Here is a 60948-nt window from a genome sequence, read left to right as displayed (position 1 = left end):
TTATATATATATATATTGCCTCTTTGAAAATTCTTTTAACCTGTGGAAAGCAGAAGGAAAACCTCTACACATTGATTTTATACATTACTGCATTGACACAGCATTTTTAACCGCTAGGTATAATGCACCGTAAGATTCATCTGCCTTGTGTTATTAAATTTCCTGGGTAAGTTAGTATACTATTGGTTGCAGGAGTCAGGCTGGCTAAGAACTTTATGCTGATTCTCTCTCGAGTCCAAGAGCTGTCCCCAAACTACACATGACTCCCGGTCTGTGGTGCACTCCTGCAGTGGTAGGTTTTATTGTGAGATCAGCTCTCCTCTTTAATAGGTCCCATGTCTCCTGGAGAGCTCCTGCTCTAACACCCCACATCCCACCCACCCAACCCTGTCCCATCTTTCCATACCCATTTGCACATTCTGGATCTGAATTCTCCTAGGTTTACCAGAGTCATACAAATGGTGTCATCACAGCAGAGGAATGGCGCAGTCCTTGGATAGCAGCGTAGGGCCCCTGCTGAAAGTAGTGATGGTACCGGGGCATGTGGAATGAGGGGAATGTCGGGCCACTCCCCTGCATCGAGCTGGCAATAGCTGATGGTGTCAGAGGCATCCCAAGCCGGCTATAGGGTGGCAATGAACCTTGTATAGGGTGAGGAATGGGTGTTGCTATGGATGCTGTGCTGGTGCCAAGAGCAGTCAGGGACTGAGGGTGCTGAAATCCAGGAAAACTGGATGAAGATGATACCCAGGAGCTGAGAGACAAATTATCAGACGTTGTAAAGGCTGACCCTGAAAGGAGAAACAGCTCATTAGACTAGAAACTCTATTTCAGTGTGCAAATCAAGAATTACATTATCTGTAAGGACTGATTTATTTTTTAAAATATATAACAGAACTGCAATTTAAAAAGACAGGCATGTCAACCATGAGTCACAGCTACCTTTCCAGGTAAGATATCATTTATACCATACATGGAAGAGAGAATTTACTAAATAGAAAAAGACTTAACTCAGTAGATGGCCTACATACTCCCAGAGAATGGCAAAACACTAGTATCCTGCCTGAAAGGAAAAACAGGATTCCCTTTAAAGGAGCTCCAGATAGCTGGTGTCTGTCCTGACCTCTACACCATCCCTGTAAGGAAGGCTGGACATATGAGCCTCCACAAAGGCATTATAAAAACCCACAAGAACATATTTCTTTTTCTAGCTTCTATAATTATTAAATATTTGACAAGTTGTATGGGTAAGTTTTTCTTATATCATAGCATCCACAAGTTTAAACAAAAGTTGACACTGAATTTTCCAACGGTATAATTAATTACTAGTAGTCCATTTGGATTTAGTTCTAAGAGATGTCCTATATTTTGACAGATTTTGCTATTCCATATAAAGGACGTAAAAATATGACAGAGGGCTCTCTCCCCACACGAATATCCCTGTGCCCACGGTTAGGCACCCTCTGGACTCCCAGGTGCAAAATGCTCCTCTGTGAGCCTTTGGGACAGAGGAACTTTTCAGTATTCCCTGGCTGTCACCACTGGGGCCACTGCCTGTACATGATGCTCTTTATGAGGAAAATCTTCTCTTAAAAAGTATTTTCCGGGGCGCCAGGGTGGCTCAGTTGGTTCTGAATTCTCCTAGGTTTACAAGAGTCATACAAATGGTGTCATCACAGCAGAGGAATGGCGCAGTCCTTGGATAGCAGCATAGGGCCCCTGCTAAAAGTAGTGATGGTACCTGCCTTCGGCTCAGGTCATGATCCCAGGGTCCTGGATTGAGCCCTGTGTTGGGCTCCCTGCTCAGTGGGGGAGTTTGCTTCTCCCTCTCCCTGTGCTGTGTGCCCCCCCCCCCGCTCATGGATGTGTGAGCTCTCTCTCAAATAAAATCTTTTAAAAAGCAAAGGAAAATAAAATAAAGTGTTTTCCATTTTAGTCATCAATCCTGGTAAGATATTTTTGGAATATCTTATAAAAGGAACAGATATAGTCCCTGATTTTCAGATTATAAAATTGGGGTTCAGAAAGACTAAAGGACTGCCCCCAGGGTCCAACAGCTCTTTGGTGATAACAAGTAACAGACAAGTAACTCCTGAGTCCTGACTCAGAGGCCTGATGCCCTTTCACTGGAAAACCACAGGAAACAATCAGGCAGAATAATCACTAAAGACTCTGAAGCAAAATAATGAGCTGTACGAAAATCCGCCTCCTGAGCTGTCCTTCCTCAAGAGACTCCTGAAATACTTTGGGGCAGACTGCACCCTGAGGACTACAAGTTTCATCACCTACTTTTCTTTCTTCTTCTGGCTGCCCTGGCTCCCAGGAGTTCCGTAGCCCGGAAGCTGTCTTACCTCGATTCTGTGTTGTCTGAACCTCATCCCCCAGCACATCCTCTTCTCCTCCGTAGGTACGGATGGGTGAGCGGGCATAGGAATGCTTCTGGATCAGGCTCTCCACACTTTCCCTAGGTGAGAGAAGACATCCTGAATAAACCAAAAAGTACCTGGAGATGGAGATGGGTCTGAAAGAGAATTTACTAGTCAGTAAAACCATGTTCTCAGCCAAAAGACCCCCACTTCAGGGAAAGATGACATTCCAAACGTGTACATCTATGCCACTGCAGACTCCTCAGAAACATGACCTCAGGCCTGAAAATACAAACAAACATAACTGGATAGGATAGGGGCAATCCCCGGAAATCCTACAACATGCAGGACAAAGAGGCGAACAAGGAGCTGTGAAACAAGACTATAGGAATGTAGAGTTTAATGACTGGAAAAATGAGTGAGTGGAAATCCTGAGGAGCTGCAATGACTCTTCTGACTTCACCGGTTAATGAATATAAAACAAATACTTGACTGATATGAACTGCATTTACTCAACATCTGATGAAATGCTGGCCAGTTCAGAATATCATTAGTCATAAAAAGACTCAAAGTTCACTAGTAAACCTAGTAAGTGCACAGAGTATATGACAATATGAGTAGTTGGGATGATGCACACTTTGAGATTCCTGTTGCTTTAAGAATGAAAATTATAGAAAACTTGTAAAGGACACATAAAATGGCCATTAGGAAACTGAGGCCCCCAAATAAATTGGTCCATTGACTTTGAAAATGGTCTTCCTGTTGAAACATAGTCTAACAACTAAAGAATGCAGTTAACTTTAAAAACAAGAATTATTTTGGTATTGGCCCATTTGACCAGCTGCTGTTTTTAAAAAAAAAAAAAAAAAAGGAGCCAGTAAGAGTTTAGGCAAAGAATTCTTTGTCAAACACGCAAGTTGATAGCATGTTGGCTTACACAATATACATCTCTAGGATAGCTGTGGCTATAAGATCAACATCGAATTAACCACCAAAGGACAAAAAAAGAAACAACTGAAAAAAATTGCATGTTGAATGAAGAACAAATCAAACACCACATTTCCCATGGAGGGGACAAGGAAAGCAAATAAAATGTCATAATAGCTTTTCAAAAATGTAACACTTGTCAACATTTCACATGGATATATAGACTTTACTGGTGAAAAAATACTTATAGTGAACCTGGCCTTCTAGAAAACTTATATACTCACAGAAATGAAAGCGTTTTGTCATATTATGTAGCTTACAAGTGAGGACTTAAGGGTAAGTGTAAAAGAAAAATTAATTGTAGCAACTATTCAAGTTACATCTCCATTCCCAGGGGGTTTTTAAATAAGCTTACAGTACCAACTTCATGTAGTCAAAATGACTGGGATCCATATCCAATAGATGAATATACAGCTAGCTCAAAAAGTGAAACCATTCCATATTTATTGATATGGAATGAATTCTAAGATACAGAAAGTGAAAAAAGTACATAAGATATATAGGTATAAAGTATGCTACCATTTGTGAATTTAAAACAAGGAATATATATGTTTGTATATGCATAATATTTCTGGAATATTCCAGTTTCAGAACAGGAAACTGCCTAGAATAGGTCATCTCTGTACAGTGGAGCCAGAGATTTGAGGGACTGGAGCAATGGCTCCCACCTTTGTCTTGACTCTCAAATTTGGCCCAAATCCACTTGAGTTCCCTGGGGCTCTTAACAAAGAAAAACTAAATTGAGGTATAATTAATACTCAACAAATGCTACATATTTAAAGTGTACAACTGACCAGTTTGGGCTTATGTGACCAGTGACACCACCACCACAAGTGAGATAAGAAACATACTTAACACTGACAAAAGTTCCCCTGTGCCTCCTGGTTCCCACCACAACAGGTTTGACCAAGGAAACCACTAATATGATTTCTGTTCCTACAGATTAGTTTGCATTTTCTAAAATTGTATAAAAATGAAATCATATCTTGGGTTTTCTTTCTTTCATGTTTTCCTATTTAATCTGGCTTCTTTCCCACTCAGCATAATTGAGATCCATCATGTTGGAGCATATATCAATAGTTAAATCTTATTCTGAGTAGCATTGTTGTCCAAACTATAGTACGTACTATAGTTAACCTATTCACCTGTTGATTGACATTTGCCTTGTTCCTAATTTCTGACTGTTACCCAGGAAACTGCTACCCATATTCATGTATACTTTTTTTTAAATGGATGCATGCTTTCAAATCTCTTGTTTTCTTTGCAGAAAGGTTTTTAGTTACAAATTCAAAACTATCAGATTGCTTGTTCTTGAATGAGTTTTGGTAGTTTGTGTCTTCAAGGAATTTGTCCATTTCATCCAAATTATTCAAATTATAAGCTAAGTATTCATAATATTGCTTTACTATCCTTCCTTTCAGTATCTGTAGATTCTGTTGTGATATTACTCCTCTTATTCCTGGCTATGGTAGTTTGTGTCTTGTCCCTTTTTTTCTTAATCAGTTTGGCTAGAGGATTGTCAATCTTAATAATCTTCTTTGCTTTTGGTCCTACTGATTTTCTCTTTTTTTTTTTTTTGTTTTCTATTCCACTTATTTCCATTCTGATATTTATCATTTCCTTTCTTCCACTTATTTTGGGTTCAACTTGTTCTTTTTTCCTAGTTTCTTGAGATGAAGCTGAAGTCATTGACTTGAGAGCTCTGTTCATTTCTAAAGTAGGAATGTAGGGGTGCCTGGGTGGCTCAGTCAGTTAAGCGTCCGACTCTTGATTTCAGCTCAGGTCATGATCTCGGTGTTGTGGGATTGAATCCAGCATTGGGCTTAAGATTCTCTCTCCCTGACCCTACCTCCCACCCCGCTCGCTCTCACTCTCAAATAAATAATCTTTAAAAAAATAAATGAAAATAAAGTGGGAGTGTAGCCTGTAAATTTCCTCTATGTTTTAGCAGCATCTTGCAAGTTTTTATGGGCTGTATTTTCATTTTCATTCAGTTCAAGATATTTTCTAATTTCCTTTTTGATATCTCCCATGACCCTTGGGTTATTTAGACATATGTTATTTAGTTTCCAAATGTTTGGAAATTTTCCAGTTATCTTCCTGTTACTACTGCTTTCTAATATAATTCCATTGTGGTCAGAGAACATACTTCGTATGACTCGAATGCCTTTAAGTTTATTGGGACCTGTTTTTTGGCACAGGATATGGTCTATCTTAGTAAGTCTTCTGTGTGCACTCTAAAGTATAGTCAGCTGATGTAGGACAGAGCATTTTATAAATGTCAATTGGGTCAAGTTGGTTAACAGAGTTGCTTAAATCTGTATCTTTACTCATTTTCTGTCTACTTGTTCTATCAGTTTTTGAGAGAGGAATAGTGAAATCTCCAACTATAATTGTTTATTTTTTCTATTTCTCCTTACAGTTCTGTCAGTTTTGCTTCATGTACTGTATTCTGAAGGTCTATTAGGCACATAAATATGTAGGACTGTATGTTCTCCTGATGAATTAAACCCTTCACAGGCATACCTCAGAGATATTGTGGATTCAGTTCAAGACCACCACAATAACATAAATATTGCAATGAAGCAAGTCAAATGAATTTTTTGGTTTCCTGGTGCATATAAAAGTTATGTTTACACTACACTGCAGTCTATTAAGTATACAATAGTATTATGTCTAAAGAAAACAATGTATATACCTTAATTAAAAAATATGTCATTGTTAAAAAAAATGCTAACCCCATCTGAGCTTTCAGCAAGTGGTAATCTTTTTGCTGATAGAGTGTCTTGCCTCATTGTTGATGGCTGCTGACTGATCAGGGTGGAGGTGCTGAAGGTTGGGATGACTATGATAATTTCTTAAAATAAGACAACAATGAAATTTGCCACATAGATTGACTCTTCCTTTCACAAATGATTTCTCTGGAGCATGTGATGTTATTTGATAGCATTTTACCCACAGAACTTATTTCAAAATTGGAATCAATACTCTCAAACCATTACTGCTGCTTTACCAACTAAGTTTATGTAATATTCTAAATCCTTTGTTGTCATTTCAACAATCTTCATAGTATTTTCACCAGGAGTAGATTCCATCTCAAGAAACCACTTTCTTTGATCATCCATAGGAAGCACGTGCTCATCATGATTAAAGTTTTATCATGAGCTTGCAGCAATTCAATCATATCTTCAGGCTCGGTTCTCTTGGAATTTCTGCCACATCTGCAGTTACTTCCTCCACTGAAGTCTTGAATCTTCAATTTGTAAAAAATGTGGTATCTACAAATCACAAAGTGATGTGCAATATAATGCAGTATGCCTGTATCAGTATGAAATGATCTACTTTATCCATGGTAAGTTCTTTGCTCTGAAATCTGTGATATTAATATAGTTATTCCGGTTTTTCTTTTGACTAGTGTTAATATGGTGTATTTTTTCCGTTGCTTTACTTCAAACTTTCTGCCTTTATATATAAAGTGCATTTATATATATAAAGGCAGCATATATTTGGATTGTGCTTTTTAATCCAAACTGACAATCTCTCCCCTTTAATTGGGGTATTTAGTGCATTTATATTTAATGTGATTATTAATATGGCTAGGTCGAAGTCTATCTTCTATTTGCTTCTTACCTTCTCATCTGCTATTTATCTTTTTCTTTTTTTTTTTTTTTTGCCTTCTTTTAGGTTGTTTTATTATTTCATTTCATCTCCTTTGTTGGTTTATTAGCTATAACTTTTGTTATTTTAATGGTTTAGTATTATAGTAAATATTTTCACCTTACTATAATCTACTAGGCAAATGATATGATACCACTTCAAGTACGCTTAAGACTTATAATAATATATTTCAATTTCTCCATTCCATCCTTTGTGCCATTCTCGTCAAACATTTTACTTTTACCTAAACCCAACATTACATTGTTGCTGTTAATTTTATCTAAACAGTTAATTATTTTTTTTAAAAGATGTAAACGGGGTGCCTGGGTGGCTCAGTCGGTTAAGAGTCTGCCTTTGGCTCAAGTTGTAATGGGATCGAGCCCCGCATGGGGCTCCCTGCTCAGCAGGGAGTCTGCTTCTCCCTCTCACTCTCCCTTTGCCCCTCCCTCTGCTCATGCTTGCTCTCTCTAATAAAAAAATAAAAACCTTAAAAAAATTTTTTTAATTAATTTTTAAAACAATGTAAATAATATGAGAAAATTTGATCTACTTATCCTTGTAGTTACCATTCCCACTGCTCTTCATACCTTTGTGTAGACCCAGACTGACATCTAATCTTCTGTCTACCCAAAGGACTTCCTTTAACGTATCTGTAGTACAGTTTGCTGATGATGAATTCTTTCAGCTTTCATATCGGAAAAATGTCTTCATTTTACTTTTTTTTTAAGATATTTTTGCTGACTATAGAATTCTAGGTTGACAGACATTTCTTTCCGTACTTCAAAAATGGTGCTCTGCTGTCTCATTTACTTTCCTCTTTTTTCTATTTACCTTGTTTCTAATAAGAAATCTGCTGTTATCCTTATTTTTGTTTCTTTTATGTGATGTCTTTACTTCCCTGGTTGCTTTCAATATTTTCATCATAAACTTTTGAGCATGTGATTATGTTGTGCCTTGATGTTATTTCTTCAGGCTTCTTGAGCCTCTGGATTGTGTGTTTTCAGTTGTCATTAAATTAGGAAATATTTTGGATATTACTACTTAAATATAATCCATCCCCCATCCCCCACTTCCCATCTACCTTTCGGAGATTCCCATTACACAATATTAGACTGCTTCATGTTTTCTCATAACTCACCAATATGCTTCATTTTTTAAAATTTCTCTTTGTTCTCTGTTTCATTTTGGATAGTTTCTATTGTGTGTCTTCAAGTTTTACCAGTCTTTTCATCTACAATGCCTACTCTGCCATTAACCCCATCCAGTGTACCTTTCATTTTATACATTGTAGTTTTCATCTTTAGAATTTTGATTTGAATCTTTTGCACATCTTCCATGTCTCTATTTAATTTTTTGAATATATAACATAGCTATAATAATTATTTTAATGTCCTTGTCTTGTAATTGTGATATTTGTGTCATTTTATTTTCAGTTGATAAATTTATCACATTATTGGTCATATTTTCCTACTTCTTTGAGCTTCTGTTAATTTTTGATTAGATGCCAGACTGTGAATTTTATCTTATTGGGTGCTGGATGTTTTTGTATTCCTATAAATATTCTTGAGCTTTGTTCTGGGATATAATTAAGTTATTTGGAAATAATTTGATCCTTTTAGGTCTTGCTTTCAAGATATCTGAGGGAAAATTGAAACACTATTTAGTCTAGCAATAATTTTTCCTCAGCACTGAAGCAAAAACCTTCTGAGAATTCTTTCAAATGCCCTGCAAATCACAAGGTTTTCCAGTCCATCTGTTAGATGTCAGAACAGGCACTATTCCCACTACTGTATAAATACTAGACCCTGTTTCCTCTAATCTTTTCAGGTGTTTTCTCCTCCCAGCCCCTGGTAGTTTCCTTGGATGCATGTGATAATCAGATCTCTGCTGAACAGTCAAGAGGGATCCCCTAAAGATCTTTGGAGTTCTCCTATCCTATAGTCTGTCCTGTGGATTTGGTTTTGGTCTCATCAGACTCTTAGCTCTGATTATTAAACTTAGGAAATTTGCCAGGCTCTGCCTGTATTCTCTGCCCTTGTGCCATGGCCTAGATACACTCTCAGACTTGCTGGTGCCATCACAGGGCTCACCTCATTTGATTCCCATCCTTTGGGAATTACTGTCTTCTGTTGCCTAATGTCCAATATAATTAAAAAAAAATGTTTTGTATACTTCGTGTGTTTCTTAATTATTTAAGGCAATAGAGTATACTTGGTCCTTGCTACTTTACCTTTACCTGAAGCAAAGTCCCTCCTGGAGATCTTCTAAAAATTCGAAAACCCAGGCCACACCAACAGACCAAGTAAACCACCATCTCTGGGGGTAAGACACAGGCTTCAGTAATTGCTAAAGGTCCCCAAGTGACTCCAATGGGAATGCAAGTTTAGGAACAGAGGAGAGGTATGTGATGGATGTTTTTCACCATATACTCCCCTGTACCACTTGAACTTTGGACATATGTACTGTTTATTCAAAATTAATTAGAAATTATAAAAATGTCATGAAAATAATACCCTACCAATTAACAAAAAGAAAAGAACTGCAGAACTAACACCAAAACTTGGTTAATTTCTTATAATGAATTGATAAAAATTGTTGCTATCATGCTGATTTTTTATATAGTAAATGCATTGGAGGTAGAGTATTGTATTGGAAATATCATGGGCTTTAAAGTCATTTATCGAATGGATGAATGTCTAGATGAGTACGTGGACCACCTAGAACCATTTTCACATTCTAGTTCTGTTATTTCCTTAATCTCTCTTCATCTGTAAATTGAGGAGAATACCAGCCTCACAGGGCCATTAATTCATCCAAAAAATATGTACTGAGTACTTATGAACAAGACACTGTTCTAGGAATTGTGACTATAGCAATAAACAAAACATAAAAATCCCTGTCTAACAGGGGAGGAGGGTAGAGGGAAGAGAGAAAGAGACATTAAGAAAAAAATATGAAGCATATTAGATGATGACACTAGTGCTATGGAAAAATAAAAATAAGGCCGGGACTAGTAATAAGAACTGTAACTGTGAGGATTAACTATGATAAGACATCTGAACTGGCCAAAACAGTGTCTGGCACATAGGAGGTACTTAGTAACCTATAAAAGTATATCGAAAGCAGGTAAAAATATTTTATTCTCTTAGATTATATTTGTCTCCAATTTATTCTACCCACCTGAATAGTCCTAATTTGAAATAATGAGTTCGAAACAGGAGGACTTTTCTTGGTGATAGAATACTAAAGTCAGCTGAGAACCTGACTACAGTGTTAGTCGAAGTTCTACTATAAAATTTTATCTATCATAAAAGATAAAATGTTAAGCTTAAGCGAGTCCATATCACTTGTTTAAAAGTGTAACCTATTTTTAAAAATCTCTTGAACAGACTTCAATCTTCTGAGTTAAACTGGTTGCAAGTATTTTATCATTTACTAAGCCACATAGTAAATATTAAATGCAGAAATTAATGGAAAGAATAATTTGGCATGACATGGACACTAATTAATCAATTTGCCAACTGCCTTCTATTTTAACCTTTATATGCCCACACTCTAGTAATGCTGGACCCCAGCCTTAACAGCAGATATCACTTCCTTAAGGACTTAATTCTCTACAACATTAGGGAGTGACTGTCTTTTTGGGTAACTCAGGTCATTAAGGAAGAGGTCAAGTAAGCTTAACAACCCTTACTAAAATGAAAACTGTAACATACATTCAAGCTGATGTCCTTTTAGTCTGAGCGTGTGTCATACTGTTAATATTTAAAATGAACTTAGGTAGTTATTTTCACATGAGAAAAGAACCTCCTTCAAATACCCTAGGAAACATTTTCTCTTTGTATAGTTATAAAGGAATGGCCATCAATTAACCCATTTTGGATGGTCTATTTCTGAGGTGCATTCCTCCTCCCATCCTATGCGCATAAGCTGCTCAATCCAAGCATTTAAATTCAAAACGAAAATGTAGTATGTGCTTCTCTAAAAGTACCCTAATATAAAATCACTAAAACATCTTTCACATACACACCTAGATAAATCATTTCCCAAATAACGTAATGAATCACTGCCTTGTGAAATCCCTTGCTTTGTCTAAGAAGCACATTACATTCATTTTGTCCTTGGTAGATCACTGGTATCATTACTTATTCTCGTCTCTAGGAGGGAGAAAAAAAGGATTTTATCGAAGTGATTTACTTGTGTCAGGCCTGGAAGTGAACTGAAAGCTATGGCAGTTCTTATATAAAGGATAGCATAATTGAATTATTGCCTTTTAAGTGATTGAAAACAGTGGTGCAATATCAGGGCCACCTCTTTGAAGATGTTGCAAAGAGTAGACAGCCCACATTGTTCACTTTGTGTCTAATCCCTGTTTCTAGCAGAATGAAAAGTGCAAAGAATTTATTTAGCCTAGAAGCCCTATTGCAAGGACTTCTAAAATATTGTACCCTGAAAAATAAGGGATGAGATTCACCTAATGGGTTAAGTGATTTAGGTATCACAAGCTCTGACAGTGTCTTGTAATGCTCAGTTCTCTTATATCCCAAAGCAAGAGACTGTAGCTTTAGTAGGCTTCCTTTGGATTTAATAGATAAATAAAATGGTACTATTATTGAAGTACCATTATTGGCCTTTCTAAATAACACTAACTTATTTTCCTAGGCAAAAACAGTACATTATTACCTTAGGTATCTTTAAAAGATCTATTCGATTACTAGGTAACCATCAATTCCAAGAATAATATACACGTGAGAGATAGTATCATAGCCAGAAGGCGGACAAGATAAAGGATAGCTGCAATGATTATGTTGATCCTGCCAAAACGTTCAGACCTGTTTGAAGTCGCTGTTTGTTCAAACTCTAGATAAGCAAAACCAACATAGTCTGTCAGCATTGGGACGGATCACCCGTTGTCTGTCTCTGGAACTAGAATGCGAATTTCTCAGCATTCAAAAAGCAAAACCTTCCTTTTCTCCTCACTTTTTCCTTTGCACCACCACTATCCCTAATATATTCCTCTTTTATGGGACTTACTAGATTGATCACAATCGTATGTTTGCATGACTGTCTCTACAACTACGTTGTTGGCCTTTGAACAAGGAGAGAACAATACTCAAGGCAGTGATTCTCAAACTTTAGTGTGTGTTATGGACTGAATGTCTGTGTCTCCCACAAAATGCACATGTTGACATCTTAACTCCCAATGTGATGGAATTAGGAGGTGGGGCCTTGGGTAGACAATTAGGTCTTGAGGGTGGAGCCCCAATAAATGGGATTAGTCCCCTTATAAGAGGAGACAGGAGAGCTTGCTTTGGCTTTCTGCTTTTCAGCCACGTGAGGACACACTGAGAAGACGGCTGACTATGAACCAGGAAGCAGGCTCTTATCAAACACTGAATCCACCAGCTTCCAGAACCGTGAGAAATAAAGGTCTGTTGTTTAAGCCACTCAGTCTGTGGCGTTATTGTGATAGCAGCCCAAACAGACTAAGACAGTGTGCATCAGAATTACCTGGTGGACTCGTCAAAACAGAGACTGTTGAGCCCCACCCTCGAGTTTCTGATTCAGGTCTGAGGTATAGCCTGAGAATGTGATTTCCTGTGTGTTTCCAGGGGATGCTGATGCTGCTGACACAGAGACAACACCTGGAGAACCACTGCCCTAGTGTCATGGTTACAAGTATGTTTGCTGGCACCTGCTTAGCGTGAATCCTAGCTCTGCCACTTGCTAGTTGGGTGCTTGTGGGCAAATTACTTCACTTCTCCATGCCTCAGTTTCTTCATCTGTAAAATGAGAATATTAATATGGTCTAGCTCTTAAGGTTATTATTAAGATTCAATGAATTAATACAGAGAGCTTATATTGGTACCTGGGATATAATAAGCATTCAATAAATGTTTATAGACAAAATTAAATTCTTGCTTTTATCATTAAGTATCAAGAAAATGTGTTCCTAAAGCTGGTTATAGAATCATGACCATTTTAGATGAAATTAGGACTTCCAGTTGCTATTACTCACCATGCTTCATTTAAACCATCCTACACTATACATGTCAGGGAGAAAATTAAATAGGATTGCAATTTACATTCTAACTTTCTCTCCTAAATACAGGCCTAGAACAAAATTGTTTAGGGAGAAAATGTCAACTCCATTAAAATCAATTCTAATTTATAAGAAACAAAAAATTTAAAGTTGTTCTTACTCATCAATTTGTTCAAGTTTACATCGTCTTCCTGGGCGTTTGTAAATAATTCCTTGTCACAATATCTACCCAAAGATTTATGCAGATAATGTTATAAATTACTGAAAGACAATATATCAATATGTGTAGCTTCCACAAAGTACTTAATAAATGAAAACTTTAGATAATATAATTTGAGATGTATTATAAATCATTAATTTTGAGAACTGAAATATATACTACAATCCATTTTGGAAAAGCAAAATAACTCTAATTTTTTTAAAAGCTTTTAGACTTCAGTTTATTATTATTTATTTCACTTAATCCTACTGGTTTTTCTTTTCAGTAGTAACATATATTTCTGGTTTTCTATTATCATTAGCAACTTAAATAAGTAACCTGTACCACTGGGGGGGGGGGAGCTATTATGTTTAGTTTCTAAGTCTTACAACTGTGGCAACTAAAAGAAAGCTCTCAAGCAAAGTACAGATCACTCAGCCTCTAAATAAACTTTAGTAAATTGTGAGGTAGGGTACAAATGTCCTTCATACACAGATAGAAAGACACAAGCAGGAAAAAAAAAGAGGACAATTTACAAGTGTAAGCCAATTGTGAATAACTCTGCTACTCTAACTACCTTACTCCCTGGTTTGTTCAACACTACTTTGTAAAATAAATGCTTCCTCTTATAAGCTGTGGATAAACGAGTTAACATTTTTAGTGCAGAAACACAGCTTGCTAGTTAAAGGAATATTGCAGTGACTGTAAATTGAAAAGAAAATTGTCAACAGATTATTCTACTTTATTCAACTAATAGATTTCATTTAAAAGCAGACTTTAATCCAGTTACCAAACAAAACTGGTTTCCTTTTATGCAGGTAGGCTCTTATACTAAGTCTCTTCTTTGGAGATGGTTTTAAAAACCGGTTCTTTCCTAAGAAGCTGTGTGATCGGATTCCTTGTCTGGATCTGGGTTTTGATTTCTTCTATAAAATGAGGGTGTGGTAGGCAGCTGGTGGGCTGGATTAGATGATCTCTAAGATTCATATAGTGCTAATGATTTATGAATTCTTAAATATATAAAAAGGAGAAATTAAAAATAGCTATTTTGAAGAAGTCCAGTACTAGTTGTAAAGAACCCTAGGTTCTAACCCCCACATCTTCTACTAACTGTGACCTGAGGAAATCACTTGCAGTCTCTGGGCCCTCGTTACTTCACTGGTATAATGATAGATAAATTAGATGGTTCCCCAAGTCATTAGAGCCTCAAAATACATACTTCCTAGAAAGCTTGGCTTCAGTGTTTTTTTGGAAGTTTAACCACAAAATGTCAAGGCACACTTAAGTATGAACAATATAACTTAAAATAGTTTTTTTATCTTTTAATCTGTACTTAGAAAGAACTATATACCAATAATTTAAAATAAAGTCATTTTCATTTATACAAGATTGGAGTATCCTATGTCACTCAGTAATCTCATACATAAAATCCAGTTTTTAACTCTTTGATTTCTGTCTCCATTCGGAGCAACATCACATTCCTGGGGTATGTCCCTGCAAGCAGAGGTGATACAGAGGTCTTCTGTCCTCCCCTATCACAGAAGCCCTGGCCTGCTCTGTGGCTCCCGAGGGAACACTGTGGGTCCACTGGGAGCAGGGTCAGATCCAAAGGGCAGAGACTGTTGTTATTAGCTTTTGCCATTTGCTATCTTTAGTACATGTATTTGCAAGTAGCTTGCCTCTCCTATAGTCGCTGCCTTTAATACCCAAGGAGGGGTGTTTGGTTTGGTTTGGTTTTAGAAGACTTCATTGAAATTATATTTCAATTTTTCATCATTACAGACACTGCATTATCTACTTTATAAGAGTTTCTGTAATGCTTAAGTATCATTGTATTCATGAAAGATTAAGGGAATTAACAAGCTTTATGAGCCATAACTATTTCTCTACTCACTCGGCTGAAGTTTAATCTACTTATTTTTTCAGCTAGTATAGTCCCCTCCTCCCAATATATACATCCTTCTCTCCTTTGCCTAAATCTATTCTGCTGGTTTTTCTCCAAAGATAGGATGTAAGAGTGATAAGAGAGCTTATGTTGTTGGCTATCTGGGCAACAACTATTAGGTTGGACTAACCACTTCACGAAATGCATGACTTCGGGAACTCTGAGTGTCAGAGTTTTCTTTCTTCAAAAGCTAGCCCAAACGCTTAGAAGAAAGCCCACATATCAGCAGATATCCTGAGAAGGGGAGAGTGAAGATGGAGAGGAAAGGAAAGATGAGCTAAGTGCACAAAGAAGTCTCACTCTAGACCAAACCTCAAGAAAAAGATAACTATTATGTCCAACGAGAAGTCCTTCAACAGATGACTGGATAAAGAAGATGTGGTTCATATATACAATGGAATATTACTCAGCTATCAGAAAGGATGAATACCTACCATTTACATCAACATGGATGGAACTGGAGGGGATTATGCTAAGTGAAATAAGTCAAGCAGAGAAAGACAATTATCATATTATTTACCCAGATGTGGAACATAAGGAATAGCACAGACGACCATACGGGAAGGGAGGGAAAACTGAATGGGAGAAAATCAGAGAGGGAGACAAACTATGAGAGACTCTGGATTCTGGGGAAACAAACTGAGGGTTACAGAAGGGAGGAGGGGGTGGGCGGATGGGGTAACCGGGTAATGGGTATTAAGGAGGGCACTTAATGAGCACTCGGTGTTATACACAATTAAAGAATCGTTGAATGCTGTATCAAAAACTAATGATGTACTATATGTTGGCTAATTGAACATAATAAAAAGAAAAAAGGTAGAGGAGAATTTTTAAAGAAATAAATGTACTATCAGACATCTGGAGAGGGTATTGAGCATGCCATCCATTCGGCTCTACCATGGAGTCCATCAAAATGGTGCAAGTGTCAGGTGTCTGGAGGGGACCCATGATGTAGAGAAGGGAAATCCATATAATCCTACATTTCACCCATGAATTGCCACCTCTCTGCCTCTAAAGTTATTAGCAGAGCTTTTGAGAATTCAAAAATGATTCCACTGGGAAGCTTCCTAGGATTTAGTGTAGGGACAGTCTTAGACTGTACTCAATGACTATTCATTATAAGGAAGCATGAGGTGCAGCATGAGGTGCAGCATGAGGTGCAGGGGGAGGAAATGAGTAACGTTTCAGAGGACTGATGCCACCTTCTTTCCGTCCCTTAATGATACCTGTGAGTGAAGGAAACAAGGACACAGCAAGTCCAGGTAATCCTCTTATGGGAACTAGGGATCCCCTTTTGTCCTTTGATCAAGGACAATAAGAACAAAGGAAAAACAAGGAAATCTTTTGGTCATTCCAGAAAAAAGACTACATCACTTACATGGGAAAGAATATTAGATTGCCATCAGAGTATGACAGCCACACTTTACATCAGGAAACAGTAACAACATAGTTAAGATACGGCAGGAAAGAAAATGTGAACCAAGGATTGTCTATCAAGTCAAACTGACTTTTGTGAATAAAAGCCACAAACTGTCATGTTCACGCAAAAGGCAAGGAATATTGGCCCCACGAGCCTTTCTGGAGCCTTTCTGCATCTAGCAGAAAATGAGCTTCAGCAAACCAAAATAACTGGGGAGACAATGACATAAGATGCATCTGTGGCCATTAAATCTCTATTTACTTGAAGAACTAAGATTAAACCATGGTGATAAGAAAGTACGTGTGGGGGCACCTGGGTGGCTCAGGCAGTTAAGCGTCTGCCTTCCGCTCAGGTCATGATCTTGGGATCTTGGGATCTTGGGATCCTGGGATCGAGCCCTGCATCAGGCTCCCTGCTCAGCAGGGAGTCTGCTTCTCCCCCTCCCCTTGCCCTCCCTCTTTCTCTCTGAAATAAGCAAATAAAATCTTTAAAAAAAAGAAAGAAAGAGTATGTGTGTGATGAGTCTACACTCTGACAAGGTAAATCAAGTACAATTCTCAAGAATGAGAGGAGGATGGGGAGGGAAGATGATAAGTAGAATAAGGTCAGTTGGTCATCTGTATTTATTAACTGAGATTAAAGGGTTATGACTTCAAATGCTTAAAAACAGGGAAAGTGGGGGGAAGAAAAAAAGAAGTTACTAGTTAATTTCAATTCTGCTCATAGAAATTAGAAATGGGGGTCTAGGCATTTTTAAAAGACATTAGTGTAAAGGAAAACAGAGTAAGAGTACAAACCTCCCTAGATACCAAAAAATGATAGTACCAAAAAAAAAAAAGGTTGCTAATAAGATAGACCACATAGTAAGAGATTATTTACATAAAAGACTTATTTATAAATTTAAATATAACAATACAACTGAATAACTGAATTCAAACATATTAATATGTACATTACATATATACTTTATATATAGTATACTTATGTAGTATATATGTACAACACGTAATATTAACGTACACTGTCATGTGAAAAAAACAAGGTAGAAAATGTATACAGTATGTTAACATTAAAGAAAAAGAGGAAAAAGAATATGTAATTATGTATCTGCTTATATTAAAAAATAGACTGGAAGGATAAGCAGTCCTTTTTTTTTTTTTTTTTTAAATGGTTACTTATAGGAGAAGGAAGAAATAGGGTAGAGGGGATTGGGAGAGAATCTGACATCTCTGAATAAGCCATGTTCTGTAGATCTGTCTTGAAATCATGTAAACCATTTATTAAATGATCATGTAAGAAAATTACATTTTTAATTAAAAAAACCCAGAAAATACAATAAAACAAATGAACCTAAGTGTATATCATTGGGTAATAAGCATAACTACATGGAGAAATGCTTCCAAATGGCTTTAGAATACTCAAGTAGTGAAATAAGGAAAAGAAACTAAATGAACTAAAAACAAACACCCTAGCAGAATCTACACTAAGGACAAAAAGAACCACAAAAGGACTTGTGGCCACATTGTTGGAGGTACGTGATTTACATACCGTGAGATTGCTGTGTATCTATGCGCTGGGAGATAAAGCAAACGAGTAATGACAGAAGGGGCTGTCATTCCCGTATTAGTGAGAGCTGGATTCTCAGCACGACAGAAGAGATACAGGTGTGAGGTCTAAGAGGTGACGTAAAAGCCTAATCGCCCTGAATTTAAATGGCAAGTGTTAGTCTGAACTCCTGTTGGATTTTATCTTTCAAGTACCCGGGCATGCGCACACCCCCTTCAAACTGAAAGCTCAGGTGGAGAGGGGGTGGCTCACATTTTACTTACTTGCAGTTTGAGTATCTGATTCTTATGCATTTCAAGTATGTCACTTTGCCATTTTAAAATGCAAATCTGAAAAATATTAGAAAAAGTATTTTCTAATTCCCTCACAATAATCCGGATGATGTTTTAGGAGTCTAACACCTGCTTTCCCAAAAGCCTTTCATACTGTTCTCTGAAGACGCTGAAAGTTTCTAGTGCTCAGAGAGAAAAAAAAAAAAGTGCAGCGTATTTTCCAATTATTCATCATAGTTAAGGTAAAAGACTAGAAAATGGATAAAAACAACATGGATAATTGAAATCTGCAGTCTGGGTTGTATGCATGCCTGGTTGTTCCTTTGTTGCCCTACTCTGTCATCTTTCTTTGGCTTGAACTACAGGTGCCAAAATGACCTGTGAACATGCCTCAGTTACCACTCTAAAGACACGAAGGATAAGGTGTTGGCAGAGATCACATCTCGCCAGCTTTGTCAACGAGCTCAGAATGAAATTCTGCGTTTCTTCATTTTAACCCAGAAAGAGGAAAAATCATCCTGTGGACGTAAAATTGCTGGGTGGGAGTTTACCTTGCTCTCAGTGTTTCCACAGCCCCTTAAAGCTCTAAGCTAGGAATCAGCAAACTTTTTCTAAAAAGGCCAGACAGTAAACGTTTAAAGCTTCACAGGTTTTATGGTCTCTGTCCGATACACTGTACTCTATCACGAAAAGTGTCATAAAAGCAGCCCCATGCAATACGTGAACTGAAAAAACGTGCCTGTCGTCCAATAAAATTTTATTTATAGGCAATAAAATTTAATTTCATATTATTTTTGCATGTCACAAAGCATTATTTTTATATTTTTTCAACCATTTAAAAATGTAAAAGACCATTCTTACCTTGTGGACTCTACCAAACAGGCGGCAGACAGTCGTTTGCCAACCCCTGCTCTAAGCTATTTACCTGATTAGAGATGGGCCCACGGACCCTACACTGCTCCCCATGAACACCTTACTGCCTCAGCAACTCCACAAACAAGCTAAGAGCAGGGTTAGAACCAAACACTACTGTCTTTTTAGCACTGTACGTCATTACGAAAGATCTAGAAAGTATCCATGAACTATGAACCTCCTTGGCAAAGTTGGCAAAACATGTGCTGCTCCATGGCTCGATGCAGATAAAACTTCCATCAATTCCCAGAATATGAGATTTGCAACTTTCCTGAAGTTTCCTTCCCTCATCTAAATTAATAGTGGCTTTGAGCTCTGAGCAAAAAGACCGGATTCCTACTGGGCTTGTGTCCAAATTTCATGTGTCTGAAAGTTTTATTCAATGCCAGGGGATTTTAAACTTCTTGTACTGAGACTTTCAGTATGAACCCCGAATGAATAAGGTGAGGTAAGCCTATGTATCTAATTCTCTGCCCCAGTGACATGACTGAGAAAGCGAGGGAAACTCGGGAAATAGGTACAATGCCAACTGCACACTTAGACATTGTGGCCACAAACAGGAGAGGAGGGAGGCAAGCGTCAAGCAGTGTGCCTAGTCAGCACTGTACAGGGAGGAAAGCTAGCTGGGGAGGGAGTAAACGAAAAGGCCTCTGTCGGAGCTCGACCTAAACCCGACCATGGAGCTGCAGACATTCATAAGAAAGGCAGGTCTGCGAGCAGCTGACTGGGAGCAGATTCTCAGGCTGCTGGCCAGGACTACAGCATCCCGCCGCAGTGCTCTCAGCTAGCACGGCGTGGTTATGGCATACTGAAGGCTGTGGGTCCGTGCCTTCGGCGAGCTCTGCAGCAGGGCTGCGAGGCTGCTGTGCCTGGCTGGAGGGAAGTGGGGTGTAGCTGATTTCTAGCCGCTGAGGCAGACTGAGAGAAGAGGTCGGTCGCTGCACCGTGCAAACTCCCTTTCCGTGGCTTGTCCACCCACCTGCCACAACTCCCTGCCCCAAACAGAGTAATTATACTTCCACAGTGGCAAATTACAATAAATTTAAATTATCACCCCATTCTTGGGTCTGCCCCTGAAATATTTAACAAAGATCCACATGCTTTTATTCAAAATTAATCTCAACTTCGAACACTAAGCAGACATCCCATCCTACAGAAGACCTAGGGAAAAGGAACTGGACATTAACAAAACGTTCAGCACTTCAAAAGAAGAAAACTAATTTTAAAAAGCAGAATAAGTGCTCTCTTTTGAAACAGACTTGTTTCAAGAAACAAGGAGAGATGTTTTAAGTCTCTAATTTATATTTTCAAATTTGCAGCAAGATTTAATACCCCGTATTAACAGAGCAGGCACTAACAGGCATGAAAAGGAAACCATCTGGATGGGAAAGTATACTCAGAAATGACCAAGTAATAGTCACAACATCCTAAAAGAACTCAGTACCCAGAACCCTGGATACCACAGGGAGCAAAATCAACAAGTTAGAAGTGTTACGCAAGAAATTCTCCCAACGCCGGAGTAAAAAGTTAAGAAGATGAAAATTATTAAATAAATAAGTGAAACAGGGAATAGATTGGGGAGATTTAACATATACATAACAGGAGTTTTAGAAGGTCTGACTAGAGCAGACCACTTAGCAGCAAAAAGAGAAGGAGATAAAGAAGAACGAGAAGAAAATTTGCCTGAGCTGAAAAGCAACTGGAGTTTTCAATTTAAAGCATTTAATTACAAAATAAACACTAATTTTTACAAATCTACAACTGGACAGACCCTGGCACGATTTCTCAATTTCAAAGAAAATTTTCTAAAAGCATTTTATCCAGACAGGAAAAAGGTAAGTTTCCAACAAAGGGAAGGCAGGGGCACCAGCTTTTATTTCATAGCATTTAAAAGCCAGATGGCAAAGCACAGTTGAAAGAGTTCTGAGGGAAAAGACTGTGACCATAATGGCAGCAGATCCTCTCGGATAAGCAAGAACTCATAAAGAGAAGGAGCCATATACCCTTCCCTGGCCAATTACTACAACTGAGAGTAAAGTTGGAACACAATTCCAAACATTGGGGAGACTAGAGAAATGAGCAGTACACAATGAAATGACTAGAATTCAATTTAAATGATTGTAGTTGATGTACTGTGATCCCTACAAAAAATTTTTGAAAAAGATAAAGAAGATACATGAATAAAAATCTGGATTTAAAATCCCAGATTATTTAAACCAGAATTATGGGTTGAAAGAAGAATCATATACTAAGTATCTCCTATTTTACAAGAAAAAAAAGTGTACACTTTCTGACAATAACAGATATCAATTTTACAATGATGTCTTTTAGAATTTGAACGCAGTTATTTAAAAAAATACAATTAACATTAGAGAAAAGACTTTGGTTTCAGACAAACTAAAGTGGGTGTGAGGCTCAGCTCACACACAAGTTGTGTGAATAAAGTATGAGTCCTTCTAAACTTTGCTATCTCTTCTACCAAATAGGGACAGTAATGGTTCTTTATTATAGGATTATTCTGATGAGTGACTAAAATCAAGTGTGTAAAGCATACAGCCCGTTGCCTGACAAAAACTTGATAAATATAACAAAAGACAAGAAGAGAAAATGAAATGTAAAGTGAATAGCTGAATTAAACAGAGAGCAGAAATACCAAACATATCAGTTATTACAATACTGGGAGATGGATTACATTTCTCTATTAAAACACAAAGACCGTCAGACAAAATTTTTAAAACTACAGATATTCTGCAGTTACAGAGTATCTTTAAAACTACAGATACTCTATAGATACACATCATTATTTACTCAACAAATACGTGAGTGTTTACTATGTACCAGCCACTGCTCTAGGATCTAGGGATATAATAGGAAACAAAGACAAAGTGCACCTGGGTGGCTCAGTTGGTTAAGCGTCTGCCTTTGGTTCAGGTCATGATCCCAGGGTCCTGGGATTGAGCCTCGCATCTGGCTCCTTGCTCAGCGGGGAGTCTGCTTCTCCTTCTCCCTCTACCCCTCCTCCTACTCCCGTGTTCTCTCGCACTCTCTCTCTCTCAAATAAATAAAATCTTAAAAAAAAAAAAAAAAAAGACAAAGCCTCACCCATTCAGATTTGAGGGCAGCACATTCTTGGCAGAGGGTAAAAGTAAGTATAAAGGCCCTAAGGCGAACATGGGCCTTAGTATGCTGAGAGAAAAGTGAGCAAGAGAAAGAAAGGTCCATGAGTTCAGAGACAGAACTGAAAAGGCTGGGGTCAGATTTCATAGGGCCTTTCAAGCCATGTCTGAACCGGGATTTTACCATCATTGAGAAGGTGAGTCATTAGAGAGCTCTGAGCAAGAGTAATGCCTTCCAACTTCCTTTTTTTGACAAGATCATTCTGACTGGTGTACTAGAAATGGATTTAAGGGCAGTAAGAATAGAGGTAGAAAGATCAATTAGGAAATTAATGTAACAATCTAGGAAAGAGAAGACAGTATTACAGATAAGGGTGGTAGCAGTGGAGATAAGAAGTAGTTGCATTCCTCTGAACAGTCTGAAGGATTGGCTGACTGTTTGGATGTGGGAAATGAAAGAAAGAGAGGAGCCGAGGATGACTGCCAGCCTTTTAGCCAGAGCAATGGGAAGGATGCAGCTGTCCGCAGCACAGATGGGAAAGTAAGGAAAGCGCAGGCGTGGAAGAGTATGACTGGGCATCCTTGTTTCAGATATGTGAAATGTGAGGTACCCTAGGGGGAGAGGGAAGAGTAGATGAAACAGCCAGTAAGATCTCTGACTGAGAGGCCAGAAGCAGAGATGTAAATCTGATAGTGATCAGCATATAATGGCATGAAACTGGGTCCAATTATCCAGGAAGTAGGTGCAGACTGAGAAAAAGAGGCCCCAGGACTAAGGCCCAGAACACATCACTCTCTAAAAATGGAGGGCAAGAGGAAGAACCAACTGGGGTGGGGGATGATAGAATGGCCAATGGAGTAGAATAAAAATCAGAAGAGTGAGAGGTCTTGGAAGCCAGGAGGAAAGCAGGAGAGAATAAACAACAGTGTCAAACCTGACTGACAGGCCAAGGCAGACGAAGACTGACACTGACCATTGGGTTGAGCAATGCAGAGGTCACCAGTGACCCGGACAAGGGTGCAATGGTGGCGACGGGGGTGAAAGTCTGAAAGGCAGGGTAGGAAAGACAAAGGGAAGAGAATACACACAACTCTTACGCAGCTTTACTAAGAGAAGGAGCAGAAAACTGGAAGAGTCAGTAATTGAAGAGACAAGTAGGATCAAGAGAAGGTTGTTTTGTCCTTCATGAAAGAAAAGTCAGGATATTAGTTTGATGATGCAAGAGAGAGGGGGGTATACTGCTGTAGTGACAGATTTTTAAAAATTAAAAGGCAAATAAAGCAAAAATTTAAAAAGCGTATCAATATAAGACTAGGAAAAGTAGAATCCAAGACAAAGAGCATTAAATGGGATAGAAGTTAATATATATTTACTGATAAACTATGGAACTTAAGTAGTTAAATAAGTCTGCCCCATAAGAGTACTACACCCAGATGAATTTATGGGCAAGACTGTAAAATCACTTCCTTGCTATTTAAACTGATCCAGACAATAAAAAGAAGGAACATATTTCAATTCACTTGAACAAACTAGCAGAAACCTGATACCAAAAACTGACTTTTAGAAAAGGAAAGAAGAAACAAAGTCAAATCTGTTACAAAGATCGATAAAAAGTCTTAAATAAAATATAAATAAATTAAGTTCAGCAATGTATTATAAGAAAACCAGATAAAATCCAGACAGGATTTATTCCAGGAATAAATGGATAGTTCAACATAGACACTATGAGTATAATTAATAATATTATTTTAAAGTAGAAAAATAATTAAAATTGTCTCATGTTAAAAGAGCATTAAATATCAATTCAATACTATTCAGGATAACAAAAAATTCTTTGGGCATAGAAGGGCATTGCCTCAATATGATAAAGCATATCCTCCTGAAACCCATCACCACGGAAAATCATACACGATGACCAAGCATTAGAGGCATTGTTAAATAAGTCAAGAACAAGAGAAAAATGCCAACTATCATCATTACTTTTCAATAGGGTCCTGGTAAATTTTAGTCAGTGTAATAAGACAAGGAAAAGACATTTTTAAAAGCATAGCTATTAGAAAGAAAAAGATAAAATTATCATTTTTTGCAAATTACATAGCAATCTAACTGGAAAACTCAAGAGACTAAAAGGAAGAATTATTAAAACTATTTTTTTTTTGAAGTTCAGTAAAATGGCAGTATGCCAAAGCCATATAGGAATCAATAGCTTTTTATAGACTAAACTAGGTAGATTTCAAATTAAAAATTCTACTTTCAAAAGTAAGCTCTCACTTCCCAAAAAACTCTCTAGTACAATACTATTCGATACAAAGGTAGTGTGAACCACATATGTAATTTTAAATAGTCTAGATGTCACATTTTTAAAAAATAGGTGATATTAATTTTAATATATTTTATTTAACCCCACATATGTCCGAAATATTATTTTTTTTAAAAGATTTTATTTATTTATGTGACAGAGAGACAGCCAGCGAGAGAGGGAACACAAGCAGGGGGAGTGGGAGAGGAAGAAGCAGGCTCCCAGCGGAGGAGCCCGATGTGGGACTCGATTCCGGAACGCCAGGATCACGCCCTGAGCCGAAGGCAGCCGCCTAACGACTGCGCTACCCAGGCGCCCCCGAAATATTATTTTAACATCTAACAATATTTTAAAACTATTCTTGAGATATTTTCATTCTTTTCTCAAGGAGCCTTCAAAATCATGGGGTTTGTTTTTTGTACTTACAGCACATCTCAATGCAGAAAAGCCACATTTCAAGTCCCCACTAGCCATCTGTGGGCAACGGCTATTGATCAAATTGGACAGTGTAGCTCTAGGAGACTTAGCTATGAGCCTAAGAAAATATGGGCAAGACTTACAGCCTTGAAAATATCAAAACTTCTAAAGAACATAAGAAGACATTTCAGTAAAAGGACAAACATATGACATATTCCTAGAAGGAAGTTCCAATACTCTGAAGATACCAATTTTCTCCCCCAAATTACTGTATAAGTCCAGTCAAAATTTCAATGACTTATTTGGGAAGACCTGACAAAATGATTTCAAAGACTGGATGCATAAATGTCAATGAATACCAAGAAAATTGGAAAATGACAAGTAAAAAGGCTTGGAGTTAGCCATATCAGATATCTAAGTATCATCAAATATTTATATATTTTATCAGTTTACAAAAATTAATACAATACTGGAAGATCAATAAAGAGACTACAAAAACTACTACAGGCAAAAATTTAGTATATGATAGGGGGAATTATAAATAAGTAGGAAAGGAATATATTAGTAAATACATGGTACTGGAACCACTTATAAAAAATATACAGTGACATGTCTGTTTTATATCTTACACCACAATAAATACTGTATGAGTTTTTAAATAAAAAACTAGAAAGCAGTAAAGTGACAGATATCTGTACTTGAATATTTACATATTTATCAAGTTTTGGAGTAGGGAACCTCTTCTTAAGATAGAAATCATAAAGAGGAAAACAGATTTGGTGATAAAATATTCTATTTATCAAAAACATACATAAAAAGCTAATTTCAAACTGATAAAATGGTTCCAATATATACAAACAATAAAAATACTGATTAATATATAAGTAGCTTATATAGATCAGTGAAAGAAAAGATGAACAATCCAAAAGAAAAAAAAAGAGCTAATGACATAAACAGGCCAATTTACAAAAGTACAAATTTTCACCTATCAAATTGGCAAAGATGAAAAGATGGTGATTATGTTTGACAAGGGTACAAGAAATGCGCACCGTTGACCATGACATGGACAATCATTCTTGAGGGAAACTTGGCAGTTTGTACAAAAAGCCTTAAAAACATGTATTATCTTTCCCTTTATATGAAGTACCTAAACTAGGCAAATTCAAAGAGACAGAAAGTAGAACAGACATCACCAGGGGCGGGGGAAGGAGGAATGGGGAGTTTACTGAGTACAGATTTTTCTATTTAGGATGTTGGAAACATTCTGGAAATGTAAAATGGTGATGGCTGCACAACATTGTGAATATATACTTAATGCCACTGAATTAAAAAACGATCAAAATGGTAAACTTTATGTTGTGTACATTACCATGATTTTTTAAAATTCCATTGCATGGCCATATACATTTATCAAACCATTTTTCTATTAGGGAATATTTAGGTCTTTCCCAAATTTTTAACAATAAAAAAAAACCATTATGATTAAAAAAAGTATATCCCTTTCTTCCCTTTAATAAAACCACTATTTGACACCAAAAAATTAAACATTAAAATTAAAAAAGTATATCCCTAGACCCAGCATTTTTATTTGTTAGTATTTATCCTATGGTAATAATGAAGAATATGGGTAAAGATATATATTTTCCTCCTAGCACTGTTTGTAATAATAAAAAGTGGGAAACCTAAATAACTAATATATAGGATTGGTCGAATAAATGATCATACACAGTGGAAAATTAGGCAGCCATTAAAAAGTATACTACAGACATATATCTACTGATATTAAGGGGAAATGAGTAAAGAAAGTATGTGTGTAAACTTTAAAGGAAGTAAATGTTCGTACATGCATAAGAAAGTACCTGGAAGAATATATAAGAATATATAAGTCTTTGCCAGTGGCTATCCCAGAGTGAATGGGATTTGTTATTTATTTATGTTCTTTTTACTTGTTAGTATTTTTCTGCAATGAGCATGAACTCTCTCTGGGAAAAAAAGAAACCTAACAAAAGAAACTTAATTTTGAAAAAATCCTCCTAGTTATTTTTCCTTTCTCAAAAGTAACACTGTGCTTTCACTTACTGTACAAAGTGCCCTCCCCCCCCCAAAAAAAAAACACCAACTTACATCCTGTTTATTATCTGACAGACCAGCAGATAATTCTTTCCCTGAACTCAATAATTATGAATTCGGTGATACTAAGAAATCCCTTTGGGCTTTTGGTTTCCTTCTAAGCTGTCTGTTATAGGTATATGTGCAAAGCCTCCAATGAAAATGCTTTCCACTTTTGCTAATGAGATGGGTTTCCTTTTACAAATGAAGGGGATGCTGTCACTGAAGAGGAAGGGTACACGCGGAGCACGCGAGACAGTCAAGTGTCTGAACAGAACCTAGTAAAATGAGAGCAGGAAAACTGCTAGGCTTTATACAGTATCCCAAGAGCTTGAGCAATTGTAGAAGAAATAATACAATGAGTTTGGAGGTATAAGGCAAACAGATCCAGTCCCAAAGGCATTTTTGTTTAGGAGTCCCACACAGAAGTCGTAAATCTGGAACAGGAAACTTGAAATCATTAAGGTCACATATTTATAACATCATATTCAATTAGGTTAGAAAAGTGCAATTTCTGTCATCATGTCATAAAAAGATGTGTTTTTGTCTCAGATCTCTTATAAGGAAAAGTCCCCTATATTGTTACAGATAGGGCTGTTTTCAATCAGTTACAAGGAGCAATTCAATTACTAGATGGTTTAGTGCAGTAACTGACTCCAGACTAATTTAATTTCTTTAGGTCTCTAAAGATCAATTGATCTGATTTGACCCATCCCCAAAGGCTGTTTAGGGAAAATTCAGACCTAAATACCTGGAAATGAAATCCAAAATCTTGGCCAATTTCACACTACTTAGGTCATCCCGCAAACTTTCAGCTGGTCACAGAAGATGCTCTCTTCGCCCTCAGACCACTGAAAGCTACTCAGTTTCATGGACATGTGAGTGCTCCCCACATCGGGATGCTTATTCAATAAGTGGAAAATGTGCCTGCATGCATTATCAAATCTGCTGTTCTAAAGGGCAGTCAGTCTGGGGACTCGTATCTCGTGAGCACACGTGCAAATAAGGGGCTATTTTTACCCTAGGAGTAGTTTATTAAGACTATTAGAAGTACACTTAGTTGGGGCAAAAAAATATAATTATTTCACATTTTTAGATTTAAAAAGTGTTTCATAAATGTCACCTTACTTAGTTCTCATAATAAATCTTTGAATGAGCAGGGTTATTTGTCCCATCTTCTAGATGAGGGGACAGAGGCTAGGAGACTTCTCCAGGGTCACTCAGCCAGTAGAAGGCAGAGCTGGGACTCTAACCCATGAGTTTGTCTTCCAGTATATCATGCTCACCCCTTGATCAGAGACAGAAGATAAGGTACACACTATAAAAACCCACCACTACTGTCCCACTGAGCCACTGTCTTCATTCTTACCTGCTACCTGACTGAAATGGAGAAGTTCACCTTTAATCCAACCTGTATACATCCAGTTGGAATCACTGCTTCTGGCTCTCCAGAAATAAGAGATGAAAAAGGTCATGCCTGAATGACAGCAGCCTTTGTCAGTGGACTTGTGTGTCACCCACACTGCTGACGCCACATTCTCGCTGACTTGGGTGTCAAGGCCTATCTGCGTGCTGTGTCCCACCTCACTGGAGAGCTATCCATTTGGTGTCTCTCTGCAGTCTGCAGTGGACTTTCAACCACAAGCTCAAGCTTCCTTCCCTGATCTCAGCACCCTCAACCATTTGTCAAGCTCTCCAATGACTTCATTTCTCTCTTCTACTCAAATCCCACAGCACCTGCTCCACTTTCAGCCTCTCCTACTGGCTTCTCTGCCTCCCCACTGAGCCTCTATATCTTTTCCTCCAAATCAAAACCACCCTGCTACGCTCTGCTACTGGGGAGGGCAGAGGGAAGGATCAGATAGCTATTGCTAAAACAGGCAATGACCCCCTCCTCTGCATTTCCTGGATAGGCTGGAGAGAAGTGCCGAGGTCAGGAGATGTGACCATGCATCAGGTAACAAAGAGTGCGACAGAAATGCAGCCGTTGGTGGGGAGGAAATCACACAAAGATTTGGAGGTAAACTACACCAGAGGGCTGGTGGCTAGAGTGTACCACCTGTCAAAGACTCTGGGCCACATGAAAGAAGAAGTACAGAAGATGAATAAGGTCTAAAGATCTAATGTATAACAGTGACCAGACTTGATAATACTATATTGTATAACTGAAATCTGCCAAGAGAGTAGAGCTTAAATGTTCTCACACAAAAAAGAAGTACAGAAAGTTACAGAGTATGTGTAAGGGATATAAATAATCAGGTTGAAAAACCTTCTCCCTAAAAAAACGCATCATTTTTTTTGACATTCCCACGGGCAAGCTATGGATCTCAACATAGTCATTCCTCGCCACATAGATGACCTCACATTGTGTAAACCATTTTAATCAAGTAAAAAGTGGAGTAAGTTACAGGCACATGATTGTCACTTGTCTTCTTAAAGGTCCCGAGACCTGATGTCTCTCCTATTAAATAAAAGGAGAGACTCCATCACACATAAAACACATGCCTTGAATTAAATGACATCTCCTTGCTTCAAAGTTCCAAACTACTCCTATTCTTCATGCCAGCAAAGATGTCCACTTCAGAAGGCAAGGGCTATCAAGATTCCATTTCTCTGCAGAGAAATTTCTCCCCAGCCACTCAAGAGATGAAGCTTAATATCATCAAAAGGATGGAGTCTTTGATAAGGAAGAAACCCTATTTTTTACAGTTGAGTCAATGTCCTGACCAAAGAAACCACTTCCTCGGAAACAGCACAGAACAGACGCAGGTGCAGCAGCTTTCAGGGCTTAAGCAGCTGCGTGTCTACAGGGCTTCTCGGTGGAAGGGAAGGTGGGCTGGGGATCGGAGACTAGCTACAGTAAGGTTATGGCACTTTGGCGTTGAAAGGAGTGTGTTCTTACAAACTCACTCTTCTCTTTATCTTATCTGGACAAAAAAGTAAACAAAATTCTCATTACCTCTCAATGTCAGTGAGCCTGGAGGAGTCCCGGAATCCTTTGGCAAAAGGGTTGCTATCTATTTTCAGCTTGGTTATCTGCAAAGGAATGAATGGGTAACAGAACAATATCATTTTCGAGGTCAAGGAAGTAAAATCAGAAATAAAGAGTCTGTTCATTTTCCACACCGCTGCAAGAATACTTAATGTTTCTCAGGATCATGAGAAGGGTGGAAAGTGAGAGAGAAGTTCACAGGAGGGGTGATTCACAGCTGGGTGGGACAGTTGGTCAGGGAGGGCCTCAGAGGTGAGGGATTTGAGGACTGGCTGGTCCTAGAAAACAGCCTGAAGGTCAACGGATAGAGACAATGAGGGAAGGGGACTTTTGTGAACAGTGTGGCTGCATGGTGAAGAATTTAAGAGAGCAGTGAAAGGCTAGGGCTCGCCCGGGGAAAGGGAGAGCTGTCTATCAGGCCAGCATTGGTGGGTAATGGGGAATACAAACAAAAATGTAGCCTCCTGCTAACTTGGCGGCATCATTTGTGACTCCTATGCACACATATATGTAACATAATGGAGAAAAAGATAAAACGGCCAGTAACAGCTTCACATCCAATACTGTGTTGAAATACGTGACAGAAATACATGATACAAAGCTTTCAGAATAGAAATTTACCCCTGCTCCCCTTTCCATCTGACTAAATTAGAATCAACCAGTCTTTTGTTATCCTCCCATACAATGCTATTTATAGACTCTGTGCTTATATAAAAGAAAATATTCCCTAATAAGAATCAGTCTGAAGTATTAAGTATCTAAAATGTGCTAGTCATAATTCCCACAGTATTAATATTAATGTAAAAAGATCCATTAAATCATATGCACTGTGCCTCCAAAGACACAGACATTAGGTTGTGAAGCAAAAAAAATTAACACCGATTAAAAGATACTCAACTTGTAAAATTCCTGATTAGAGCCAAAAAGAACCCAGGAGGACCAAGACACAGGTAATCACTCTCTGATTTAGAACCATAGACACCTTTAAAGAGAGTCATAGCCCACTGGTATCAGAACAAGAACCCACATTAATCTTTAGAGAGAGATGCACAAAACAGTCTTAATCTGGAGAAAAAGTTATAGGTTAAGGCATGTCCTCCTCATAAGCACTAAACACAATCAAAAGAGATAGCCTGAAATACTCTTTCACCAAAACACAACTTTTTCTCTGATCAGAGTGTATCTGCTACTCATTTTAAATCATTAACACCTAAAGAATTGCCTTTTTCATTACAAAAGAAAGGCATTATTTCCCTTTTTGAATTTTCTAAATATGAGCTAACCAATGGTACAAGCTGCAAAAAAGCTACTTACCTCACTTAAAATAGAACTTCCCACACTATCCTATCCGGAGACTGCCCTTCTCTGTCATGAACGTCGGCCAGTTCTAAGATTGATTATTTGATAGTATTCATTTTTAAGAGTGCATGACAGTGTCTCACAAATGCTCACTGTTAGCCTTTTCACTCCAGTGCAGCCAAAAAAAAAATTTTTTTTACTAATTTCCTTTTCAGCTTAGTTAATGAACATGGTAAACAAGGAAGGGAGGAAGAAAACTGTTCTTAGTGAATAACAACAGCTAATTTAATTTGCATATAAAGAAATACACAGGAACCTCTGAGGTGGCCTCTAACTGTGGCCATCCAGAGTTTGCAGAGAACCCACTGCCACCACTTTGATAGCCATGGATTTCTCAAGGGTGAAGTCTGTTTCAGTCATCTTTCAGACTATGATTTAGTTTTGCAGGTCCATTTTCAGGACGCAGGAGAAAACTTTTATTTGTTTCATGTAAACTGTAAGCATCTTCTAAAGCACGAGCAATTATAGTATGTTCTATGACTATAAAACACCAACCAGAGTTTTAAATCCTCAAACAGGAGCTGCGTCCCTTTCTATTGTATAATTAGAAGTTAAAATGCCTTATGTTTCTAAAGCGCTTTATAGTTCATGAAAATGCTTTCAAATTAATGCATCCACAGATATTTAATGAGGACTGATGACTTATCATGCACTATGCTAAGTGTTGGATGGTGCAAAGATAAAGAACACGTGGGCCCTGCCCTAATGGAGCTTCAAACGGCAAGGCACAAGCAGAGGGACACGTAGCTTACCAGAACTGAAGGTGATTTACATGCTACTGAAAGGGGGGGGGGGTGACAGCACGCCCACTGCAGTGTTAGTGACTTAAGGGTGAACCAAACCCAGATGAAAATTTCAAACGGAAACTGTGAGACGGAACAATAAAGTCAAGTCATCTTTGAAGTCAATTCCTATGAGCTAATTAATAAAATTTAAAAGTGAGTAGACAACATTTCACGGAGACAGTGGCAGATATCTGATGGAAAACGTAATTTTGAAAGAAGTCCTTTAACACCCATTCCTCTAAGATGTGAACCGTATGAAGCTTTGCTGGAGTCTTCACACACTAAAAGAATACAGAGTATTCTCTCTCTGCTGTCATGATGAAAGGACTTTTGATCTGCTTTGTCCCTGTAAAGGATTTTGAAAATTGTATGTGCTTTTCTTCATTATTTCCAAAAGGTAAAAGACTATTGGCTCAGAACATGACAACTGTCATAGAGAATAAATACTCTTAGCATGTGTGTTATTCAAGCGGTATGTCACCAGATCTAATATTACTGCCACAACTCTGAGAAGTGAATTACATTCAACAAGTGTTCAGATTTCTTTGGAATTTTCTCTCATTATTAGAATTTTCTATTTCTAAAATCTTATTAGTCTCTCTTTCATAATACCCAGGCAGATCACTGGTAACTTTTTTCTTTTTCTTCACATTCTGATATAATTTTAAACTATAGGAAAGGTTCGAGAATAGAATGAGGTACTCTCATACACCTAGATTCACCAATTAGTTACAGCAATGATTTGACTTCAGTGTGCTAATTAGAAATGGAGTTTAAGACAGTAACAGGTATTTACTTTCTCTATAGACCATTTTATCTAATTCCAGGGAAAATAACTGCTTTTGGAAGTTAAAGGGAAAAAAGCTGAATGCATGCCTTATTACTAAAATTGTAGGGGGGGCCTGGAGTAACACTACAATTTCAAACAGGTTTAATGGAGTACTGATTAGCAGCACAAGGACTGTGAGTTAAACTTCTTAATGTACCCGCTGCGTTCACTGTGCCATCACTAGTCTCTGGGTTTACTGGGGTGTCAACCATAAGAACCCCAGAAATGTTTGTTGAAATTTGCTTCAAGGACAAGCAATCAGAAATGGGATTTCATCTTTTTACCAGTTATAGACTAGCAAAACTCTTCCTGAATTTACCTAAATAGCATTTTATTTTGTCTTCTAACTTTAAAATAATTTTTAAACAGCAAAATTTTAACATTCTGGTAATCAGGTAATCATACAATCATAGATTTTATTCCATGGATATTTCAATAAAAACTAGTAGTAACATAGAAAGAAATTCATTTCTAAAGATACAGTTTCATATCCCTTTATGCTATTTGGGAGAACTAAAAAAGTTATACATCTGTGCATTGATGAGAGAAAGGACCCAAGTAACAGTGATCTCGGCTGGACTTCATTTCATTTGTTCCCTACTACAGAATCCCTGCCACTATGTGTAACGCTGTCAAACGATTTCATCCATGTCAACGGGGATACTGCAAAAGATCCCCAAATAGCCAATATGTTAAAAAATAAAAAACACGAAACTACAAGTACAGCTTATAACTCAAAGGCAAAATTTAAAAGCAGCAATGTTTTTTGTGAGGAAAAAGCGTTATAGGGCAGCTTGCATGCTTATGAAATCCCGCAGTTTTGTGTGTGCTGCGTATATGCAAATCACAGACTAATTCAGGCCAGAACACGCCACTGTTTTTTCACCTGTTATCTCAATAATATAGGACTTCACTCTTAACATCTCCTTTATCTACAGATAACAAATGTGTGCAAAACTAGAGAGCAAATTTTGACACTTCCAGCTGCACTGAGGAGAAGGGGACCTTTCCCGGTGGTTATTATTCCCAGTGATATCACTGGACTCTGAATCCAGCTGTGGTTCCCAGCCACAAGGTGAAATTGGCCCTCAGAGACCATTTCTCCAATTATCAGGAAAAGATCTGTCCAAAGGCATTTAAAAATGAAACCTGACCTACACTTCAACTCTACAGCAATAGTCTGCCTGCTCAAAAACAATGTATGACCTTTAAATTTTAAATTATAAAATAGTTTGTTGAAAGTGTAATGTATTTAGGTTTTATCTAATAATGTAAAGAAATGCAATCATTCCCTTGCAAAAAAAAAAGAGAAAAAATAGCAAAATATGCCCCATTTTCATTACTTACAAATAAAACTACCAGCCACAATAAATGAAAAGCTTTTTCACAGATTCTGTTGGAAACTGATTTCGCTTTTAATAGATATAAAAACAACAGTCCTGTCCAAAGTTTAAGAGATATGAAGGTGATCCTAGATGTGAACTTTTAAATCTTCCTCTCTTTTCTTTCTGTTCTTTGTGCATGGAAAAATTCTAATACTTACGCTAAGTACATGTTTATTTCCTATACATTTATTTTATTATATATCTGGTATAGGAAAATAGTACACAAGCATGGGTACAGCTGTGAAAAAGTGGTATATGTGGGGAGGCTTGAGAAAGAATCAAGGGTAAGTTTAGAAAATTGCTTAAGACTAATGAAAATACTAGCCCCCAATTTGATTTATTCATCCCACATATGTTTATTGAATGTGAATTTTCATTGGTCTTATGAGATTTTAAACCATTTGCAAAGCTGGCTTTTCAGTATACCAAAGGAAATCTTTATTACCTGAATTTAAATATATACATGGCATGGAAATTATGGTTTAAAGGTGGATGTAAAGAAATAAACTCAGACATAGCAGGATCTATTGAGAAAAATTAGTTCTGAATCTAATCACTTCTATTGTAGGTTATTTAGCAATGAAATGATATACTAATCCTATTAATCTTCATACTTAATGATGCAGTGAATGAGAGCTAGGAACTGGTAACTAGATTTTGAGCCCATTTATAATCTCAATTAGAAATAAATGTTTGCAAGAAGAACAACTTATGTTAGGATGTGTGTTTATTAGTACCTTAGTCTGTTTTAATTTAGCAACATTTTCAAATTCATTTTCTAAACCTTGACACTGTCAGTGGTCACTTCCGTGGGCCTGCAGTCTAGTTAGGTCATCAAAGGAGGCTTTAAGACCCAGAAGACGGTTCTGTCACTTACCAGATTCGTTACCTTGGGAAAATGTATTAACCACTCTGAACCTGCCTTTTCATCTACAAAATGCGGCTTCTGGGGCCTTCTTCAGGAGAGTAGTGTCAGAATTAAATGAGATACTGAGAAAAAATCTAGAGAGATCTTTTCTCAATTAAAAGTAATAAACCCAGGCCATGACTATTAGTTGGATCCTAGTTCAAAAGGGGGAAATGAAAGGTTATAAAAAACATTTGTTGGTCCCTCCTGGAAATGTTAATATGAACTGAATTTTAGAAGATATTAAGGAATAACTTATTAATTTTTTAGCAGTGAAAAAGACATTGTGCTTACAAAAGTGATATTCTTATTGTCAGCATATACTTGTAGAAGTATTAACAGGTAAAGTATCATGATGTATGTTACTTAGTTTCAAATGATTCAGGGAAGGAGAAAAGTACATATACAGAGAAACAGGGCAGGCGAGGTCCAGCAAGGTCACCTTGGATGAGTTATTTAACCCCATGCCTCAATTTTCCCAGCTGTAAATGCAACATACAAATACTGTTTGTTCCTATTTCATAATATCCTTGTGAAGATTAAATAAGACAATGCACTTTAAATGGTACCCAGCACATAGTAAGTACCCAAATATTAGCTATTATTACAATTATGTAGATAAAACCTCCTATTCCAATGTACCATAATCTGAGAGGTCCTGCCAACATTTATTCAGGATTGCTCCTTCACCTATTAAACTAAATCTGAGTTTCTAATTCTTAGAAACTTTCCTTCAATTTTCTTCAATCTGTAATTTTCACTAAAAAAACCAATTTACCTATTCTTTATATTCTATGGTTTTCTTTATAGAGAATTCTGATAAAAGCAATGAAATTTTCACATGACAAGTTTGGTTTATTCTCAAACATCAACAGACTTCTTGCAGAAGTGCAAATCTAATGTCTTATAGTATAAAAGCTATAAATTCAATTCGTGTAAAACAAATGTTTCAGGAATGTTCTCTGAATCTATATCTGTGTTACATGTGTCCTCAGATAAAAACTGGGATATGTTTCAGATTCTCAGTGAAACAATATTAGGGTTTTACACCCCTGTAGACTTCAATCTACACCCAACTTTTTAGCTTGGGCATTCTCTGGAAGTTTCTACTCTTGTGTTGTAACCTTAGAGGTAACCAAAAAGTTTTAATACTTTGCTTTTACTTTAAGATGATTAGTATGATAACATTTGTGCCTTCATTTATCTCATTTAAAAAATGTGCCACTAACATTTTAAAATCCAAAAAAGTGACAGATCCTCTTTGAACACTCCAGAGACAGTCCGATAGTAGCCATATGCCTTATTTATAGGGTGCCTGACAGTTTCCAAAGACATGTTTACACAGCACCACATCTGATCCTCACAGGAATTCCCAAGATGTTCTGGGCAGTTCTTAGCTCCAGTTAACAGGTAAGGAAAATGGCAGCCACAGTGGTGAAGTAAAATCTACTCCAAGTCATACAGAAATTATAGGCGCTTATGCCTTACAGACACACATCCACTCCTACCTTCTGCTCATATCCTTTCCCTGTGCTCCCATTTCCTCATTTGTGTAGGGTTACCTAGGCTGTCAGCTTCACCTTCTTACTTTTCGCGAGACACACAACACCATATCTCCTCTGGCTGACCTATCCCACTCTGGCCTCTGAACCATCTATCAGACATCACCTTACAATTACTCATTCAGAACCCAAAATATAACAACGGCAAAACAAGAGGAGGGCAACAGTCCTGGCTACCTTAAAAGGGACCAAATAAAAGCAAGCTACAAAGACCTAGAGAGGCCACAAACAACCAAATTTGTCAAGTAAACTGAATGAGTTCCTTTTACTGAAGTGTATCAGAGGAGTTCTATTTCTGGTCCTTCCTGACCGTGAAAAGTTACTATCTTCTCTTAGCTTCAGCTTCCTCACGACAGAATGTTCTTGTTACCCCCAGCGTTCAAGGTTATGCTGACCGGGAAAGAAGAAAATATATGGGGAAGTATCTACCAGCATCCAGCCCTCAGTAAGACGTTGATAGTTATTTACTGAGTTGGACTGAAACTTATGGATGAAGAAATGCATAAACTTGAAATGTGATCTGTAACAAAGAGTAGAAACTATAAAACTCAATATTATAAATTAGTGATCTTGAAGTTAATTAAATATACACTGCTTACATGCTACAGTTTGTTATCTAAAGAGACATTTAAAATCCTCTTACTAGAATTACCTTAAATCACAGCTGAATAAGCTGGCCAAAATTTCGGAAGTATCGATAGTTCGTGTGGTTGGCTGGAATACGTGTGTTAATGTAGCAGAAAAACTGAACCTGTAGGTTTTGTGGAGCAGTGAGTGTATGGGTATATTCGTCAAGAGTCTCTACTAGAATGAGAAAAAGGAAGCAGGTGATTTGCTCAAGAAGAAAATTTGAGAAGTCAGATGGGACAGGTCTGGGTGGGAGAGTGGGCAATGAACAACCTGACCAAGGGTATAAAGACTCTAGAAAAGATGGTATAACACAGACCTCGATAACCTTGAGTCATGGTCACTCAACACGCTTGGAGGTGCTGGGGCTGATACTCAAGAGCACTCGCCAGAGTAAACCTCAGTTTGGAGTACTGGGATAGCCCTTCTCGCCAAGAAAATGAAAGCAGCTCCCAAATCTTTCCCTTATGTAGGAAACGAATGGTGAATGCTGAACTTACCAGCTGATTCTGGTAGGCAGTGACTGCTGTGAAAACGGTCTCTGGGAAGATGAATGTTCTGAATTCTTCAGACTTCAGATTGAGCAATGAGGCTGTGTGGTCTTTCTTCTTAATGATGTGCACCCGCGGCTGGTACTTGTGCATTGAGTTCAAAATGATCTATGATGAAGAGATGGGAAGTACTGAATTTTAAGTATTTATATTGCTAAACAGGCCAAAGTGCAATGAGGCAAAGAAAGAGCCATAAGATCTCAGCTTCAAATTCAAGCTTTAAGATCAGGATATACCCTTTCCATTCATCCTTTTCATAATGTGCTGCAGAGTCATAGCTGTGAAATCACATTTTATCAAAACAACTGTACACAATACAGGTTGTTTCAAGGGTCCTTTCTAAAATGATGGGGGGAGGAGGTGCCTGGGATGGAGCCCCATGTCGGGCTCCCTGCTCAGCTCAGCCCGGAGTCTGCTTCTCCCTCTCCCTCTGCCCCCGCCCCTGTGCACTCTCTCTCTCTCTCTCAAATTAAAAAAAAAATCTTTAAAATGATGGGGGGAAAGTCATCTGAAGGATGTCGATTTTTTTTTTTTAATCAAGTCTTTAAAATATTTTTTGCTAGTCTGGTTAGACCAAAGGATGTACAGTCTAAATTTTCTAAAGTAAGAACTTATGTATTCTGGGAGGACAGATTGCTATTTATGGTTGGGGGAGACACAAAGAATTAAGAAAGGCTGTGTGGTATTAGACCTCAGAGTGCTAAACCCGTTACTTTCTAGCTCCTTTATTTTGAGCCAACCGATCTCACCTCTCCAACCTTGCTTTCTCCAATGCAAAAACATACCTCACAGAGTTGTAGGGAGGATTAGATGATGTAGCCCTTAAAAATTACAGAGCAAATAGGAAGTGCTCAGTAAACATGAACATTATTATTATTTGTTGTTATTGTATATATAAAATATAACGTTATATTACTGTTATTATTACATCAATTCCTGGCTTCCAGTTATAAATTACAGAGCAAATAGGAAGTGCTCAGTAAACATGAACATTATTATTATTTGTTGTTATTGTATATATAAAATATAACGTTATATTACTGTTATTATTACATCAATTCCTGGCTTCCAGTTATAAACCAAACGTGAATGACAGTGATAACCATCTTCCGTTCTATAGCTAGTAAAAGTTGCCCAATACTTAGAAATAATGAGCCTACTATGGTTGTTAACAAGGCAGTATTTTTCTGTATCTTTTCAATAAAATATAATGATTTGCCATTATGAAATCTGAGCAACAAAATTCACTTTTAGATACAAAATTTTTCCATATCTTCCCCTCTGCCACTCAGACAGCTACCTAAACTAGTAAAACTGGGTATGTCCTTCCTGGGATAACAGTGCCGACGCTATATGCCCTTCATCCCAAGGGCCTAGCAGAGAGCCTGGCTCTCAGGGGAGGCATGTGATACATCCTGTGGCAGGAGCAGGGTCAATGGCATGCAGTGTCGTTGCAACTAACGGCTCCCCTGTTTTCTTGGCTAACATGGGTGTGGTCGATGAGCATTTTTGCTGGTTGACTTTAACAGAGTTAAATACTAGTCACTGTGGGATGACTAATATAGAATCAGTCTCTCCCTGTGCTGAGATGTAAGCCAACTTAAAGTTACAGGGCATTAACTGGCATTGAATTTTGAACACGCCATCCTTTTATGGTCCCAAACCTGAAGAGGAATAACTAAAACAAATGAGAGCTTCAAATGAGTTGAAGTAGACTTAAAAAAAAAAAAAATCATCTCTTTATATAATGTGTTTATTTCAAGGAGTTCAAAATATTTATGGTCACTCATAAAACTGGAATAAACTCAAAGTGACAAAAGTAAACTTCTAACACTGAGATAAGAAAAAACCTGAGCATTCATTATATGTGGTACTAACAAGTTAGAAAGAATTTTCACACATACACACACATATACACACACAATGGAAAAAGCCCTAAGCTTTACATAATGTCCCCTCTCCCCTACTTACACCATCTCAAGGTCAATTTCCTTCGGGAAAGGGTGCCAAAGAAACTCAAACCTCAGACGGAATCTCAGCCCCCTTGACTCTCTGCTCAAGACCTCATGGGGCTAAGGAACACTAATAGAAATGTCAACTTTGCTTCACTGAATAAATAAATTCCCTGAAGTAAAAAATTTTCTTGTTATAAAATGAAAAATGCATCCATAAGAAGAGCTTCTCCAGAACTAATTCAAAGAACTTGGCTGAACGACACAGGATCTAAAAATCTTTCCTTGTAGTTTTCAGAACACATTATTTATGGTGACAAAAGGTTATATTAAAGCTAAAATGGATATTAACAACCACCTAAGACTAAATAATTTGTCAAGGTCTAATCCTGCATAACCAGATGAGAAGTCAGAGCTCCTAAAATACAGCTTGCTTCTATTTCTACCCATGAAGTTGATATTAAAAGGAAAACATATTAATTCTGGACAGCTGAGCTCAAAATGAATTCTCAAGTCTTTCTGGAAAGACCTAAATAGTGCTTCTAAAAGCTTCACGTAAGGGCATCTGGGTGGTTCAGTTCATTAAGCATAGCAGGGAGATCAGGAGAAGAAAGGGAAGAATGAAGGGGGGGTAAACAGAAGGCGGAATGAACCATGAGAGACTATGGACTTGGGAAACAAACTGAGGGTTTCAGAGGGGAGGGGGGTAGGGGGATGGGCTAGCCTGGTGATGGGTATTAAGGAGGGCATGTATTGCATGGAGCACTAGGTGTTATGTGCAAACAATGAATCATGGAACACTACATCAAAAACTAATGATGTACTGTATGGTGACTAACATAACATAATAAAAAAAATTTTTTTTAAAAAGGCATCTGCCTTCGGCTAAGGTCATGATCTCAGGCTCCTCAGACAGAACCCTGTGTCGGGTTCCCTGCTCAGCGGGGAGCCTGCTTCTCCCTCTCCCTCTGCTGCTCCACCTGCTTGTGCTCTCTTGCTCTCTCTCTCTCAAATAAATAAAATCTTAAAAAACAACAACCACAACAACAACTATTCCAGGACTTTCTTCAACGTTTTAAAAAATAATAATAAAATTAAAAATAAATAAGTAAAAGCTTCACATACGGAAAATACCACAACCATAAAAAATTTTGTTTCTCCCTGCAAAGATTTCAATGGAGTCAAGAAATTTTAATATGAATCATAATATGAATTATAATTCATATGAATTTAATATGAATTAATTTAATATGACATTAAGAATGATCTGGCCTGCAGAAAATGTCTCCCAGATACTTCATCATTTTTAACCTAAAAAAAAAAAATCTATCAATGAAAACGTCTTTTTAAAAAAGCAGTAAAAGACAATTATCCCAACATTCTTAAAAGTCAATTATCTTTTCCAATACATAAAATAACAGAAACCTATTAACCTATTTGCAACATCGCAACAGTACCACTAGCAGAATCGTGAGTTAACCTGGTTACTCTGATTTGGTCATGATAAACAAGGCCTCTTGCGGGCAAATGGGTGGTGGCAACGCCTAAAGTGATTTATTTGGTTCCAGTTTCAATCAAACCATTTGAAACCATTGGCTAGAACTCTCTAATTCACATCTACTTATAGCCATCCTTTTTGAGAAATGTTCTGACCTTCTATATTACATAGATCCAATAAAAACTAAAACCTTGAGTAACAAGAGTTTTAATTAAGGGGTAAGAGAGAGAATAATTATATCAAAATATCTAAGCCAAGGGAAGCAACCAATGAAGTGCCAATGTGATTTCTGGCAAATGGCGGCAAAAAAACAAAGAAACAGTCCTCTCCTTATCAAAAAGAAGTATGCAAGTCTAAAGTTTTCTTAGCATAAAATCTAAAACAATTTTTATATAAATCTTTTAGAGCATGGAATAACATCATTGTTCCTTACAAAGCAGACTTATCAAATGTGTAAAGGCCTGTGTCAATGGCTATTTATGCTGTTAATTATTGATATGGACTCAGAATTCCAATTTCTCTTTTTCCATATTTTGATGAACTCCTTACGACACAAAATCATATTGCTTTGTTTTTAATTTCAAGATTTCTCTGTGCTTTAATATTCATAAGACTCCCTACAATAGGGGTACATAATGAGTAAAGAGCACTTCCCCAAATTTATTTGGACACAAAACCCTTTTGTTCTACCGTGTCTCACATGAACAAGCTCTACAAAACACACTTGGGGAAATCCCCAGAGGAGATGTCAGCCCCATTTCCTTTACACTGGGGTACCTAATATACCACGGACAGAAATCAGATGTTTAACCCAGGAACTATCATAGCCTCCAGAATGCCCGTTCCCTTTGTGTAGCTGGTGCAGGTAGTAAAGTAGTTGCAGTCAGGAAATTCACAGTGCCGAAGGTTCCAGACCCTCTTGCACAGAAATGGCATACAGCACCCCTGTAAGTGACCTCTTGAGAAGAGCAGTCGGGGTTCGAGGAACAGCACGTGAATGTTCTCACAGAATGACTGAGAGATGGAAGATGGGATGGGGAGGGGGCGGGAAGCAGAGACTGAGACCGAGGAAGTTCTGAGGGACTTCTCCATTCCATCCCAGGGAATCCACGTAACCCAGGGCACTGTACTTACATGGCCATGCTGATCCAGTTCATTGTTGGTGAGTTTCACCTTCTCAAAGGACACCATCTGCTTGAGGAGCTGCTCACCAGTGAAAGGGGAGTCTGGGTGCACATACAGCCTAGGAAAATTAGGAGAGAATGTTACTGAGACATCTTTAAAAATCTGTTCTCTGGGAGTTGTAAAATATTCTGATTCTAAAGGAACACAAAAACCTCATATAAATGGTGAGTTTTATTTGCCCCAGATAATCTCAAATTTAATAATATAACAGTATCAAAATAACTCTAAAACATCTAAATATGTGTTCCTCATGTACCAATGATCTAGTAAATTTTCTATTGTCTGCTCAGCAAGCCATTTTTAATTTTAAAATTTAAAATTAAAAATTAATTTTAAAAATTAAAAAATTTTTCCATTTTTCTAATCAACTATTGGCCTGCTTCAGTAAAATACAGAATTTTACTACTGTTGTAGGTATTTTCAAGAGAGAGACTAGTTTCTACTAATTGTATAATGAGTTCCTAGTATAAATACTGCTAAAAAGCAAGGAAGGCATAAAGAATTGAAGAGGAAACAATTCTAGAGAATCCACCCGTTTACACTTGAAGACGACTCAGTTTCAAGTTCACAAATACAAGACAAAGTAATTTTAATACAGCAACCTGGCTAACTTTTCATAGTCCCCAGACCACAGTCTGTTACTCCTTCCACTACCTTAAATACTACTACTTTCATCTAGTTAAGTGCCCACTAAAGAACAGTGAAAATAAGCTGGGTAAACCTCAAATTATTCAGTGCATTTATTCATAAACAGCTTATGGGGGGGAGAAAAACCTCTGATGGGAAAAAATGTTTTATCAAGTATTTATCATTTATTGATCAGCTGCTATGTGCAAGGCAATCTTTTCCTCACAGTTAAATGCAGGCCATCCGTTCTACCAGCAAGTATTACACAAAGCCCAACTCTTTGTAAATTCTAATCCTGGTATCCATTCGACATAAGCTTTTCTGAAGTCAGGGGAGATTACAGAACTCATGAAAGAGAGGGAAATATCCCTGATTTAATAGGATAAATCCTTTTATCCATTTAACAGGTTATTTATATCTCAATTTTATATAGGATCCTTATAACTTTAATTAAACATAAATATTATGGTTTGGGTTCAAAGTCAGGGGGAAAAGTCACAAAATATTTTTCTGCAATACTTATGGAAAAAAACCCAGGAAGTCTGTGTCATGCTTTGTCACAAAGAGGACTAAGAACAAGGTGCCCATGCTGATGTGCTAAAGCCCGCCAGAAGCAAAGCACAGAAAAGGCACTAGAAAGTCTTACTAGACCTATAGAACTGTAAAGGCTTTAGGTGTGTGTTTGTCTTCCTGTTTGTTTTGGAGGAGTGCTCGAGAATGCCTTTCAATTGAAGTATTCCTTGAAGACACAACCATAGTGCCATTTCAAGTACACCCCTCCAAGACCAGAACTTCACACGTGCAATGGTTTTACATCCTACCTACTCCGCCAAAAAAGTTTCCAAAAATATTTAAACTCCTAGAAACTCATGAAATGTTCCCTCTTTATCAACTCAGCATGTGTAATCACATTAATAAATTCTCAGTTACTTTAAAGACAACGAAATGTCCTATATGAAAACACAACATTATTTTAGATAATGTCTTGCCCGTTGTTGAGGTCAAATGATATCGTCAAGTATTATTTCTTCTGATTAGGAACAACTTTCGTCTGAAATAAAATGTTGCAACAAGAACCACATCAATACAAAAACGATCACCTCTGGGGGACCTGGGTGGCTCAGTTGGTTAAGCATCTGCCTTCTGCTCAGGTCAAGATTGGGCTCAAGCCTCATTGGCTCCCTGCTCAGCAGGGAGCCTGCTTCTGAACCCTCTCCTCCCAGCTCCTGCTCTCTCTTGCTATCTCTGCCTCTCTCTCTCAAATAAATAAAATCTTAAAAAAAAAAAAAATCACCTCCCGTATTCCTCACCTTTCCCTTATGGAGCTATGAAATATAGTGCTATTTTTTAATAATGATAATAAAGAATATTTGCTTAGGGGCGCCTGGGTGGCGCAGTCGTTAAGCGTCTGCCTTCGGCTCAGGGTGTGATCCCAGCGTTCTGGGATCGAGCCCCACATCGGGCTCCTCCGCTGGGAGCCTGCTTCTTCCTCTCCCACTCCCCCTGCTTGTGTTCCCTCTCTCGCTGTCTGTCTGTCTCTGTCAAATAAATAAAATCTTTAAAAAAAAAAAAAAAAAGAATATTTGCTTAAATTATCTAGCGTATTTCTATCCTGTAACACACTAAACATTTTTATCTAATATCAATATAAATAAACTGAAGTAAGATGAATGAAAAAGCATACAGGAAGCCCCTCCTCTCTCAAGTCCCGCAGGACTTAAAATTCCAGCAATAGCTTAAACATGCTTCGGTTAAGATAGTGTATTGGTACGTGCTTTCCTTCTCCAACCAGAACAGATTAGTAACATAAACAAGGCATGTCATATTTCCAAAGTCCTGCTGGCCTGCACCAGTTCCCCATACCTTCTGATAGGAAGAAAACATATGCTAAATAAGAGCGATTAACTTCTTAAAGGAAAGACTTTGGGGGAGGGGGAGAGGATTTGCTTATAAAAACGGTTAGGAATCTGCTAAAATACTTGTCTCTCTTCTTTCTTTCTCTCATCTAAAAAGATTTTGAAAAGTTTGGAAGGAAGCTTGAGAGTAATGTGAATCAGCTCTTTAACAATAAATAGTAAAGAATACTAATTATAAACTACTATAAACTGGTGAATCTTGCTCAATTTTAAAAAAATGGGTATAACATTTTTTTTTAAGAAGTTCTTAGCCCTGTTGTTATTTAATATACTGATTTGTAAGGGTTGGGAAGATGTCCTTCCTAGTCTGTTGTGGGAATGGAAAACTCTTGAGAGGCTTCTTTTAATCTCTTCTCCAGTGTATTTAGCAGACCGTAAGCTCAGTAATGTGATTAACGACTAAGTAAGCTTAATATTCCATCTGAACTAGTATGTGTAAATTGTCTGTGTTGGTTCTGTGTCTTGACTAAAACTCCACACTCAATACTTACAAAGAACCAGCCATAACTTCAAAGTTCCTCAATCTGTACATGTAAATAAATTCTTCATTCTGGTAATGAATTTCCAGCCAATTACAAAACTTAGATAGTCATAAAACAACTTAAAAACAGTAAGTCTTGGTTTTAGAACCCTAAATGTAAAGGCTGCTAATACCCTTTGTTTGTATTAAAGTATGCAGTTAGGTTCCTATAACTTCAGCTGCTACTTTTTGCATAAACTAATACATGCTCTTTTTTTCCCCTAGAAGGCTCATTTGGGGAAAGCAGCCACAATAAAAAACAGCATGTGATTTTTTTAAACAGGGTTCTCCTTTTTGAAAGACATTATTACCAATGAATTGCACAAAAATAAACGTATATGAGCCCTAACATACTGAGTAATGTTTCCTGTAAAAGACTATTAACCTGATGTTGAATTACATCCATCTACTGAAGTGACTATGGAGAAGGGGGAAAAAAGAGCTCTTCCTACTTAAAATGTCTGAGTCCTTTGGTCAAAAACAACCACATTCCACCAAAATGACCTTTAATTGTGTACAGATATAACCATATGATTTAAAAATATTTACTATAAGCAACCACTTTACTGAAATGCACTCTTCTAAAAAGGATTTTTAGGGCAACCGCTTCAGCGTTAGGTGTATTCAGTGTGGTATTAAGTAACCAACTAGAAATGATGGGTGCCCTATGAAATGGGTCCGGATTTCTAAGGAATATTCTAACTGAAATTAGGAAAGTGTGGAAATGAATTATGAGAAAGATAAAATTAAAGACAACATTCTGTGCCTGCAAACTCTGCCTTTCTCAGATAGTTTGCAGAGTCAATCCTGGAGCCTCTGCACTTGGAATGCTTTCTACCAGAGCACACCACTGTGAAAACACATCTGCTTGAAATGCAACCAGCCAGAGACATTCTGCTCTCCGGGTTAAGACGCATTTTGCTCTGCCCAAAAATCTGGAGGCACAAACCTGGCTGGCAGCGGCGGGTCTGCCTTGCCAGCCACCAGCCAGGAGGACCGGTGGTAGGCGTAGCGGTACCTCTTGTTGTCCACGGGGACGATGTCCATCAGGACTATGTACTTGGCCTCAGGATCCACGCCCGAAAATGACACTCGGATGGTGGGAAACATCCTCCTAACACAGGGAAACAAAGAGAATCGGCCAGAGCTCATACTGCCGAAGGAGCCCACCGAATTAAAGAGGGAGGTCCTACCTGGCCCCCAAATCCTTTTGTGTTTCCACCAAGATGTGAATTCGGAGACCTTCCTTCTCTCAAGCATAGATAATTTTAGGTATCACCTTTGCAGGAGTCCTCATTGCTAGGTGAAAAGTTTTGTTTTGTTTTCTAATACCCAAAGGTCTGCGATTAGGGAAAATCCTATCTTCTATTATCAAGCCTGTTAGGCTCCCAGACCAAAGTTTCTGCAGCGGACCGAGTCGCCCAGTCTCCTAGGGTTGCGGAGAGAAAACTCGCCCCAGCCACAGAAATCTAGGGTGGGGTCGGGTTTCTGGAGACCCTGCAGGTATTTCCCAGAGTCCAGAGAGCTGGGGTGACAAGGGCTGCCATCTGCCACCAACCTTTAGAGTCTCTGCCCCAGGACTGGGGAGCCGCCTGCACCCCGGGGCTTCTGCCCCACCCCCTGCCTGCCCAGCTACAGCACCGGGGAGCCCGTAGCACCAGCACTCCATCCTACACAAAGTGTGGTCATTTCAAATTTCATCCTGCACCGGTTTTAATTTCAGTTTTTAATGAGAACTGGCGGCTTTTGCAAATTGAGGCCAATAAAGGGAAGGAGCTATCTGCCTCGCTCCAAGCAGCCAGCAGCCTGCCCTGCACTCCCAGCATGAGTTCCCGCTTCCCTCCAGAAGCCAGCCCCGAAGACCAAAGCCCTCTCAGACCGCAGCGTCCCAAGATCACTGGTCCCTGAACCCCTTTCATCAAGGCCGAGGTGGGGTTTTTCATGGCCAGATTCGGAGAAAGCAGATGCTCAGACAATCTGCTTCAGCAGTTCCTTCCAAAAGCAAGACAGTGGAAAGAAGCCCTCATTAAACGAAGCTTCCTCTCAGTGCTGTGGATTCGTGGGGTTTCAGCCAGTGCCTGGGAACACCCTGGGCCACCCAGGGCACCATTCTCACCACCCCACCCTTCACACAGCAAGGCCCCCGCTACCTGCCCGACTTGGTGATGATCATCTCTGTCCCCAGCTCGTGGAATTTGTCCCAGAGCTCCTTGGTCTCCAGGCTGCAGGCAATTTTGGCCATTTCCTCACTGGGGATGATGGGGGTGGTGGGGATCAGCGGCTCAGTACACAGAGAGGAGGAGGCTGGGCTGCTGCTGCTGCCCCCACCACCAAACTCCCCGTGAGCATCCAGGCTGGTCAGTTCGCCCAGGGGCTGGGCACACGATGACTTCTCAACAAATTGTTCTGCAGGCAAAGAGAATGGAGGATGACAGCTGACGCTGTCAAGCAAAGATACAGGATGGGGAACAACGCTACTAAAATAGGTTCTGGACTGGACTTTGGAAAAGTTAAGTTCAGAAACTCCAGGAAGGCAGTGATAACCCATCAATAATATATATATATAGTTTACTGAACCCAGTGAGTTCTAGAACTAATAGCTTATTACTACTATTATGAAAGCCACTTCGGGGACTAAAAATGTAAGGAGTGGATAAAGGAAAAGAGGTGGTCATAAAGATGAAAAGTAACTATTCCTGTTGTCATCCCTCTCAAGTTCTAGACTTTGCCGCTTGTAGGATCCGGTGCCAGTCCTGCCTGACCACCAGGAGAGACTTTTCTCCAGGGAGACCATGGGAATGAAGAGATCAGGACCTTCCTTACTTTGACAGAAACTTTCCCTTCCATCCTGAGCCTTCTCTCCATAAGAAAAAACTGAAAAGTGGAGGGGAAGTGGAGAAAAGTGCGGATGTGGTTGAAACAAAAAAATTAAGTTACTTCACTTCTCTGCCTGGCTCTCCGTTTTCTAGGCTTGGTCGATATGAGGGCATTTCTACAATATCCCTCCCAGCCTGAGATCTTATGAAAGGCTCTAACATATCACAGAAGTGAGCTCCCCAGGCCATTTTGGGAACCAGCAGGAAACAATTGCTTGAGGGCAGTGTGTGTATTTTTCTCTCAAAAAGGTCCTGGAAGTAAGGAAAACAACCCCAATTCCAGGTTAGCAGAGTATTAAAGTAGGAAGAACGCCATCCACCATCAGGCTGGAATACCACTGCCTCTGAACCAAACATTCTCCTCCACAGCTGATAAGGGCCTAGGACTACACCAGTCACTTTGATGGAATACAGGGGGACTTTTGTAATTGTCCCAATTATCTTGCATCCCTTAAAAAAGAAACTACTTGAATCCGCAATGTGAAACTGATCTCTAAACAATTCTGTTCTGAGTGCCCTCAAGGAATTGAAACAAGTTCTAAATGTAGGTATATACATATATATGCTGTACATCATATAACATATTTTATTTCCCATATTTCTCCTTGACTTGGGGGCAGGCAAGCAGGAAACGGAATTTTTTTTTTTACGTTTTCTTCTCTTACAATAATAATCCAACTCATTTAAATTAAGGATAACCCAATTAATTATCTCAGCCTTATATTTTCAAATTCCAAGAAAGAGAAGTATGCCGTGGCACAATCTTATTTGCAATGAATATTTTCAGAAACACATTCATATAATGTCTTTATAAGGAATCAACAAGTAGCCTCAGAAATTTTCTTATTTTCTGACAACTGAAACAGGCAAAGTCCCTAAGCCCCAGACTAATGACCGTCAGAGCTGGAAAGTAGAGGAGGAAGAAAATGATACAGAATTGATCTAACACAATGTTACATGTCGACTGTATCTCAATTAAAAAAATTTTTTTAAAGAAATGTTCTAGTGGTCTAAGGCAGTTCTTCTAAATAGATTCAGTGTGTTTAAATGGGCAAGCATGAGACATTTTCAAGTCCCCACCCCACAGCTGCTTCAACATCTCTCTCGTGTTCCAAAGTACCACATTCGCTCTGTAACAGAACCTCTAGGTGTTTCTCTTGCAGGAGTCCTCGGCTTATTGTGCTCTGTTGCACTGGCCTGTGGAAAGGACGAAAATGCCTTCTGGTTCTTACAGAGCCTGTCTCGAAAAGCCCAGGGGAGGGATGCTCATTTTACAGACTGTGTGTGTTTGCGGTGGGGGAGAGGGGATGGCTTTATAGTTTAGAATTTAGATAGAAGGTGAATATTCTCAGGAAAAGAAACAGAAAAGAAAGCAATACTGAAATGAGGTGAAAATGGCATGTTTCCCAGTCTGCTGTCTGTAATTCTGACAGGAATTTTAACCCCAAGTGCTCTTTTCCTGCTAGCTACCAAACTGTGATGGCGGTGTTTATAAAGAATTCAGAGGCCCTCTAAATGGGAGTGGGTAATGTCGGGCAGTCTCACAAATATAACTGTGAAATTGATGGTTAATATTTATGTAAACAGTTAGGCTTTCATTGGTTGTTTCCATATTTTCTTGGCAGGCTTAGATTTCGGCAGGAGGGCAGGTGGGAAGAACCAGGGTAAGGGAGTGAAAACCTTAGAGGGGAGAATTTTTGACATTATATTTTCTGGAGATCTTCTGGTTTCCTTTTCCTTGGCTCAAAGCTTGGATTTTAGCTCTTTCTTTCCTCTCTGCCTGGCCCTCTTATTTTTCATCTCTAACACTTTGTCTTTCATACTAGGATTGTTGTTTCAGATGTGAGATGTTACAAGTATTAGAAAGGACAGGGAGAAAGAAAGAAAACACTGGGGAGAGTTAAAAAAGAAATATTACCCTAAGTTTGCTATTTGATGTTTCTCACCATTTTAGGGCATCAGATGATCAGGATGTGGAACAATTATTTCCCCCAGGACCCAAGAGGTGATGATAACACCTCTTTCTCTGTCAATTATAAAGGGACTTTGAAACACTCAAGTCCAGCAGTTTCTTTCCCACACAGTTCACTTGTGCTCGGGGAACATAATCCTTATTTTCCCTTTACTCTGAGCCTAGTGTCTTCTATAAATGGTAAAGGTTGTTAAATAAACAGTATAGCTAAAAGTTGAGGAATTTGGAAAATGGTTACTGGCTAATGTTTTTGCCAACCTCCACTGAAAATGATGGCAGCTATAAAACGATGTCTCACTGATAAGTCTGGAGCTTCTGTGAAGAAAATGGTTCATGTGGGGAGAAATGGCTTTTTCTACAGCACTTGACAGTGTCTTTAAGGAGCTGATTCTGTTTAATCTGTTGAAGTCAGAGGAAAAACAAAATTCAACTAGTTTCTTGTGAATCGGTTAGTCTCCTTGGTATCAAATGCAGACGCTGGTGTTACACGTATGGTAAATTCTGTTGAGTCTTAAAAGGGGTTAATAATTATTTATCCCTGACTGTTTTTATCCCAACAAAGTTACACACACTCTCCTACGTACAACTTGAGACGGGGATTCTAGAGGAATGGGTAAGGAAAGTGGCTAGCGCATAGAGGAGACGCGAAATCCGCTGTCCGTGAAGCCCCTAAAGAAAATTTGGGAGGAAAAGGAAAGAATCCCCCACCCCTAGCGTCGGGCCCCTGGCCTAGGATCAGAAGCTGCCTCGAGCAGGGAAAGGCCACCCTCGCGAGCCTCCCGCAGGCAGGGGACCGAGGGACAGACAGAGGAGGAGCAGCCCCGCCCCTGCCCACGGCGGACAATCAGGCAGCCGGACTTACCCAGAGGTTTGATGGTGTTCTCGGTGGCCTCCTTCTCTTTGGAGCCGCCGCTCGACATGAGCGCGGCGATGGAGAAGGCGTTGGCCCGGGAGGACAGCTGTGGCTTGGGCGACGCCGTGAACTCCATGGCCCCCAGCGCGCGGTCCTGGCCACGGACTGGGCCTGCCGAACTGCCGTCCAGCTTCCCCAAGGGAGACAAAAACCGACACACAGCGCAAAGTTTCCAAGTGCAATCTCAGCGGAGTCGGGAACTCCAGATGAGTCAGCCCCAACCTCCCAAGAGCTCCACACTGGCCTCTGTCCCTCACCGCAAAGCCCTCCAGCCCCAGAGACTTCGAACCAGCCGGAGAGGACAGGAGGGGACCAGCAGCGGGCTCAACCGGGTGCGCGAACACTGGGGCGCTCCGCAGGACCACGGGCTGCGCCGCCGGAAGGTGGAGACGAGCATCGGACGCGCAAAGCCCAGGGGTCTTGCCGCACCGCCTCTGCGTCCTTCCTCCCTCCACTCGCTGGCAACAGCCGGAGCAGCCCAAGCTGCAAGAAGGTGACGACCGGCGGAGCGCCGCTGCGAGGGAGCGGACGCCAAGGAGCGCGAGCGCAGGCGTGCGGAGCGCGAGCGCAGGCGTGCGGAGCACGGCGCGGCGCGGAGGACACTGCGCCCGGGCGCTCCCAGCCCTGCGCCTTAATTTGCTGGCGGCAGCTATCCCGGCGGCCCGCAGCCAGTCAGCGCCTCCCCACGTCACCGCTTCCTGATTCCGCCGCCGGGGGCGGGGCCGTGGGCTGGGCAGGGAGGGCGCGTCCCGGGCGCGGTTCCCGCACCGCCTCGCGCCGCTACTGGCCGCGAACCTGGCGCCCGTTCGGAAAAAGTGTCACCACCACGCTGCCGCAGATGCCCCTAGCCTGGTCTCCAAGTCCCGGGGCGGAAGGACGTGCGTGCGGTCGGGAGCGGGTATTTTTGAAGCGGCTAGGAAGCGGGATTCTGGGAGTGGCCCGGTGCGGGAATCTAGACCAGGGGTAGCCTGAGGGAGTTCCTGCTTCTTCCATTCTTTTTCTTCCCAGTGCTCAAAGTTCCAAAAGAAAATTGGGAAGCTCTAAGTAGAGTGGAAAACCGGCGCCACAGACCCAGCACCTAACGGGCCTGATCCTATTCGCGGGACAGCTCCCAGGGCTGGTCCCCTCACTCGTTGGGCTCCAAAATCTGTCTGCTTGGCAGGCGTACTGGAGAGACACAGCCCTGCGAAGGATATGCTAAGGGAGGGCTGCGAGCGTTTGGCAAAGGATGCTGCTTTCAGAACCACGGCTTCTGCTGCACACCAGTGCGCCACTTACCCTGGGTTCCTGTTCCTGAAAGGGACTCCGGAGAGTGGGGCCTCCACGAAGGGAAGGCTTGGGGCGGGCGCGGTGCCGGAGTCGCGGCACCCTGCGGGGACCACGCGACGCGCAGTGGAAGAGAGCGAGATTTACAGCGCCTGAGCTCGGTAGACGTGGACTCTTCAGCCTCCTTAAACTGGGCTGCGACCAGGACTTCCCACGGCCTTATGGGGGTCGTCCTGTTGGCCCTGTTCAGCTTGAATAACTCAAATTCTCCGAATTCGCAGGGTAATCCGCTTCACTCGGAGCCGTGTAAACTCAGGCTGACACACACACTCAAGTTGTACATGTAAATATTTGCGCTCCTTTCCAACCAGTCGGTCTGGCGATTAGGAGCCTCTTGGTGGGTCTTAAAATTTAAAAGAAAAAGAAGACAGCTTCCATTTCCCACCAGCCCTATTCTCCCTTCCCTGCAACCCTGCTGCCCCAGCCTCCTGAAATAAACTTACGGGAAAAAAGCTAAAAAGTCAAAAGTTGAGAACTTTTATGAAAGTGAAATGATGACATCCGGGAGAATTGTGATTTAAGCCACTCTTGCCAATGCGTTCAATGGTTTCTAACAAGGTGCTGCATGCAGGTGACTAACAAACACATTCTGCTGTCAGTCTCCAGGTACAAAGTGCAGATGTGCATATATTTGGGGAAATTCGTAAAATCATAGGCTTTATTGCTGGAAGGGGTTTACACTGTCCTGTAGCCTATCTCCATTTGCTTTTGAGAGGGAAACACCAGGTACGGCTTGGCAGGGGCACGTCTCCTCTCCAATCGGCCCAGCCAGCTAGAGGCAGACCCCAGCACCAGACCGGGCACTCCAGGCCACCGTCTTGGTCACACCCTGGCCCTGCAGTTGTGCCTGGGCTGCGGTGTTAGAGCTAACTCCGGCTGAGAGCAGAGGGCTCTCAGATTAAACCTCAGGAAAAACAGAGGCTAAGCCAACTGGGTGTGCCTAAGGATCAGTTTCCATTCTTGAGCCCTTACTCTTTGCTGTTTTTGGACAACTCAGACCCTCCGTTGTTGTTGAAGATCACGCCGCCGCCCCAACACATACCCCATCTCAATGCAACAGTGACATTTCCCTCTTGAATGTAAGGCACATACTGGTTCCTTTCCCGTCTTAGAAAGGGAGATTTCTGACAAGAGGGTTTTTTGTTTGTTTTTAACTTTATATCGGAGTGAGGGTGATGTCATGGTTAGTCTAGAGCTTAAAATATGCTTCAAATGATGAAGATCTTTTTGCTGGTTTTAGTTTTCAAAAACTTACAGAATTATACCTCAATTTTTATAAACTTGCCATTACATTTCTACACAGAGGAAACATCGTTTCTTTTCATAATTATCCTAATAGTTTAGAATGGAATTTGAATAATTTCATGACAGGGTCATTTTTGGAAAAATTGGCCCAGCGAGGGGCAAGCCGAGTTGCCCCCAATCAGCCTCCACTTCCTTTTCCAATTGTCACCACGGTAGCCCGGTTCTGAGTCTCTTGTGGGCAGGAACTCCGACTATTCATCGTATTAAAGGTAAAACAGGAAGCACAAAAAGTTAAATGAACGCGCGGAGGCAGGAGGCAGACCAGAGGAATGGAAAAGTCCACTTTAAACAAATCTGGGCTCTAGAGGTGAGCCGTTTGGGGACCCCTAACAAGCTATGCATCTTGTTGGTGTTGAAACCGTGGCAATAAAATGTATACGACAACATAATTATGGGGGGGGGCATACCGTCCCTTCTCTTAGATTTATTGCCTTTGCAAATCAATATGATGGTATAAAAACGGGAAACCGGTGCTTGGCAGAGAGATGCTGTCAAAGCGTGATTCGAAGCCATCCCGAAGCTGGGAGCGCTGAAGTTCAAAACCTCAGTGTTAGCGCGGGTCAACAGGTAAAGCCACCACGGGGGTTGGAACAAAGCAATCACATTAACACTTCCCTCCAGGCCCTGTTCAGGCTGAGGACAGGCGGGCGGGGGCTGCTTTCGGATGCGGGAACGTGCAACCGGACTTGGAGAAGGGTTTGAATCTTGACTTTAGACCGCTTTAGCCCTAAGACTTTGTGTAGGTTATCTAAACCTCTCAAAGCCTCAGTTTCACCATCTACATTAAATAGGGCCAATAATTTATTCCTCCCTGGAAGATGGCTCTGTGGATTCATGAGATAACGTGTGTAAAGCCCCTAAGCCATAACTAACCTTAACACCAATGTAAGTAAAACAAAAGTACAGAATTTTATTATATTTAAATTTTGAACTGCAGCTTCGAGATCTGAGAGATGTATTTCTCGCACACGCTTGTCGAGTTAACTGTATAGACAGTTTTGGAATGTGCGCAGAGGAGTGGAGTCACATGGTGATAAGGAGCCCTTCCTTACATCGCGTTAGACTTTGGAGCCTAAGAATTAAACTTTTTGGTTATACGTCTGAGTTTGGTTATGCGGAGTTCGGAGGACTGGAAGTTGTCTCCCTATACATTCCACACTTTCAAATTCCCATTTGTAGTCTCCGGAACTCAGAAGTTAGTGGTCCCAGAGAACAGCCCAGGAAGTAATTGGTTTCCCGCTTTTGGCCAACGATCCCTCGCTTAACGAATGCTAACGCAGAACCCTCCGCCGACAGCGGCTGGGACCCGTCCGCTGCTGATTTCGCTCACCCGCCGGCCAACACCAGGAGCGAGAGCTGCGCCAGGGCGGCGGGACCGGGTGCCAGACCTAGAGGGCCGCCGTGCACCCGAGGGTGACAGAAGGAGAGAAGGTGAGAAAAGAGACCTGTTTCTGGGCACACGGGCAGCTACTCGCGAACTTGGGCCGAGATCCGGTCCCCATCCTCCTTTCCTCTCTTTCTGGTAAATGCGTTAAAAGCGACAGTAATGGTGCCTTTGGATTCCTCAGTTCGGTTTGCAGAACAGAAAAAGTCCCGAAGCAGCGTGGGGAGCGCGACCGCAGCCCCGGGAGGCCGCCGCAGCACGTCCCCGGGGAGAGGGGCGCGCGTCCCCGCGCCCGAGAGGGAGCGCGCGGCGAGGCTTCGGATTTCGACCGCTTGGCTGGAGGGCTGCGAGTCCTAGCCTTTCCTGGAGAAGTCCGGGCCTTGGCTCAGACGCACACGCTGGCGGGGTTAAGTTTTCTTGAACCCAAATGGTCCCCTTTGAAGCGCCCCTCCAACCCAGGCCCCAAGAACGGGCCTGGAGAGGCCAGGCCTTCGGGCCCACGCCGGAGGCCCCCAGGCCTGGTGCTCGAGGCGCCCTCGCCCACCTCAGGCTTTAAGGGCAAGGCAAAGATCAGCTCCTCAAGGGGTGCGACCGGAGGTTGTCATCTGTTTGGTCCCAGGTGGTGTGCGTGTGCGCGCTTTTGGTTCGGGACTTCACACTCGCTCCCGCCAGCGGGACCCAGGAAAGGGCTGTCTTGTGCATCCGGGGAAGGACGTGCCCATCTTTAGGGCCCGTGTTCTCAGGTGGTGAAAGGAAATCCTTTGCGGCCCGTGGTACTGCGACGTTACCCCGCCGCACCCGGCTAGCGGAGGCCTGCCGCTGTGGGTGCCCGCCGCTCTTTACCACCCCGGGCCTCCCCCAACCCGGGTTTTCACCAAGCGGCTCCCCCCACCCTCCCCAGCCTGGGGCCAGAGGTCAGGCGTGGGGCCTCAGAGATTCCTCACAGGATGCTCCTTCAGGGCCTCGACCCTCCGTATCCTCGTCCCCCACAAGCTCGCAACTGCAGGGATGAGCCCTCAGCGCCCCCGCCCCCGCCCTTCCCCTGACCAGAGAAGAACCCGTCCACTGGAGTTGGGTGCAAAACTCTCATCTGATCCTAAGACCAGCGCAGAAAGATTAGTCCTGACGCCGCGGGGGCGAGGAATCCAGACCCACTCTCCCCCTCCCCTCCACCTTCTTTTCTCCTCCTCCCCGAATGCTCCCGCCTTCCTCCGCCAATGCTCCTCCGAGGCGGTCGCGGTCTTTCCGCGCCCAACCGCCGGGCTGCTGACAGATCCTGTCTCTATTTAAAGCTAAGATATGTTGTACATCATGAATTTTTGCATGAATTTTGACGTCTTAAATTGCTGTATTAAAATATTGTTTCTCGATTACTGAGGTTTTTGTAGACCCTTAAATTTGGGGCTTTCACCTTACTCCCAGCCCTGTCAAGAAGGTTAAGAATCTGATCCAAATTACCCTGATTTAAGAAGTAGAACGGGCATTCCGAGGCAAATCTCTAGCTTGGAAAGCGTCGCTCCAGCCATTATGGTGCGCTCTGGACTGGTTAAGCGGAAACTCCCACTAGGAGGAGGAAGTGTGGACAAAGGGCTGTCCCCTGCTTCAGGATGAAGGTCCTGTTGGCCGGGTGTCCTCGTCTGCTGGGGCAGACTCATGGGCCTGGAGGGGAGAGCCAGGCAGGTGGCCCCAGCGAGCTTCCTGAGCTTCGGTTTCTTCGGTGTTTGAAGACAAACTCAAAACTAATTGAGACAACTTCTACAGAAGAGCGAGCCTTGCCAGCGCCCTTCCCCTCACGAAGTAGCATCAGTTTTGAAGATGTCACCTAATTAAACTTAAAGCAATTGCTGCATTTCAGATGATCCAACCTTCCAACAACCAACAGCTCCCTGTTCCCTCTGGTGATTCCTGGGGCACATCCTGCCTTCCCTCTTCAGGAATCAGAGCTCGCTGTTCGTTCGGTGGCAATCTATCTGTGTCTTTGTCAGGAGGTTTGGGAGACCAGGATGTGGGAAGGCACAGGCAGGAAATAGTCCTCCAAGGTCTCTGCCACTACCTCCCACTGCAAGTCACCCCAGAAAACATCGATTGAAACTCCTCTTATTCCTTGTGGAGGGCAAAATACACCCAGTAAGATCTGGGTTCCTATCCCCATGTGAGCGTGTGCCAGAAGACTTGAAGCATGCATTATGTAAGGGAGCAAAGATGTTTGCGTCTAATACATGATAAAGAATGCAGAATATTTATTCAGTCGTCCAATATTACCTGGTACTTACTCTGGGCTGGGTACCGTGCTAGGTTCCAGGAATTGACCAGTAATCAGAACCCTAATATTCCTGCCTCATGCAACTCAGAGTCTGGTGGGAGACACCAATAATAAGCATATAAAACCACAAGAAATAGAAATTGTAATAAAGACTTGATGAAACAAGGAACAAAGAGCTAATCCAATCTATTTGTGGGCATTCATTCATTCTGGACCAGGCACTGGCTTGGTGGGCTGAGATTAGCCTTGGACAATTTGCATACCGTCCCTATTCCTTCAGCTTTCAAAGCCCAGCTAGAGGTGTATAAAAAAGCACCAACATGAAGAATATTTATTACATTCTCCTCAACACGGAGCTCCTAGAATGAAGAGGCATAATGGCTTAATGTTAATAAAATAAAGCAGAATAAACAACTTTAATAAAAATCCTGGCAGAAGAAAAGTGTTGAGGTCTGGCATCAGAAACACTGGTTTGGAACAAGCTGTGCTGACTCCTTTTCCACCTCTCTGAAATGTGGTTACTGATGGAAACATCTACATCGAGAGTTTGTTGTGAAGATTAAATGGTGTAATATTGGTGTGAGGGCAAAGGACTTCATAGGCATTACTACTGGCCAACTCTGAAACTTGGAAAAAGCCTCCATTTCGATTTAGGGATGATACAGATTAAAGTTGATCAAGAAGTGTGTTCGAGAGCCCCAGTTTCCACCCTGCATTCAAAGAATGTAAGAAACAGCTTTCTCTGTGGGGTCTCTAGAGGCTCTGGGTCTCCGTTCTATGGTGGAAGGGAAATCCATATATCGCCAGGAGGAAAGCGTCCCTGCAGATGCTCAGACACTCAGCTTTCCTGCTGTGAATGCCTGTGCGAGAAAGGCTGGAGGTCCACAGTAGGCCTATCCGCTGCATCCCCCCCCCCCCATTAACTCACGTAGTTTGAAGGCATTTTGCATACATTTCAAGTCCTGGAAGCTAGTTTTTCAATGCATTGCAAAGAGCTTTTATTGTGTACTTCTTATGTGCCAGGCGCTGCACTAGGCTTCCCAAGAAACATATAACGTTGATAATATCAGTCGGGTAGCATTATTATGGGCATTTTAAAGTTGCAGAAAATGAGTCTCAGAAGGCTAGCTCACTTGTTCAAGGGCACACCGATAGTTTCATGATGGAGCAGGAGGCGACCCCGGACTGTGTGACCCTATTTCTCCTCAATCTTCACCTCCACCCCATATCGAATTCTATCACTAACTTGGTTGGTTTCCTGTTCTGGAAGCTGAGGCAGTTCGGAGGAGAGGGCTCAATTTTCTTGGTCTGTTTGTAAATAGCAGCCCCGGGGCCCGGAAACACGTGCATGTCTTTGTTCTCCACCTGACGCGCCCGGGAACTTCGTTCCTCCAAATGTGGGCTGATGTGTCTGGCGTGCCCACGGCCCACCCTCAAGGCGCGCAAAGCGGAAGGCAGGCCAAGTAAAGGTCTTTCGGTGTCGCACGTGGACCGCGGGACCAGGCAGCCTTTGTAATTTTCTTTTTCTGGGGGTAATTACCGAGTAATCTGTAGGTTCCGCGGAGACAGCAGAGTTGGCGGCGGGGTGGCTGTGGGCGGGGTGGCGGGGGTAGAGACGGAGGCGGGGCGGGCCGGGAGATCACGCACTCCTTGGCAGGAGTCTGTACAGGCTTACCGCCCACATACCCCCAACTTTTGGAAGCAGACTGCCACGTTTTGGAGGTTCGAAGCCAGGTTTGTGATTTGCCTGCGGTGTGATCTGGGATACCTGGATTGCTCTGAGCCTTTAATTTCCATACGTATGAAGAGCGAGGTTCGCCCAGTGCCAGGCGCAGGGGGAGCAGAGACCCCAGGTGATGCGATGGCAGGAAGCGGATACTTTCCGCAACCGAGCACCGCCCAGGCGCACCTACCCAAGGGGCTAGCGAGGCTCACTCCGGCTTCTCGAGTCCGGCATCTTCGGGTTTTCTTCCTCCCACCCACCCCAGCCTTTGCGGCAGTCGTCAGTCCCAGACCTCCCACCTAGGAGAGGCCAAGGCAGACCAGAGGACAGGGGACAACGGCGCTGTATGCCTGGTTCTACTTAGTTCCACCGCTTGGGTCTAGAAGCGGACTCTAGCTCCTAACGACTCCTCCCGGGGCGACGCTGTCGGGTCACTGCGAACAGCTGACCCGGACCCGCTTCTCTCCGCTCGCGGCGCTCAGGCCATCCTCCAACACACCCGGTTCCCAGCCAGGACTTGAGGCCAGAGACGGCGCCCTCGGCTCCAGCCGCCGCAGTTCCCGGGGCTGGGACACAGACGTCCAAGCTGGAGCCCCCGCCGCTGCCGGTCCCCGCTTAGTCGGCGCGGTGACGGTGGCGCTGGCGGCGGCGGGGGCCTTCCCTTGGCTGCCCCGCCGTTTAATCAGGGCTATTATCAGACTTGGCTTGCAGGATGGCGCCGGCGGAGCTTTACCCCCATTAGCGCAGGGCGGGGTGGGGGCTGGGCCCCCAGATCTTGCCTGTCCGGTCGCAGCTGCAGGGCTTCTGGGGCGCTCAGAGTAAGGCCGAGGCGCGGGGTCTGGCAGCGGTTTGGCCAGTCCTTTGTCAGGCTGACAGTTTTTATTTCCCAGCTCCCAACTCGACCCTCACTAGCTCTGTGACATGGGGGCAAATCACTGCACTTCCCTAAACCTCGGTCTCTCATCTGTAAAATGGGTCCGGAAGGATACTTAACTCGAGGTCGTCGTGAAGATGAACTGTCTCAAGATTTACTAAGATGGTACATCTTAAGTGTTCTGTGCGCGACCTGGGACGCACAAATGGTGTGATTACTACTACGCTAGAAATGTGTCTGCCTTTTTAAAAAGCCCCGCCTCCGTTTGTTTGTTTGTTTGTTTCATTAAAAAGGAGGGGAAGAGAGGG

The 60948-nt window shown here is 40.8% G+C and overlaps 1 protein-coding gene across 1 annotated transcript; it reads right to left on the bottom strand.

Annotated features, from left to right (window-relative positions):
* Positions 1-395: 395 nt before the first annotated feature.
* On the bottom strand, positions 396-52331 carry TBX20 (T-box transcription factor 20). The gene is made up of 8 exons (XM_045793642.2): positions 51715-52331; positions 48155-48410; positions 46954-47118; positions 42891-42999; positions 38256-38414; positions 30269-30345; positions 2352-2464; positions 396-791 (listed from the first exon to the last, which is right to left on the bottom strand). The coding sequence occupies exons 1-8, from the start codon at positions 51839-51841 to the stop codon at positions 451-453; spliced, it is 1347 nt and encodes a 448-aa protein (XP_045649598.1). The 5' UTR covers positions 51842-52331; the 3' UTR covers positions 396-450.
* Positions 52332-60948: the final 8617 nt, after the last annotated feature.

The sequence above is a fragment of the Ursus americanus genome, chromosome 3 (assembly GCF_024610735.1).
Source record: "Ursus americanus isolate L20-20 chromosome 3, mUrsAme1.1.p, whole genome shotgun sequence".
Classification (NCBI taxonomy): domain Eukaryota; kingdom Metazoa; phylum Chordata; class Mammalia; order Carnivora; family Ursidae; genus Ursus; species Ursus americanus.
This window is presented reverse-complemented; position numbering and strand designations above follow the sequence as displayed.

What these genes read in the sequence shown, in the direction of transcription:
- TBX20 (XM_045793642.2), bottom strand. Translation starts at nt 51,841, where the DNA reads ATGGAGTTCACGGCGTCGCCCAAGCCACAGCTGTCCTCCCGGGCCAAC. An exon ending in ATCATCACCAAGTCGGGCAG is followed by an intron (nt 47,119 to 48,154) that starts GTAGCGGGGGCC and finishes TCCCTGTGTTAG; the next exon opens with GAGGATGTTTCCCACCATCC. An exon ending in GACCCGCCGCTGCCAGCCAG is followed by an intron (nt 43,000 to 46,953) that starts GTTTGTGCCTCC and finishes TAATTTTCCTAG; the next exon opens with GCTGTATGTGCACCCAGACT.